Source organism: Rhinoderma darwinii, unplaced genomic scaffold (genome assembly GCF_050947455.1).
Source record: "Rhinoderma darwinii isolate aRhiDar2 unplaced genomic scaffold, aRhiDar2.hap1 Scaffold_103, whole genome shotgun sequence".
Taxonomy (NCBI): Eukaryota; Metazoa; Chordata; class Amphibia; order Anura; family Rhinodermatidae; genus Rhinoderma; species Rhinoderma darwinii.
In genome coordinates this window covers 75531-147619 of record NW_027461912.1, presented here as the reverse complement: position 1 = coordinate 147619, position 72089 = coordinate 75531, and positions in this window count along the sequence as shown.

Here is a 72089-nt window from a genome sequence, read left to right as displayed (position 1 = left end):
CATAAACTGCTGTTTGGGCACACGGCAGGGCTCAGAAGGGAAGGACCACCATTTGGAGTGCAGATGTTGCTGGATTGGTTTCTGGGCGCCTGTGGGCCCAAAACAGTGGAAACCCCCCAGAAGCGACCCAATTTTGGAAACTACACCCCTCAATGCATTTACCTAGGGGTGTAGTGAGCATGTTAACCCTGCAGGTGTTTTGTAGAAATTAGTGTGAACTCGATGTTGCAGAGTGTAAATGGGATTTTTTCCACAGATATGTGGACAATATGTGGTGCCCGGCTTGTGCCACCATAACAAGACAGCTCTCTAATTATTATGCTGGGTTTCCTGGTTTTAGAAACACCCTACATGTGGCCCTAATCTCTTGCCTGGACAGTCGACCAGGCTCAGGAGTGAAAGCGTACCATGTAAAATTGAGGCCTAATTTGGCGATTTACAAAGTATTGGTTCACAACTGCAGAGGCTCAGATGTGAAATAATAAAAATAAACCCCTGGGAAGTGACCCCATTATGGAAACTGCACCCCTCAATGCATTTATTAAGGGGTGTAGTGAGCATTTTCACCCCACAGGTCTTTTCCATAAATGAATGCGCTGTGGATGGTGCAAATTAAAAATTTATATTTTTCCCTAGATATGCCATTCAGTGGCAAATATGTCGTGCCCAGTTTATGCCACTGGAGACACACACCCCAAAAATTGCTAAAAGGGTTCTCCCGGGTATGACGGTGCCATATATGTGGAAGGAAACTGCTGTTTGGGGACGCTGTAGGGTTCAGATGGGAGGAAACGCCATTTGGCTTTTGGAGCGTGGATTTTGCTTGGTAGTAGTTTTGTTTGGAGTCTTACTGGTGTTTCCGTTTATAATGTAGGGCATATGTAAGCCGGGCGGAGTATATAAGGGGCATAGTCAGGTGGTATAATAATGGGATAAAAAAAAACAATAAAATGATCCATAGATGTGTGTTACGCTGTGACACAATCATTTCTGCACAGGCTGGTGTCGCACTGATATATGGCGTCCTTTATTATCCCCCTTTTGATCCACACTCCGCGCCTTTGTAGTTTGGGGAATTTTGCTAGGAAGTGTTGCCCTGGTATAATACGGGCACCGTCGCTTCCAGCGGATATGTTTGGGCCCTCCCTTTCCTGGTTCCCTAATTTTAGGTCCTTGATAAATCGCCTCTTCAAACAGAAGAAATGTTCCCCTCGGGCACAACTGCATATTTTTTTATTTCCTGACTTATTGGAGCCATAACTAATTTTATTTTTCATAGACGTAGCGGTATGAGGGCTGGTTTGTTGCGGGACGAGCTGTAGTTATTATTGGTACCATTTTGGGGTACATGCAACTTTTTGATCACCTTTTATCCTATTTTTTGGAAGGCCAGGTAAACAAAAAAACGCAATTCTGGCACAGCTTTTGTCTTTTTTTTTATACAGCGTTCACCATGCGTTATAAATTACATGTTAACTTTATTCTGCGGGTCAGTACGATTCCGGCGATACCTATTTTATAGGACTTTTTTATGTTTTACAACTTTTTGCACAATAAAATTACTTTTGTAAAAAGAATGTATTTTTTCTGTCGCCAAGTTGTGAGAACCATAACTTTTTTAATTTTTTTGTCGACGGAGGTGTATGAGGGCTTGTTTTTTGCGGGACGAGCTATAGTTTTTATAGGTACCATTTCTGGATACGTGTGACTTTTTGATCACTTTTTATTCTAACATTTGTAGGGCAAAGTGACAAAAAAACAGAAACTCTGGTAACGTTTTTTACATTTTTTTTTTACGCTGTTCACCGCGTGCAATAAATAATATAATATTTTGATACCTCAGGTAGTTACGGTCGCGGCGATATCAAATACATATGGTTTATTATTATTTTTCAATAATAAAGGACTTGATAAGAGTAAAAGGGGTATGTGTTTTATTTGATTACTTGAAACTTTTATTGTTTTCAAACTTTTATTATTTGCACTTTTTTTTACACTTTTTTATACTTTTTTTACACTTTTTCTCAAGTCCCACTAGGGGACTTGAAGGTCCAACGGTCAGATTATTTTTTTTCTAATACATTGCACTACCTATGTAGTGCAATGTATTAGATCTGTCAGTCATTCACTGACAGCAAGCCGATTAGGCTTCGCCTCCCGGCGGGGCCTAAATCGGCTTCCGTAATGGCAGAGCAGGAGACCATTGTGTCTCCTGTTGCCATAACAGCAGTCGCCAGTCCTGATTGCCTCTCAGGGCTGGCGATCTACTAGTAACCGCTACGATGAAGCAATCGCTTTCGATTGCTGCATCGAAGGGGTTAATGGCAGGGATCGGAGCTAGCTCCGGTTCCTGCCGTTACAGGTGGATGTCAGCTGTACAGTACAGCTGACTTCCACCGCTGATGACGCCGGATCAGCTCCTGACCCGGCGCCATCTTGCCGGCAGCTACGGAAGCCGATCAGGCTCCGCCGCCGGGCGGATCTTGACCGGCTTCGGTGCTAGGCAGACCGGGAGGCCAGTATTAGGCCTCCGGTTGCCATTGCAGCCACCGTAACCCCGGCAATTTCATTACTGGGGTTCCGATGAGCTGCAAACACCTTAAGTGCAGCGATTTGAGCGCTGCACTTAAGGGGTTAATGGCGGGGATCGAAGCTAATTTCGGTCCCCGCCGTTACAGCCGGATGTCAGCTGTTAGATACAGCTGAGATCCGGTGATGATTGCACCGGCTCATCTTCTGAGCCGGTCCCAAACATTCGGCGTATATGTACGGCAAGATGCGGGAAGTCAATGCTTTCCATGACGTACATTTACGGCAAATGTCGGGAAGGGGTTAAAGGTTATGAACACCTTTTGAAACTTTTTTTTTTTTTTAAATGTCAGTCAGTGTGTTTTGTGCAACTTTATAATTAGTTTTTATTAAAAAATCTTTTTACTTTTTGAGATACAGCTGCTCTGTTACCTGTATACAGAGAAGCTGTATCCTACGCTGAATCCTGAACTTGTCAGGTCTGTGGGACTGATGGGTTCAGTGTCAGCGGGTCCTGTGTGTCCTGTGTGTCTGACATGCTGGATCCACCTGTAATACATCACATCTAAGTTAGATGTGATAGATTATAGGTGGATACAGTCGACTACTCTATTGATACCGCCAATAAAACGAAAACCTTGTGAAACGGAGACAAACAGAAACCATTAGCAACGGAAGCGTTACCATTGAAATGGTAACAGAATGCTATGGTTTCCGTTTGGTTTCCGTTCGTAGGTTCCCCTGACGGAAAGGTCTGACGGAACCCATGAACGGAACCACGATGCAGGTGAGAACGAAGCCTAATTATTACTGTATGATCTTTACAGATGGTGGAGGGTACTATTTTTTGGGGTATAAGCAACTCCCAGAATATGATTACCATAATTCTGGTCATACTGGAAGCTGCTAACCTGACTTTGCAAATGATCTCTGTACTGAAATGTATTTGTACTGAGCTTTGTTCTGGTCCTGTATTCATGTACTGAGCTTGGTTCTGGTGCTGTATATATCTAATGAGATTTGTTCTGGAACTGTACATATGTAATGAGCTTGGTTCTGGTGTTGTGTATAGAACTATATTGCTTGTAAAATGTACAAATGTTTTTATGCTCGGGTTACATAAAAAAAATTGGGAAAATAAATGACATGTCATTGATTGGTAGAGAAAACAAACATGGCGAGGGTGGAAGGAGATGTCGGGAAAGAGGTTGGGGGGGCGCCAAACTGAATCTTTGCCCCGGGTACTGGAGAACCTAGCTACAACCTCTGCTATGTGTGTTGTATGTATGTGTCTGTGTGTGTGTGTGTGTGTGTGTGTGTGTATATGTTCCAGTATGTGTGTGTATATGTGTACATATGTCTCTATGTTAGTGTATATATATTTATGCCTCTGTGTGTGTTTATATATGTGTGGGTATAGTCAGGGCCGTCGTCAGCACCCAGCGAACCCGGGCAAGTTCCAGGGCCCATTACCCTTGGGGGGGCCCACTCGGCCGCCGGGTGCTGTCGCTGCTGTCATCACGGCATCACTGTCCATATATGGACAGTCCGTGAAATTCATGGACAGTCCGTGAAATGAGAGGACTTTTGGCAACTGTCCGGAATAAAAAGAATGCGTCCGTGATTTCTATATTTTTTTGTTGTGCAAGGAGCTGCACATATGCCAGTTGTGATTGCGTGATGACCTCTCATGTAGAACATTGTTAGCAGCCTTCCCAGCCTCCGCGCACCACGTCGGGTCTGTAGTACTAGCAGGGGCCTCCTACCCGCCAGAGAGGACAACGGAGAGGAGGAAATCCGACAGCGGAGAGAGTGCGGCTTGGCTGGGACCTGACAGGTGACACAGGATAATCTATGCAGAGCAGGACGCTGGGCTGCCATTACTTCAGCTTGTACTGCTGATATGTGAAGCCCCTGCCCGGTGGCTTGCTCTGTATCTAATTCACTGCCCAGCAGCTGTACAGGTCAGCAGCACCCGGCTCCTTCACTGTGTCTGCACCACTGACCTGCATAGCTGCTGCTGCTGCTAAAATGTCTACTAAACCCTGTACAGAGCAGTACTCCCTTGATAGCCCCTTCAGTTCCTAATCTCCCTCTGTACACCCCTCCCCCCAGCACTGGAGCACCACCCTGTGCTGAAGAAGTCAGAGGAGACAGAAGTTGCCGAAGAAGCAGTCTACAGGAAGGAGATAAGTGTCAATGTGTCTAAAGACAAAGAGGTGACTGGAGTGTGACTCAATGTATGTATGTATGTTTGTATGTTTGTATGTTTGTATGTATGTATGTATGTATGTATGTATGTATGTATGTAGTGTGTGTGTAATGGCTCTATATGTGTGTGTATATGTAGTTTGTGTGTGTATGTAATATTTGTGCGAGTGTGTGTGTATATTTGTGTGCATTTTGTATATATATGTAGTGTGTGTGTAGTGTATGTGTGCAGTATGTATGTGTGCAATGTGTGTATATGTAGTATGTGGGCAGTATGCATGTATGTATGTATGTATGTATGTATGTATGCAGTATGTATGTGTGCAGTGTGTATGTGTGCAGTGTGTATGTGTGCAGTGTGTATATGTGCATTGTGTGTATATGCAGTGTGTGGGCAGTATGTTTGTATGTGTGCAGTATGTATGTATGTATGTATGTATTTATTCAGTATGTATGTGTGCAGCATGTATGTATGTATGTATTTATTTATTCAGTGTGTATGTGTGCAGTATGGATGTGTGCAGTATCTATGTGTGTATGTGTGCAGTATGTATGTGTGTATGTATGTATGTATATGTGCAGTATGTATATGTGTGCAGTATGTATATGTGCATTGTGTGTATTTGTAGTGCATGGGCAGTATTTATGTATGTGTGCAGTATATATATGTGCAGTGTGAGTATATGTAGTGTGTGGGCAGTATGTGTGTGTGCAGTATGTATGTGTGCAGTATGTATGTATGTATGTATGCAGTATGTATGTGTTCAGTATGTATGTGTGCAGTATGTATGTGTGCAGTGTGTATGTTTGCAGTGTGTATATGTGCATTGTGTGTATATGCAGTGTGTGGGCAGTATGTTTGTATGTGTGCAGTATGTATGTATGTATTCAGTATGTATGTGTGCAGCATGTATGTATGTATGTATTCAGTGTGTCTGTGTGCAGTATGGATGTGTGCAGTATCTATGTGTGCACTATGTATGTATGTATGTATGTATGTATGTATGTATGTGCAGTATGTATGTGTAATATGGATATATGTATGTGTCCAGTATGTGTATGTGCAGTGTGTGCAGTATGTATGTGTGCAGTATGTGTATATGTAGCGTGTGGGCAGTATATATGTATGCATGTATGTCTGCAGTATGTATGTGTGTGCAGTATGTATGTATGTATGTATGTATGTATGTATGTATGTATGTATGTATGTGTGCAGTATGTATGTGTGTGCAGTATGTACAGTGAAGGAAATAAGTATTTGATCCCTTGCTGATTTTGTAAGTTTGCCCACTGTCACAGACATGAACAGTCTAGAATTTTTAGGCTAGGATAATTTTACCAGTGAGAGATAGATTATATAAAAAAAAAAAAACAGAAAATCACATTGTCAAAATTATATATATTTATTTGCATTGTGCACAGAGAAATAAGTATTTGATCCCTTTGGCAAACAAGACTTAATACTTGGTGGCAAAACCCTTGTTGGCAAGCACAGCAGTCAGACATTTTTAGTAGTTGATGATGATGGCCCACTCCTCTTTGCAGATCATCTGTAAATCATTAAGATTTTGAGGCTGTCGCTTGGCAACTCCGATCTTCAGCTCCCTCCATAAGTTTTCGATGGGATTAAGGTCTGGAGACTGGCTAGGCTACTCCTTGACCTTAATGTGCTTCTTTTTGAGCCACTCCTTTGTTGCCTTGGCTGTATGTTTTGGGTCATTGTCGTGCTGGAAGACCCAGCCACGGGCCATTTTTAATGTCCTGGTGGAGGGAAGGAGGTTGTCACTCAGGATTTGACGGTACATGGCTCCATCCATTCTCCCATTGATGCGGTGAAGTAGTCCTGTGCCCTTAGCAGAGAAACACCCCCAAAACATAATGTTTCCACCTCCATGCTTGACAGTGAGGACGGTGTTCTTTGGGTCATAGGCAGCATTTCTCTTCCTCCAAACACGGCGAGTTGAGTTAATGCAAAAGAGCTCAATTTTAGTCTCATCTGACCACAGCACCTTCTCTCAATCACTCTCAGAATCATCCAGATGTTCATTTGCAAACTTCAGACGGGCCTGTACATGTGCCTTCTTGAGCAGGGGGACCTTGCGGGCACTGCAAGATTTTAATCCATTACGGCGTAATGTGTTACCAATGGTTTTCTTGGTGACTGTGGTCCTAGCTGCCTTGAGATCATTAACAAGTTCCCCCCATGTAGTTTTCGGCTGAGCTCTCACCTTCCTCAGGATAAAGGATGCCCCACGAGGTGATATTTTGCATGGAGCCCCAGATCGATGTCGATTGACAGTCATTTTGTATGTCTTCCATTTTCTTACTATTGCACCAACAGTTGTCTCCTTCTCACCCAGCGTCTTACTTATGGTTTTGTAGCCCATTCCAGCCTTGTGCAGGTCTATGATCTTGTCCCTGACATCCTTAGAAAGCTCTTTGGCCTTGCCCATGTTGTAGAGGTTAGAGTCAGACTGATTAATTGAGTCTGTGGACAGGAGTCTTTTATACAGGTGACCATTTAAGACAGCTGTCTTTAATGCAGGCACCAAGTTGATTTGGAGCGTGTAACTGGTCTGGAGGAGGCTGAACTCTTAATGGTTGGTAGGGGATCAAATACTTATTTCTCTGTGCACAATGCAAATAAATATATATAATTTTGACTATGTGATTTTCTGTTTTCTTTTTTATATAATCTATCTCTCACTGGTAAAATTAACCTAGCCTAAAAATTCTAGACTGTTCATGTTTTTGACAGTGGGCAAACTTACAAAATCAGCAAGGGATCAAATACTTATTTCCTTCACTGTATATGTGCATTGTGTGTATCTGTAGTGTGTGGGCAGTATTTATGTATGTGTGCAGTATATATATGTGCAGTGTGTGTGCAGTATGTATGTGTGCAGTATGTATGTGTGCAGTGTGTGTATATGTAGCGTGTGGGCAGTATATATGTATGCAGTGTGGGCAGTATGTATGTATGTATGTATGTATGTATGTATGTGTGCAGTGTGTGAATATGTAACATGTGTGCATTATGTATAGGTATGTATGCAGTGTGTAGATGGTGTGTGCAGTATGTTTGTATGTATGTATGTATTAGAAACAGGGAGAGAACCTCCAGCTCACCGGTCTGCGTCTCCAGCAGCGTCACTCGGATCCCCGCGACGGCCCGCGGTAAGGAACAGCAATGTAGGAGAAAAAATGATCCAGCGCTGATAGTAATTTAAAAGGGAAATGAGAGTCCCATGTTTATTGAAGAAAGATCTTAAAATCGGAGGGGAGACGCAGTCCCAAGGTGCAAGTAGTCATGGTAGATACCCAAGCCTACGCGTTTCGAACGCGATCTGCATTCTTAATCATGGCAAGTATGTAAGTATGTGTGCATTGTGTAGATGTAGTGTGTGCAGTATGTACACTACCATTCAAAAGTTTGGGGTCACCCAGACAATTTTGTGTTTTCCATGAAAACTCACACTTATATTTATCAAATGAGTTGCAAAATGACTAGAAAATATAGTCAAGACATTGACAAGGTTAGAAATAATGATTTTTATTTGAAGTAATAATTTTCTCCTTCAAACTTTGCTTTGTGGGAAAGGACACAGAGACATAAGAGACTTTCTACGCCAGTTTTCACACTTTTTAAGAAATGGGGCGTGGTAAAGGCAAAGGGGCTGTGAGCCAACAAATTTATTATGATTAACCCCAGAAAACTGGCGTCAATTATAGTGAAAGTCTACGCCAGCTCCTCACTAACATAGATTTCACTCCATGGGGCATAGCAAGGTAGAGGCCCGTGCTGGACCTCATACTTTGCCCCCCCCCCCCCCCTTCATCTGACCAAACCCTGGCCTCCCATTGGACAGTTAAATTAAAAAAATATATATACACTACCGTTCAAAAGTTTAGGGTCACTTAGAAATTTCCTTATTTGCACAGTTTTTTTCAATGAAGATAACATTAAATTAATCAGAAATACACTCTATACATTGTTAATGTGGTAAATGACTATTCTAGCAGCAAACATCTGGTTTTTAATGCAATATCTACATAGGTGTATAGAGGCCCATTCCCAGCAACCATCACTCCAGTGTTCTAATGGTACATTGTGTTTGCTAACTGTGTTAGAAGGCTAATGGATGATTAGAAAACACTTGAAAACCCTTGTGCAATTATGTTAGCACCGCTGTAAACAGTTTTGCTGTTTAGAGGAGCTATAAAACTGACCTTCCTTTGAGCTAGTTGAGAATCTGGAGCATTACATTTGTGGGTTCGATTAAACTCTCCAAATGGCTAGAAAAAGAGAGCTTTCATGTGAAACTCGACAGTCTATTCTTGTTCTTAGAAATGAAGGCTATTCCATGCGAGAAATTGCCAAGAAACTGAAGATTTCCTACAACGGTGTGTATTACTCCCTTCAGAGGACAGCACAAACAGGCTCTAACCAGAGTAGAAAGACAAGTGGGAGGCCCCGCTGCACAACTGAGCAACAAGACAAGTACATTAGAGTCTCTACTTTGAGAAATAGATGCCTCACAGGTCCTCAACTGGCAGCTTCATTAAACAGTACCCGCAAAACGCCAGTGTCGACGTCTACAGTGAAGAGGCGACTCCGGAATGCTGGTCTTCAGGGCAAAGTGGCAAAGAAAAAGCCATATCTGAGACTGGCTAATAAAAGGAAAAGATTAATATGGGCAAAAGCACACAGACATTGGACAGAGGAAGATTGGAAAAAAGTGTTATGGACAGACGAATCGAAGTTTGAGGTGTTTGGATCACACAGAAGAACATTTGTGAGACGCAGAACAACTGAAAAGATGCTGGAAGAGTGCCTGACGCCATCTGTCAAGCATGGTGGAGGTTATGTGATGGTCTGGGGTTGCTTTGGTGCTGGTAAAGTGGGAGATTTGTACAAGGTAAAAGGGATTTTGAATAAGGAAGGCTATCACTCCATTTTGCAACGCCATGCCATACCCTGTGGACAGCGCTTGATTGGAGCCAATTTCATCCTATAACAGGACAATGACCCAAAGCACACCTCCAAATTATGCAAGAACTATTTAGGGAAGAAGCAGGCAGCTGGTATTCTATCTGTAATGGAGTGGCCAGCGCAGTCATCAGATCTCAACCCCATAGAGCTGTTGTGGGAGCAGCTTGACAGTATGGTACGCAAGAAGTGCCCATCAAGCCAATCCAACTTGTGGGAGGGACTTCTGGAAGCATGGGGTGAAATTTCTCCCGATTACCTCAGCAAATTAACAGCTAGAATGCCAAAGGTCTGCAATGCTGTAATTGCTGCAAATGGAGCATTCTTTGACGAAAGCAAAGTTTGAAGGAGAAAATTATTATTTCAAATAAAAAACATTATTTCTAACCTTGTCAATGTCTTGACTATATTTTCTAGTCATTTTGCAACTCATTTGATAAATATAAGTGTGAGTTTTCATGGAAAACACAAAATTGTCTGGGTGACCCCAAACTTTTGAACGGTAGTGTAAGTGAATACAGTGCAGTGAAATTCAGTGACTCACAGGTGACATCTTCTCAGAATGGAGTCGTTCATGTTCTCTTTTCTTCTTCATCCGACCCAGAACACCATGTTGACTTCCAGTCTTCTTCATCTCCAATGCCCAAGCGCGAACCACAAGATATGTCATGAAAGTGTTGATGTAACCTGTATACCACGTTCACGTGACCCAATCTGCCACGTCACAGCTTATTCAAATCATGGAAGCGTTCAGTCTACATGACTACCGCCCGTCATGGTGCGCATACCTTAGATCAAAATTTCGACATATAACTAACTCTAAACCTCATAAGCTAATTTTCTTTAGCTATTATACTAGGATGTACAATTCTATATTAAAATATTATCATATTAGTCATGTGTCCTAGTATACCCACATCCAGCGATGGGTGGGGTGGGTGAAACATAAAATAGTTTTCCATGAGTTTTGGACTGCGATGTGCTGCTGATCTCCCCTTTTGGGGGTAATATACAGGGAATATGGGGGTTATATAAGGGACTCCCATCATCCCTGTATATACCATCCATCATCCCCATATATAACCACCATTATCCGTGTATGAACCAGCCTACCATTATCTCAGTATAAAATCTCCATCACCCCTGTATATACCATTAGGGCGGGCACTGTCAGCTTGCTGTGGCGTGCGGGCATTGTGGCTAAAGAAGAAGTAAATGGGGTGGGCATTGAGGACACCGTGGACCAATAGGATGCCTGAAATGCCGGTATATGGGAGAAGTCCAGCAGAATCTGAAAATATGCCTCCTGATTGCTTAGGCTGGGTTCACACGACTTATTTTCAGACGTAAACGAGGCGTATTATGCCTCGTTTTACATCTGAAAATAAGGCTACAATACGTCGGCAAACATCTGCCCATTCATTTGAATGGGTTTGCCGACGTACTGTGCAGACAACCTGTCATTTACGCGTCGTCGTTTGACAGCTGTCAAACGACGACGCGTAAAAATACAGCCTCGTCAAAAGAAGTGCAGGGCACTTCTTTCAGACGTAATTTGAGCCGTTTCTTCATTGAACTCAATGAAGCACAGCTCAAAATTTACGGCTGTCAGAGAAGCCCCGCAAAATGCGAGGAGGAGCATTTACGTCTGAAACAAGGCAGCTGTTTTCTCCTGAAAACAGTCTGTCTTTTCAGACGTAAAAGCCTGCTATTGTGTGCACATACCCTTAAAGGCTATGTACACCTTTGCACAGTTTTTTTTTTAATTGCCTTGTATGTATTTTGTAAAATAAATCACATTTCTAATTGGTCTACCATTTGTCTTCTGTACCTGCAGTGTATTTCAGTTCATGGCCAGCTGCTGTATTCAGTTATCTCTCTAAGGCCCTGTTCACACCTGCGTTGGTGTGTTTCGTTGTTCTGCTCCATCAGTGGTGCAGAACAAAGGAATAACGTAAGCAACTGTTCCGTCGCACAACGGACACCGCCACCTGCCGACAGAACCCATTGACTTTAGTGGGTTCCATTGGCTTTCCGTCAGGCGGGGGACCGTGATTTTACCAGAGACAATAGTGCAGATGTGAACGAGGCCTTATCCGTCAGTCATCACCCTAATGGCAAACTGAGCAGCTCCTCCTTTGCAGGCTCATGAACAAGCATTTACTGTGGAATCTGCGCATGTGCATGGTCCTAATTACTGCATACCTCCTAACCGTCCCGGATATAGGGGGGTAGTCCAGGATTCTGGGCGCTGTTACGCTGTCCCAAGCGGCCGGTGGTATGTCTTGGTGTCAACTGTATCTGCGTCCTCAGGATGCAGATACAGTTTAATCCAATGCTAATGAAAGGGATCGTCAGCTCCCTGCTTCTGTTTTAGTACCACTCGCCGAGGAATTCCCGGGCACAGCGCTACTTTAAGTGCGGAGCCCCTTGTTTCACTATCCATATATGAACATTGACGTCGGGGACTACTCCTGGAACGGAATCCACTGCCTTTGCATTGCCGATGGTCTGGCCGGGGAATCCGCTCCTATGCGGAACCCCTGATGTCACTTTCCATATATGTACAATTACATCAAGGGCTCCTCCTGGAGAGCAATCCTTGGCCACAGCGTGGCCGACGCTCTGGACAGAGATTCTGCTCCTATAGGGAATGCCTTACGTCACTGTCCATATATGGACAGTGACGGCAGGGGCTCCTCCTGGAGTGGAATCCCTGGGGGAGTGGCACCATCTACATGGGCACTGTGTGTGACACTATCTATATGGGCACTGGCACTTTATATGTGCACACTGGTACTAGGGGTAGCTAAGGGGGCATTAAACTGTATGGGGGCAGCTATTTGTCATTATACTGTGTAGGGGGTCCTATGGGAACATAATAATGAGTGGGCTGAACCGGGTATGTGTGGGCGGAGATTACTTAGATTAGATACTTGAAAGTTGGTAGGTATGTTTACTGGTGTGTGCTGGGGCAGAGCGAGTGTGCCTACTCCAAATTTGCAGCATAAGGCAATGAGGTTGCTTTACCACATGCCAATGCTGCAATTTTGGGAATTGCTCCCTCTAGTGACCAGCACATGGAAATGTTATAAATTAGAATCTGATTTATAATATTTCCTGACTTGTGAAAAAATTAAAAAATTAAAACAATGTTTAATCACTTATATACTAACTGTTTAACTGAAAAAAAATAATAATTCCTAGCGACACATTCCCTTTAATACTGGCGTTTCATACACCAGTCCTATTAAACAGTTTGCTGGAGTAAGATGCAACACATTTATTAACAGGCGAACGACTCTTAATAAATGTGTTGCATCTTTTAGCTGCAACGCGGCCTGTCATCAGTACTTTCTATGTGCCGCGGCCTGCTGTACATTTAAAGTACATTTTTAAAATGTATTTTATTGTCTGATTGGGGGGGCATACAGTCTGATTGGGGGGGAGGTATGGGTCTGGCACGGACCTTTTCCTTGTTACGCCCCCCAGAGATAAATCTGTGTGGCATTATACATATAGATTTCTGCTATAATTTACATCAGTTACTGGCGTAAATTATAGTAAAATTGTTGGCCATTTCTGCTAAGCCCCGCTCATTTTTTGCCCCCAAAAATTATGACATTTGCGTATTTTGTGAATTTTCTACGCTAATAAACTGTTGTAGAAAGGTTAATATATTCCCCCCAAAGGCTACAGACCGTAATACAATATCTTAATGTAAGGATGTGTACACTTAATTGTGCTGCAACGCTTGTTGTCTCCATTCTATGTCAGTGTGGGAAGTAGATGTCCGGCCTTATGATTTTGTGATATGTAATAGACCCAGAATCCCAATCACCATACCAAAGAATGCAAAATAAAGACACAAAACATTATAATTGGGTGTTAAATGGTCAAAACTTTTATTATATTATATGACCAAACCCAAAATGGCAAAGCTCCGACTCACGAAGAGTCACCCTCCAGCACGCAGGAAAGGAAAAACCCCCTGTGGGGGAAACCTCTAGGGAAACCATGGCTGGAGGATTGCCCTTCCTCTAGGCTTAGAAGTTGCCAAAATATAATTTGTAACAGAATTTATACGTTTTCTCAGATTTTTAAGGAAAGACAATACAATGAACGAACGAACGAACGAACGAACGAACAAACAACATAAAACCCATAAATCGGCTGATCTGGATGGCTAGGCGGGTGTCTCTCTTCCTGGGCACCCATTAAAATGAATGGGCGATGCTCGGTTGAGACGTGTCCTCCAGATGCCTCCTTGTAGCATCTGTCTCCGCTCTGGCTAATAGAGGGGGATCTCCTGCTGGAAACCCCCCTCTATTACAGACAACCCATATGAAGAGGATGGCATCACTGTGATGAAGAAGTGGTCTTGGGTGAAGGGTTTCCCTGCTAGAACCTCCAAATTACATCAGGTCGGTATTGGTGGGGAAGTCAAGCTCAAGGTCCTCAGTCCCATCCAATATGGCGCTGAATGTGGCAGTAAAACTTTCTAATATGGAATCTTCTTTATGTCATAAACATTTGTATTTATGACATCAGCACCTTCATCATCATTACTACAGGAATTTATTACCACTGCACAAATCATACATTGTGACGACACCCACAGTGGTCTGAAGTGTTAACCCTTTAATGACTGGAAATGAACTTAGTACAGAGGCCATAAAGCTGAATAGAACATATCAGCGGCCATAAAGGAAAAGGGATAATGCAGGGAGCATCTCCGCACAAGAACTATCCATGACAAAGAGTTCTCCAGGATGAGATAACTTATCTGCTTTCTCCAAAAAGCAGCACCACACCTGTCCATAGGTTGTGTGTGGTATTACAGCTCATTACCATTCACTTCAATGGAGCTAACCTGCAATACCAGATACAACCTGTGGATAGGTGTGGTGCTGTTTTTGGAAGAAAGCAGCCATATTTTTATAACTCTGCACAGCTCCTGTTAGAAATAGTTAAAATAAAGTTGGGGGAGAAGGAGAAGAAGGGGAGAGGGAAAGAAGAAAGTAAAAAAAGGGAAAAAGAGGAACTCTGAGGTAAAAGATATCAAACTAGACTGAAAGGAGTCTGCTGGAGGTTCCAGATGGAAAGACATATTTCTGCCATGGGGACCAGATTAGTTGAAATGTATCTTGAAGGGGGGCTTCAGAGAGTGGGTTTTAACCCCTTCCCGCCCTATGAAGTGCTGTTGCATTGAAAAACTATGCAGTTCATCTTCAAATGCAGCGTCACAAAAACAAATTATTTAGTAAAAAATAAAACTATATAAATTTGGTATCGCCATAATCGTAACGACACGCAGAATCAAGTTATCATGCAATTCATGCCACCCGATCAACACTGTAAAATCAAAACAGAAATGGCGGAATTACAGGTTTTTTGTTCAATTCACCCCACAAAATGTAGGTTTTTTTACATTGTTTTTTTAATACTTTATATGGTACATTAGGCCGCAGGGTAAATTCCACGTAAACAGCGTCATTCATCGGTTAACTGTTTAAATGATACCAGTTCAAGTGACCTTTATCGAAAAACACTATAAGACATTTTTTCCCAATTAACCTTTTAATTGGGGCTAGCATGTGTGATACTGTCTGCTAAGCCGTTGTATCTCAGCATATTATATGTGATACTGTCTGCTGAGCCGCTGTCTCCTATCAAGTAGCAGAGCTATCAGGTGTCATAGTCTTAGGGTTCACACGCAAAGTCAAAAATGGCTGAAAATTACAGAGCTGTTTTCAGAGAACACAGCCTTTGATTTACAGCCGTTTTTGAAGCTGTAAACGTTTTTTGAGGTGTTTTTTTCTAGCTGTTTTTGGAGCTGTTTTTCCATTGACACAATGAAAAACATCTCCAAAAACGGCTCAAGAAGTGACATGCTCCTTCTTTTTACAATAGGCAGATGTTTGAAGGCATTGGGCTACCGATTTTTCAGGCGTATTTGAAGGCGTTTACGCTCCGAAATATGCCTGAAAACACAGCGTGTGAATATACCCTTATAGATACGCTGTCTCAGATATATATATCTTTTTGTTTGTTTTTTTTAGGGGTGTGGGCAAAACACATGTCTTGTGGCACAAAACAGTCTGATTAGTGGGGGAGATACAGGGTCTGGCTTAGGCCTTTTGTTGCACACTCAATGTAAAATTGTACACTAGCTCGGAGCTGGCGTTGATTTCTGCTTTACATTACGCCCGTTACTGGCGTAAATGATAGTAAAATTGTCGGCCCTTTCCGCAAAGCGCCACACACTTTTCAAAAAAGTGCCAAAGGCAGCGAAAAGTGACCGAAAACGTTCCTGCACTTTTGGGATTTTTCTATGCCAGATAAGAGGCTTAGCAAGGTTAATAAATTCTCGTCTAAGGCTACAGACAGTAATACAATATCTTAATGCAAGGATCTGTACACTCAGTGTCTGACTGAGGTACCTTGGACCCACCAAAGGAAATAATTCTTGGGGGTCTACCCTTCAACTATATAGAAATAATTTAAACACTCTTAAATGTGTACTAAAAACGTGTGTTGTAAAACAAAGACCAGTATTCCCACCATATTGTGACAGATATCAGTCCTACACAGGCATTCTGCAGACCATATAAGTGAATACAGTGCAGTGAAATTCAGTGACTCACATGTGACATCTTCTTAGATTGGAGTCGTTCACGTTCTCTTTTCTTCTTCAGCTGGCCCAGAACGCCATGATGACTTCTTCCAGTCTTCTTCATCTCCAATGCCCAAGCGTGAACCACAAGATACGTCATGAAAGTGTTGATGTAACCTAGATACCACGTGTAATGACGGGGTAGGGATACAGACAGGTGAGCCCTAATCTACCCGCCTCTCAGTCCCTGCCTACTTGCACGGCCCGTCCTAGGCGACGGCGTACAACTGGGCGACGGTCCCTACGCTCAATATGTGCACGACAGACAAACAGACAAGTGTACACAGAAGCTAAGGGAAATGGGGCAGTTGCCCACGGCAACACAGTGAGCAACAGGCGTAGTGAACGAGTCGAGTCAAAACAGGAGTGTACCAGGTACCAAACACAGAGCAGGAGCGTAGTCAGTAAAGCCAGGGTCAAAATGAAGCAAGGTCAATAATAATAGCAGGAGCAGCAGAGCCAGAAAACAGGAAAGAATCACAGGCAAAGACAAGCAGGAAATGAAGGTATAAATAGACCGAGGCCGGGAGCTAGAACCGTCTGGCCAGACTGTAATAGGTTCTCCCACTCCTGAGCCTACCAGCCTGAGTGGTAGCAGATCGAGTCACTCTATCAGACCTAGGAGCAGGTGCAGACTGATTAACCACGGGCGTCGACACAGAAGCTGTGTCTGGCAGATCCTTTACACCACGTTCCCGTGACCTAATGTGCCACGTCACAGCGTATTCAAATCATGGAAGTGTCCAGTCTACATGACTACCGACTGTCATGGTGTGCAAACCTTAGATCAAAATGTTGACATATAACTAACTGACTCTAAACCTCATAGGGTAATTTTCTTTAGCTATTATACCAGGATGTAGGCGGAGGAGTAGGCTAAGAGAACGGAAAGTGGCCGAGGCGGGAGTTGGGCCAGAGTGAATATGACGCTTGACTGGGGTCTGGGGAGGGGAAGGGGAGAGAGACAGGTGGGAAGGTGGGAGCAGAGGGGCAACATGAAAAAAATTATTAAACTGAATCTACTGCTTTAAAACAGTCACTCACCAAGTTGCGGAGCTTGCCCCTGCATGGATCCCATTCCTTTCTACAAACCAATTAACGCTAATCATAACCTTGATGAGCGGCGGCTGCCCACTTTATTTTACTTTTGTGGCCAGGCCCCTGACAGTAGTACCAGCGGTACTACCCTGATGGCAGGCCTGTTTGCAGGAGTACTAGCCAACTACGTCACAGATAACCCAAGTTTCAAGACCATGCAAATTTATGGATTTTTGGCATCCCATGGAATATGGGAACAATAGGGAATTCTATCAGTAAGTATTCTGCCTGTTTGTTGGCTAATACTCCTGATCCAATTCCTTCTTCTAGCAGATTTTTTAAAGATTCCTTACATGCGGTGCTTATTTTCGCCACAAGTTTGCGATATGTCGATTCATTGTCTAAAATGGTATGAACGTGTCTGGGATATAAAGAGGAATCTAGAACAACTCCTGCTCCGTAAGATTTGGAGGACACAGTTATACGCTGGATATATGGTGAGCCCCTCTGTGTTTTCACCGTCAGCCCTTATGTGTACATAGTGAACCTTTTAGAAGGTTAATCTCTACACGCTAAGGTGGAAGGGTTGGTTCCAATGCCTAGTTATGGTGGTGTCTGAGGAAATAAAGGTCCTTTTAGACGTCCCGATACTGACCATGAAAACCAGCACCAATCGACGATACAGCGTGTCACAAGGAGCAATCATCGTTAATGTATGGGGGCAAACAATCGTTACTACACCAGACCCCGCACCGATCTGCCAGTCCAGCTGCCTCCGGGCACTGCACAACACTGCCGGAAGCAGATTGCTCAGATCACTGCATAGCAGCCGTTCGGCAGAACTGCAGCTCGGCCTCTATTCTTTGACCGGAGCCATCTACTTCCGGCAGTGTTGTCCGGTGCCCAGAGGCAGCTGGAGTGGTGGATCGGTGCGGGGTCTGGTGTAGTAACGATTGTTTGCCCCCATACATTAACGATGATTGCTCCTTGTGACACGCTGTATCGTCGATTGGTGCTGGTTTTCATGGTCAGTATCGGGACGTCTAAAAGGACCTTTATTTCCTCAGACACCACCATAACTAGGCATTGGAACCAACCCTTCCACCTTAGCGGGTAAAGATTAACCTTCTAAAAGGTTCACGCACCGATCATATACTGATGACCTATCCAGTGGATAGGTCATCAGTTGTCAGAACGTGGAAAACCCTTTTAAAGGGAAGGTGTCACAGAAATGCTTTTTTATATATATATATATATATATATATATATATATATATATATATATATATATATATATATATATATATATAATATAATATTGCTTTTAGTATGTCATTAAAATAAATTGTATTTATTTGTGTTTTTTTGTTGTACTTTTTACTTTTTTCCTTCTTTTACTTCTCTATGGGGGCTGCCATTTTTTTTTTCATCTCTGTATCTGTCCATTAACGACACATACAGAGATGGAATACGGCACATACATTCCCATAGAGAATGCGAACGGGAGCCGTTCCATTCACTATAGTGTATGCCGTCTGTGTGGGAACGGCGCATGCGCCACTCCCACACAGATCAAAAGAAAGGTCTTTAGTAGAGCGACATCCAGCGCTATTTTCATGTGGACCGGAAGCCACGGCCGGACAGTAAGATGACGACTTCCGGTCGCGGCTTCCGGCCATATGTTGAAGGCAGCGCAGATGCAAGGACTAGGAGCGGCAGGGCGGAGGCGGCGGCAGGAGCAGGTAAGTTATATTTGTGTATGTGATGTGTGTGTATGTTAGTGTTATACTTTCTGCTGAGCACTGTATCTAATCTTCCTACACTGTGCATTCGCTCAGAAAATGGCGGCACACAGTGTAGGAGGTTTGAAGATTAAACCCCCTTCTTTCTCCTGGCACTAGGCAGGATAAAGGAGGGGGGATTCTGTGAGGACACTAGAGCGAGTGTGTCTACTACAAATTTGCAGCATAAGGCAATGAGGTTGCTTTACCACATGCCAATGCGGCAATTTTGAGAATTGCTCCCTCTAGTGACCAGCACATGGAAATGTTATAAATTAGAATCTAATTTATAATATTTCCTGAAAAAAATAAAATAAAATTTCTAGCGACACATTCCCTTTAATACTGGCGTTTCATACACCAGTCCTATTAAACAGTTTGCTGGAGTAAGATGCAACACATTTATTAACAGGCGAAAGACTCTTAATAAATGTGTTGCATCTTTTAGCTGCAACGCGGCCTGTCATCAGTACTTTCTACGTGCTGCGGCGTGCTGTAAGAGCCTGAGGGAATCCGGGAGGGAGAATCGGAGTGGTGAGGTAAGTACATTTTTTAAATGTATTTTATTGTCTGATTGGGGGGCAAACAGTATGATTGGGGGGAGGTATGGGTCTGGCACGGAACTTTGCCTTGTTACGCTCCCCAGAGATAAATCTGGGCCGCACTATACATATAGATTTCTGCTATAATTTACATCAGTTACTGGCGAAACTTATAGTAAAATTGTTGGCCATTTCTGCTAAGCCCCGCCCATTTTTTGCACCCCAAAAATGTCAACATTTGTGTATTTTAGTAAACTGTTGTAGAAAGGTTAATATATTCCCCCCAAAGGCTACAGACTGTAATACAATATCTTAACCCCTTCCCTCTTTAGCCACTTTTGACCTTCCTGACAGAGCCTCATTTTTCAAATCTGACATGTGTCACTTTATGTGGTAATAACGTCGGATTGCTTTTAGCTATCCAAGCGATTCTGAGATTGTTTTCTCATGACACATTGGACTTGATGTTACTGGCAAAATTTGCTCGATATGTTCAGTATTTAATTGTGAAAAACACCAAAATTTAGCGAAAAATTGCAAACATTTGCATTTTTCTCAACTTAAATGTATCTGCTTGTAAGGCAGGTAGTTATAATACACACAATTGTTGCTAACTAACATCCCCCATATGTCTACTTTATCCTCTTATTTTTCTAGGACGTTACAAGGCTTTGAACTTTAGCAGCAATTTCTCACATTTTCAAGAAAATTTCAAAAGGCTATTTTTACAGGGGCCCGTTCACTTGTGAAGTGGCTTTGAGGGCCTTATATATTAGAAACCCAAAAAAAGTCACCCCATTTTGAAAACTTCACCCCTCAAAGTATTCAAAACAGCATTTAGAACATTTCTTAACCCTTTAAACTTTTCACAGGAATTAAAGCAATGTAGGGGTGAAATTTACAAATAAATTTTTAATCCATTTTTATTTATAACACAGAAAGTTTTTCCATAGAAATGCAACTCAATATTTATTGCCCAGATTCTGCAGTTTTAGTAAATATCCCATATGTGGCCGTAGCGTGCTACTGGACTGAAGCACCGGCCTCAGAAGCAAAGGAGCACCTAGTGGATTTTGGGCCCTTATTTTTATTCGAATATATTTTAGGCACCATGTCAGGTTTCAAGGGCTCTTGCGGTGCCAAAACAGTGGAAATCCACCAAAAGTGATCCCATTTGAGAAACTACACACCTCAAGGAAATTATCTAGGTGTATACTGAGCGTTTTGACCCCGCAGGTTTTTTGCAGAAATTATTGGAAGTAGGCCCTGAAAATAAAAATCTACATTTTTTCAAAGAAAATGTAGGTAAAGCTAATTTTTTCTCATTTCCACAAGGACTGAAGGAGAAAAGGCACCACAACATTTGTAAAGCAATTTCTCCCGAGTAAAACAATACCCCACATGTGGTAATAAATGGCTGTTTGGACACACGGCAGGGCTTAGAACGGATGGAGCACCATTTGGCTTTTGGAGTTCACATTTAGCAGGGATGGTTTGCGGAGGCCATGTCACATTTACAAAGCCCCTGAGGGGATAAAACAGTGTAAACCCCCCACAAGTGACCTCATTTTGGAAACTACACCCATTGAGGAAATTATCTAGGGGTATACTGAGCGTTTTGACCCCACAGGTTTTTTGAAGAAATTATTGGAAGTAGGCCCTGAAAATAAAAATCTACATATTTTCAAAGAAAATGTAGTTTTAGCAAATTTTTTCTCATTTCCACAAAGACTGAAGGAGAAAAAGCCAGCAAAATTTGTAAAGCAATTTCTCCCGAGTAAAACAGTACCCCACATGTGGTAATAAACGGCTGTTTGGACACACGGCAGGGCTTAGAATGGAAAGAGCGCTATTTGGCTTTTGGAGATCACATTTAGCAGGAATGGTTTGCGGAGGCAATGTCGCATTTGCAAAGCCCCTGAGGGGCAAAACAATGAAAACGCCCAAATAGTGACTCCCTTTAGGAAACTACACCCCTTGAGGAATCCATCTAGGAGTATTGTGAGCATTTTGACCCCATAGATGTTTCATAGAATTTATTAGAATTGGGCAGTGAAAATAAAAACAATCCTTTTTCTTCAATAAGACGTAGTTTTACCGCAAATTTTTGGGATTTCTCAACAAATAATGCAAAAAAAGAACACAACATTTGTAAAGCAATTTCTCCCGAGTACGGCAATACCCCATATGTGGTCATAAACGGCTGTTTGGGCACACGGCAAGGCTCAGAAAGGAAAGAGCACCATTTGGAGTGCAGATTTTGCTGGATTGGTTTCTGGGCACCTGTGGGACCAAAACTGTGGATACCCCGCAGAAGTGACCACATTTTGGAAACTACGCCCTCAATGCATTTACCTAGGGGTGTAGTAAGCATGTTAACCCTGCAGGTGTTTTGTAGAAATTAGTGTGCACTCGATGTTGCAGAGTGAAAATGGGATTTTTTTTCCATAGATATGCCAATATGTGGTGCCCAGCTTGTGCCACCATAACAAGACAGCTCTCTAATTATTATGCTGGGTTTCCTGGTTTTAGAAACACCCTTCATGTTGCCCTAATCTTTTGCCGAACATTCGACCAGGCTCAGGAGTGAAAGCGTACCATGCAAAATCGAGGCCTAATTTGGCGATTTATAAAGTATTGGATCACAATTGCAGAGGCTCAGATGTGAAATAATAAAAAGAAAGCCCTGAGAAGTGACCCCATTTGGAAACTGCACCCCTCAAGGCATCTATTAAGGGGTGTAGTGAGCATTTTCACCCACAGGTATTTTCCATAAATGATTGCGCTGCGGGTGGTGCAAAGTAAAAATTGATATTTTTCTCTAGAAATGCCATTTCAATGGCAAATATGTCATACCCAGCTTATGTCACTGGAGACACACACCCCAACATTTTTTAAAAGGGTTCTCCCGGGTATGACGATGCCATATATGTGGAAGGAAACTGCTGTTTGGGCACACTGTAGGGTTCAGATGGGTGGGAGCATCATTTGGCTTTTGGAGCGTGGAATTTGCTTGGTAATAGTTTTGTTTGGAGTGTTTCCGTTTATAACGTGGGGCATATGTGAGCTGGGCAGAGTACATCAGGGGCATAGTCAGGGGGTATAATAATGGGGTAAAAAAACAATAAAATAATCAATTTATGTGTGTTACGCTGTGAAGCAATCCTTTCTGCACAGGCCAGTGTCGCACTGATATATGGCGTCCTTACTTATGCCCCTTTTGGTCCGCATATTTGCAGTTCGGGGAATTTTGCTGTGAAGTGTTGTCCTGGTATAATACGGGCACCCTCGCTTCCAGCAGATATGTTTGGGCCCTCCCCTTCCTGGTTCCCTAATTTTAGATCCTTGATAAATCGCCTCCTGAAACAGAGGAAATGTTCCCCTCGGGCACAACTGCATATTTTTTATTTCCTGACTTATTGGAGCCATAACTAATTTTATTTTTTCATAGACGTAGCGGTATGAGGGCTGTTTTTTTGCAGGACAAGCTGTAACGATTATTGTTACCATTTTCGGGTACATGCGACTTTTTGATCACCTTTCATCCTATTTTTTGGAAGGCCAGGTAAACAAAAAAACGCAATTCTGGCACAGCTTTTTTTTTTTTATACAGTGTTCACCATGCGTTATACATTACCAGTTAACTTTATTATGTGGATCCGTACGATTCCGGAAATACCTAATTTATAGAACTTTTTTATGTTTGACAACATTTTGCACATTAAAATTGCTTTTGTAAAAAGAATGTATTTTTTCTGTCGCCAAGTTGTGAGAACCATATCTTTCCAATTTTATTGTCGACGGAGCTGTATGAGGGCTTGTTTTTTGCGAGACAATCTATAGTTTTTATAGGTACCATTTTTGGATACGTGCAACGTTTTGATCACTTTTTATTCTAATATTTGTAGGGCAGAGTGACCAAAAAACAGAAACTCGGGTATAGTTTTTTACAGGTTTTTTTTACGCTGTTCACCGTGTGCAATAAATAATATAATATTTTGATACATCAGGTCGTTACGGTCGCGGCAATACCAAATACGTATGGTTTATTATTTTTTTTCAATAATAAAGGACTTGATAAGCGAAAAAGGGTGATAGTGTTTTATTTTATTACTTGAAACTTTTATTGTTTTCAAACTTCTATTTTTTTCATTTTTTTTCTAATACTTTGCACTACCTACGTAGTGCAATGTATTAGATCTGTCAGTTATTCACTGACAGCAAGCCGATTAGGCTTCGCCTCCCGGCGGGGCCTAATCGGCTTCCGGAATAGCAGAGCAGGAGGCCATTGTGTCTCCTGTTGCCATAGCAGCAGTCGCCAGTCCTGATTGCCTGTCAGGGCTGGTGATCTGCTAGTAACCACTACGATGCAGTAATCGCTTTCGATTGCTGCATCGAGGGGGATAATGGCAGGGATTGGAGCTAGCTCCGGTTCCTGCCATTAAAGGTGGATGCCATCTTTCCGGCGGCTACGGAAGCCGATCAGGCTCCGCCGCCGGGCGGATCTTGACCGTCTTCTGTATTAGGCAGACCGGGAGGCCAGTATTAGGCCTCCGGTTGCCATTGCAGCCACCGGAACCCCGGCAATTTCATTGCTGGGGTTCCGATGAGCTGCAAACACCTTAAGTGCAGCACTCGCGTTTGAGCGCTGCACTTAAGGGGTTAATGGTGGGGATCGAAGCTAATTTCGGTCCCCGCCATTACAGCCGGATGTCAGCTGTAAGATACAGCTGAGATCCGGGGATGATGGCACCGACTCAGCTTCTGGGCCGTTGCCAAACATTTGGCGTATGGATACGGCAATTTGCGGGAAGTCAAAACTTTCCATGGCGTACCCATACGGCAAATGTCAGGGAGGGGTTAATGTAAGGATGTGTACACTTAATTGTGCAGCAACGCTTGTTGTCTCCATTCTATGTCAGTGTGGGAAGTAGATGTCCGGCCTTATGATTTTGTGATATGTAATAGACCCAGAATCCCAATCACCAAACCAAAGAATGCAAAATAAAGACACAAAACATTATAATTGGGTGTTAAATGGTCAAAACTTTTATTATATTATATGACCAAACCCAAAATGGCAAACCTCCGACTCACGAAGAGTCACCCTCCAGCACGCAGGAAAGGAAAAACCCCCTGTGGGGGAAACCTCTAGGGAAACCATGGCTGGAGGATTGCCCTTCCTCTGGGCTTAGAAGGTGCCAAAATAGAATTTGTAACAGAATTTGTACGTTTTCTCAGATTTTCAAGGAAAGACAAAACAATGAACGAACAACATAAAACACATAAATCGGCTGATCTGGTTGGCTAGGCGGGTGTCTCTCTTCCTGGGCACCCATTAAAATGAATGGGTGATCCACGGATGAGACGGGTCCTCCAGATGCCTCCTTGTAGCATCTGTCTCCGCTCCGGCCAATAGAAGGGGATCTCCTGCTGGAAACCCCCCTCTATTACAGACAACCCGTATGAAGAGGATGGCATCACTGTGAAGAAGAAGTGGTCTTGGGTGTAGGGTTTCCCTGCTAGAATCTCCAAATTACATCAAGTCGGCATTGGTGGAGAAGTCAAGCTCAAGGTCCTCAGTCCCATCCAATATGGCGCTGAATGTGGCAGTAAAACCTTCTAATATGGAATCTTCTTTATGTCATAAACATTTGTATTTATGACATCAGCGCATTCAACATCATTACTGCAGGAGTTTATTAACACTGCCACCTCATTCATTGTGACGTCACCCACAGTGGTCTGAAGTGTTAACCCTTTACTGACTGGCAGTGTACTTACCACAGAGGCCATAAAGCTGAATAGAACATATCAGCGGCCATAAAGGAAAAGGGATATTGCAGGGAGCATCTCCGCACAAGAACAATGCATGACAAAGGGTTGTCCAGGATAAGATAACTTGTCTGCTTTCTCCAAAAACCAGCACCACACCTGTCCATAGGTTGTGTGTGGTATTACAGCTCATTACCATTCACTTCAATGGAGAAAACCTGCAATACCAGATACAACCTGTGGATAGGTGTGGTGCTGTTTTTGAAAGAAAGCAGCCATATTTTTCTAACTCTGCACAGCCCCTGTTAGAAATAGTTAAAAAAAAAGGGGGGGGAGAAAATAAATTAAAAAAAGGTAAAAAGAGGAACTCTGAGGTAAAATAAATCAAACTAGACTGAAAGGAGTCTGCTGGAGGTGCCAGATGGAAAGACATATTTCTGCCATGGGGACCAGATTAGTTGAAATGTATCTTGAAGGGGGCTTCAGAGAGTGGGTTTTAACCCCTTATAGCCCTATGAAGTGCTGTTGCATTGAAAAACTATGCAGTTCATCTTCGAATGCAGCGTCACAAAAACAAATTATTTTGTAAAAAATAAAACTATATAAATTTGGTATCGCCATAGTCGTAACGACCCGCAGAATCAAGTTATCATGCAATTCATGCCGCCCGATGAACATTGTAAAATCAAAACAGAAATGGTGGAATTACAGGTTTTTTTTCAATTCACCCCACAAAATGTATGCTTTTTTACATTTTTTAAAATACATTATATATTACATTAGGCCGCAGGGTAAATTCCACATAAACAGCGCCATTTATGGGTTAACTGTTTAAATGATACCAGTTAAAGTGACTTTTATCGAAAAACACCATAAGAATTTTTTTCACAATTAACCTTCTAATTGGGCCTAGAATGTGTGATACTGTCTGCTAAGCCGTTGTATCTAAGTAGACCTAAGTAGACAAAAGTCGATGGTCCAGCGCAGTCAGGTTTAAAACAGAACGTAGTTCCAATTTTATTTGGATGGTTAAAACAAGATCATTCCCGAATGCAAGGGTGAAAATGTAGGTAAAGTGCCTACGCGTTTCAGACGTATACCACGTTCTTCCTCATGGCTTTAATGCTAACAACTAAATGTCAGAACGAGGTCTATATCTGGTTGCCAACAGGTGAAAATTAGTGATGTCACACAGAAAAGTGGTGCTGTCCAGCATAGTAGTGCTGAATAGGGAGACGCCTATAAAGCATCAGTATTCTATGAATAAAAGCTATCCAGCACGGTGGAGCTGTCCAGCAGAAGTGGTGCTGAAACAGAGAGCTGGTGATAGAACATCACTGCTCCACTAGTAAGTTATGTGCTTATAGCGTTGATTGATGAATATTTATAAATAATAAAATGAGGGATAACAATGACCCAAATCTATCCTAGAGTAGTGGATAGAATATTAATGCTAATTTCTGTTTATTAGGCTGTCGGATATAAACCTCTGAAATACTCACATCGAAAAATTAAAACATGAATAGACGCTAAAAAATACATCATTTAAACAGTTTAAAACAATACATGAACTGGAAAGAAGGGGAATTATGTATTGGTCTTCAAGGATAATTAGTATTGGAAAATGTGTTTTCCTTTGTATACTAGACCGTCAAACGGGAAATCTGATGGGGGAAGGACCCGTTAATATGGATAATTAGGTGTCATCTGTAAAAGCCATGAACATTAACAGGTATTATTGATTATTAGGCCATATTAGATTCTACCGATCATTTCATAGATTCTTTTACTATTAGTGGAACATTAATTCTTTTTTTAAGTTCAAACCTTTAGGAAACCTCGTTTTAGTGTAAATATCCAGTATGCTTCACGTGATAAGATTTTATGTTTGATGTTCCCCCCTCTGGTTGGAGTTTTGACTTTTTTTCTGGTATAACATCTCAGACTTGTAATTGATCTATTATGGAAGGTTATGAAATGTTTTACAACATTGGAGATATTGGTGAGGTTAGGATTTCTTATATAGCCCAAATGTTCTAGTATCCTAGTTTTACATTTGCGGCTGGTGCAACCTACATACATTAGATTGCATTCCAAACACTCCACAATGTATATTACTGCCTCACTGTTGCAATTAATGTAAGTTTGAATTGAAAAATTTGTATTGTTATCTGAATCTCTGAAGTTCTTAGTAGGCTTAGCATATGAACAGATTTTACATGGATGCGATCCGCATTTAAAGAAACCCGTATATTGAAGCCATGTCAGTTTGGGAATGTTTGAGGAAAATATAGAAGGAGACAATAGATCACCTAAGGAAGGAGCTTTTCTGTATACAACACGGCAACCATCTTTCAAAATATCTGACAGAGCCTCGTCTTACATTAGAATGGCTACATTTTTATGGACGATTTTCTTGATTTCATTAAACTGACTACTGTGTTGTAACACCAAAGTAGGTACGTTTAGACCAGTATCTTTATTATTATGTTTTGGCTCTAGAAGTATATATCGGGGCTTTGTTTCTACAATGGAGGTTGCTCTTTTGAGGGTCCATTCTGCATACCCTCTTTTGCGTAGTCTCCTACAAATTTGCTGTTGTTCCACCCGGTAATTGGGGTCATTACTACAATTTCTTTTTGCTCTGTACATTTCTCCCACTGGGATTGATGAGATGGTTTGTCTAGGGTTACCGCTTGTTGCATGCAAGATAGTGTTCCCTGAAATCGGCTTACGGTATGTTTTAGTGTTGATTATTTCCCCTGCATGTCCTTTGAGTTCTAGGTCCAGAAACTGGATAGTATCTTTTTGTGAAGAATAGGTAAATTTCAAGTTGAGTTGGTTATTAAGATAATTGATGAAATTTGGGATATCTGACATATTGCCTTCCCATATAAATAGCAGGTCGTCTATATACCTTGCATACCAGTTAATAGATCTGCCAAAAGAGTTATCACTAGAAAAAATGAAAAGTTCCTCCCACAACGCCATCACAAGATTTGCCAGAGAAGGGGAGAATTTAGCTCCCATTGATACTCACTTAAGTTGTAGGTAAAACAACCCATCGAACTGGAAGAAATTGTGTGTCATCAGGAAGACAAGGACCTCAAGTGTATATGATTGTAGCTCATAGCTGTAAGTGCTGTGTTTAAAAAGATCATATTCTAGTGCCCTATGGGCTATTTCGTGTGGAATGCTGGTATAAAGTGAGGTCACATCACAGCTCAGCCATGCAAATTTATTTTCCCATCTTTTTTTGTGAAATGAGCATAAAACATCTCTGGTGTCACGTAAATGGCCCAGGGTTCTTAATGCAAGGGGTTGTAACAAGGAGTCTAGCCATTCAGATAGTTTTTCTGTGAATGATCCTATCCCTGACACTATGGGGCGCATAGGTGGGGGGGTTTATGCCTTTATGTGTCTTGGTCAATGCGTGCATGATTGGAATTGAGGGACATTGGACCATAATATATTCTGCTTGCTTACTTGTTAATACGCCACTACCTAAACCATCGTTTATCAGTTTGTTGAGCTTTTTTTGGAACATAGATGTTGGATTGCACGTTAGTTTTTTATATGTGTCTGTATCTGCTATGAGTTTCAAAATTTGGGTCTTATACATTTCCCTATCTAACACAGTGATACTGCCCCCTTTTCCCGACATCTTAATAATGATATCCTTATTATTTTTTAACGATTTTATTTGCCATATTCAGCTCTTTAGAGATATTACAATTCTTATTACAACACTACGAATTTTTGGATAGTTGCTGGAGATCCTTTTCAATTGCCCATTGAAATCTGTCCATAGAGTCTATCCTGGATGCCAGAGGATGGAAGCTTAGATTTTTTGTGACAAAGTCCGGGGAAAAATGAATATTTCTTGTAGGAAGTTCTGGTTTCAGACTCTCTAAGCATTGGATTGCCCTATGTTCCTCAAACGATAGTAATCTATGGTCGTGGATATTTGTATTGGGTTCTTTGAGATTATAATCTTCGGAGTCTGTTGTCATTTGGGAGCGTGTTGTAGAAATGCCTCTTTACTGTTAAATTCCTTACAAATCGATTAATGTCCAGAAGTGTGTTGAAAGTATTGAACGTACGATTAGGGGCAAAATTGAGGCCCAACGAAAGAACCTTGACTTGTGTGGAGTTAGTTCGGATGAGGAAAGGTTGATCACATTAATGCTGGGTGTGGGTTCCTGCGGTTCCGTAGGCGACGGTTTTGTTCCTGGTCTGTTTGGGTGATGTTTCCTACCGCCTCTCCTTCCCCGTTTTTTTACTTCCTTGACTTGCTGACTGATTGGTATCCTTGGGAATATAGGATCCTAGAGTTATCACTATCTGAGGCTTCATTTATTCCTTCGATTGAATCAGGTTCAGAGGAGCTAAAACTGACTCTGTTCAGACTGCTGCCGGATCTTCTCTCTTGTCTGCGATTTTTTAAGATGGGTCTGATTTTGTTGTGTACTTTGTCTCTTTTATTCCAATCATACACCTCCTTGTTTGCATAGTCCCTGAGGTCTCGTTGGAATTTATTTTTCTCAGTTTCAGCTATGGATTTATTTAATTTTTCCAAGTGTAGAGAAGTATGTTGTTCCAGTATAGTAAAGTCGGGTAAGCTGGAGGAAGCATTAATTTGTTCTTTTAGAGCGGAAATGTCAGTTTCCAATTTCTGTCAATTTGGCCTCCTCTTGTCTGGTAATTAGTTCCATTAGTTTTATAGAACATTCTGTTAATATAAAATTCCAGTGTGTGCTGAATTCTTCAGAGTAGGTAAAAGTAGAACTTTTTCTTAAACGTAGACCCCTTGGGATCATTTGTTTTGTAATATAATTACGTAAAGTCGTCAGGTCCCACCATATCTTAGCCTCCTGTACTGATAGTTTCTCTAGATCATGGAACATTTCCTGTAATGCACGATCACCTCCTTCTGGAGTATCATAATTGCCAAACACTTGGGCGGCCATTTCCACTCTGGAACATCGTGTATCTTGAGACATGGTTATTACTTGTTGTATATATATATACAGTGAAGGAAATAAGTACTTGATCCCTTGCTGATTTTGTAAGTTTGCCCACTGTCAAAGACATGAACAGTCTAGAATTTTTAGGCTAGGTTAATTTTATCAGTGAGAGATAGATTATATTTAAAAAAAAAAAACAGAAAATCACATTGTCAAAATTAGATATATTTATTTGCATTGTGCACAGAGAAATAAGTATTTGATCCCCTACCAACCATTAAGAGTTCAGCCTTCTCCAGACCAGTTACATGCTCCAAATCAACTTGGTGCCTGCATTAAGACAGCTGTCTTAAATGGTCACCTGTATAAAAGACTCAATTAAACAGTCTGACTCTAACCTCTACAACATGGGCAAGACCAAAGAGCTTTCTAAGGATGTCAGGGACAAGATCATAGACCTGCACAAGGCTGGAATGGGCTACAAAACCATAAATAAGACGCTGGGTGAGAAGGAGACAACTGTTGGTGCAATAGTAAGAAAATGGAAGACATTCAAAATGACTTTCAATCGACATCGATCTGGGGCAACATGCAAAATCTCACCTCGTGGGGTATCCTTGATCCTGAGGAAGGTGAGAGCTCAGCCGAAAACTACATCGGGGGAACTTGTTAATGATCTCAAGGCAGCTGGGACCACAGTCACCAAGAAAACCATTGGTAACACATTACGCCGTAATGGATTAAAATCCTGCAGTGCCCGCAAGGTCCCCCTGCTCAAGAAGGCACATGTACAGGCCCGTCTGACGTTTGCAAATGAACATCTGGATGATTCTGAGAGTGATTGGGAGAAGGTGCTGTGGTCAGATGAGACTAAAATTGAGCTCTTTGGCATTAACTCAACTCGCCGTGTTTGGAGGAAGAGAAATGCTGTCTATGACCCAAAGAACACCGTCCCCACTGTCAAGCATGGAGGTGGAAACATTATGTTTTGGGGGTGTTTCTCTGCTAAGGGCACAGGACTACTTCACCGCATCAATGGGAGAATGGATGGAGCCATGTACCGTCAAATCCTGAGTGACAACCTCCTTCCCTCCACCAGGACATTAAAAATGGCTCGTGGCTGGGTCTTCCAGCACGACAATGACCCGAAACATACAGCCAAGGCAACAAAGGAATGGCTCAAAAAGAAGCACATTAAGGTCATGGAGTGGCCTAGCCAGTCTCCAGACTTTAATCCCATCAAAAACGTATGGAGGGAGCTGAAGATCCGAGTTGCCAAGCGACAGCCTCGAAATCTTAATGATTTACAGATGATCTGCAAAGAGGCCAAAATTCCATCTAACATGTGTGCAAACCTCATCATCAACTACAAAAAATGTCTGACTGCTTTGCTTGCCAACAAGGGTTTTGCCACCAAGTATTAAGTCTTGTTTGCCAAAGGGATCAAATACTTATTTCTCTGTGCACAATGCAAATAAATATATATAATTTTGACAATGAGATTTTCTGTTTTTTTTTATATAATCTATCTCTCACTGGTAAAATTAACCTAGCCTAAAAATTCTAGACTGTTCATGTCTTTGACAGTGGGCAAACTTACAAAATCAGCAAGGGATCAAATACTTATTTCCTTCACTGTATATATATATATATATAACCGAAATTCCAGTTAAGTTTTAAAAATTTGTATTTTAAAGCCAGAAGAAAAAATATATATATAAAGAAAAATTGTTGTACTTTAATAACTCTGTGAGTATATAAGTATGTTATAGAACTCTTTAACATTCGGGATATGGTCAAAATACAATTGTGCTTTTGTATTGTGAACCCTATATAACGGGCAGTAGGTGTGCACGGATGGATGCAGCCGTATAGCTATACAAACAAACAGTGGGAGGGATCCTCCAGCTCACCTTGATGCAAGTTTTAGACAGAAGAAAAATGGGCAAAAGTAGATGGTCCAGCGCAGTCAAGTTTAAAACAGAACGTAGTTCCAATTTTATTTGGATGGTTAAAACAAGATCATTCCCGAATGCAAGGGTGAAAATGTAGGTAAAGTGCCTACGCGTTTCAGATGTATACCACGTTCTTCCTCATGGCTTTAATGCTAACAACTATTTGTCAGAACGAGGTTTATATCCGTTGCCAACAGGTGAAAATTAGTGCTGTCACAGCAAGGTGGTGCTGTCCAGCAGAGTAGTGTTGAACTAAGGAGACGCCTTAGGAACATCGGCAGTCTATAAATAAAAGCTATCCAGCACAGTGGAGCTGTCCATCAAAAGTGGTGCTGAAACAGAGAGCCGGTGATAGAACATCACTGCTCTAATAGTAAGTTGTGTACTTACAGCATTGTTTGATAGATAGTTATCAATGATAGGATGAGGGATAACAATGATCCAATTTTATCCATGAGTAGTGGATAGAGTATTAATGCTTATTTTTGTTTATTAGGCTGTCGGATATGAACCTCTGCAATACTCACATCGAGATATTAAAACATAAATAGACGCAAAAAAATACATCATTTAAACAGTTTAAGACAATACATGAACTGGAAAAAAGGGAATTATATACTGGTTTTTAAAGGTAATTGGTGTTGAAAAAAATCTTTGTATACTAAACCGCCATTTGATTAACAAGGAATGTGATGGGGGAGGGACCCGTTGGTACGGACAGTTAGGTGTCATCTGTAAAAGCCGTGAGCATTGACAGGTATTATTAATTATTAGACCATATTAAATTCTGCCGATAATTTCATAGATTCTTTCACTAATAATGGAACATTAATTCTTTTTTTATCACAACTTTTTTTTATTTTCACAATCCTGACCCTTATGTAGCGTCTCTGTGATATTTACAGCAAGGCAAGCGTAATCTCGTTTTAAATGACAGGTTACATCGTACAGGTCTTTACCACTTTGGAATTTTTCTAAGACCCTCTCTCTTTCTCCACCATTACATGATCCACTGAAACCAAATATCACAAATTCTCGTCTGTGGATCTTGTCCCCTATATTGGTGGACAGGTAAATTCCCAGAGGAGCCACACCACAGAATAATAAGCCACAAAAGGTTAATCTGTACAAACCATCTAGTCAGGCGGGGTATTAACGTACTGGCTTTACTGGCATAGCTTATACTCCACCCTTTGCCACCCAAACAAGCCCAAGTTGTCCTTTAAAACAGAGAACAAATCCTCATCCGTCAACACATTTGTGCTTGAGTACGCAGCCAAACATGAAGGTGACTCACCACTCACAGGAATCCTGGCATCACCCAAGGGTGCCTCCAAGATTGTTCCAGCAGCTGGACGACCAGTCTCTTGACCGTGGTCAGCTGCAGATCCCAATGATGCAATAGGAGGCAGTCTTCGTCCGTATCCTATGACAACGGTCTCTCCCACCAGCAGCAAGGAGGGGGCAATAAACTCCTTTTGGAGTCTACACCTGTCTCACCACTGATGCTACCGACTGCCCTCCATAGTCTGCCTGTACATTATAATCACAGGACTGCTCCTCCCACCACACCACGAGCCATCCATGCCCCTACTGCTTCCTCTGGTGTAGAGCAGAACCCTGCCTCATGGACCTGTTAGATGAGGGTGCAGTACAAGGACTGACTCCTCCTTCCTCTACACCAGCGCTGTCCCACATCCCTGGACCACTTTACTGCAAGCCGGGAACTTCCGGCCATGCCACATGCAGGGAAGGGGGGGGGGGGGTGGAGGAACTATTTTTAGAGCATAACACTTCCCTCTAAAAAGCATGGGACAACAATAACAGTCCATAAGCTTTTGGAAAGGGCTCTTCAGCTCCTTTGCTTTGGGAAAATAGTTACTGCCAGACTCCAGCCATCCCTTAATAAGTGGATTTCCACGCCGTTGCATTCACTCCACCACTGAGGACCCTGTGTGGTAACAATCCTGAATCTTTTTGGAGAACTGTTGCCTACTAGGCACAGGTAACCCTTTATAACGACTCAGAAAAAATTATTGTGTTAACCATTTAAGATTACATTGATAATAAACATTAATTTAAACTATATAAGCAATATACCCATAAGCTCCATAATTCTAGGCACCCAAGGGGCCTTACAATAGAATACACTTGCTATGCTACTTTTTACCATAAAATGGGGGTTTGCCATACAGCACAGGCAAGGGGGGGCATGTTATTTTGTTTCATTTTTGAGGGGTTAACCCGACGGAAACCTCAGACGGAATCCCTCAACGGAAGGGCAGCGGTGATGTGAACAGGTCCTTAGTGTCGTCTTTTTCTTTATTTTCTATTTGTACATTATACCTGAGATAAATAACTATGTCCCTAGTGTGTTATACATATTAGGCTGGGTTCACACGGCCTATTTTCAGACGTAAACGAGGCGTATTATGCCTCGTTTTACGTCTGAAAATAGGGCTACAATACGTCAGCAAACATCTGCCCATTCATTTGAATGGGTTTGCCGACGTACTGTGCAGACGACCTGTTATTTACGCGTCGTCGTTTGACAGCTGTCAAACGACGACGCGTAAAAATACAGCCTCGTCAAAAGAAGTGCAGGACACTTCTTTGGACGTTTTTGGAGCTGTTTTCTCATAGACTCCAATGAAAACAGCTCCAAAAATGGACGTAAAAAACGCCGCGAAAACGGCACGAAAAACGCCACGAAAAATGCGAGTTGGTCAAAAAACGTCTGAAAAGCGTTTTGAAAACAGCTCTGGATTTTCAGACGTTTTTGGTCACTACGTGTGCACATACCCTTAGTGTTCATAACATGTATCAGGAACATATTATCACACCTTTGATTCTTTACAGATGACTGATCCCAGTGAGAAGAAGGAACGTGACATATAACCCTGTCAGCAGCAAGAAAGGAATCACAAGACAGGTAATTAATATTTATATTAATTACTGATAACACTCAGGCTAGATATGAGTTCTAGACCCGCAGAGGTGTGATAGTATCTTCCTGATACATCAGAATATATGTGTTTTTAACCGCTTCCCGACCGCCCACTGTATATTCACGTTGGCATTTGCTGGGCTCTGTGCAGTGCCGACGTGAATTCACGGTGGGTGTTAAAAGCGCGATCCGGGTGTCTCAGAGTAGCGCTGACACCCGGATCGCGCTGTTAACCCCTGCCTCTGGTCCTGGAGTCATGACCGGGACCTAATTGGTTCAGGTCCCAGTCATGTGATCGCAGGGAAAGCTTGTTGTAGCAACGAACTGGAAAGTTTGTTACTACAACAAACTGGAAAGTTTGTTGCTACAACAAACTTTCCCGGGGACCGATTGCGGGTGCTTCAGTCGGTTATAAGGCAGAACCGGAGGCCATACAACGGCCCCTGGGTCTGCCATGCACAGCAGCCTATGAGAACCAGCCGGAGGCCGGTCCTCCTAAGCTTCCTGTCAGTGTGACTCTCAGCGTCACACTGACAGTTTATAATACGTTACACTACCTAGGTGGTGTAATGTATTATAGCAGCGATCAGTGCTGCCAGTCTTCAAGTAAAAAGTAAAAGTAATAAAAATGTTTTATAAAAGTGTAAAAACAAGTTATAAAAGTTACAAAAACAAAAAATGCTTTTTTTCCCTATAATAAGTCTTTTATTATAGGGAAAAAATTAAAATGTTAAAAAAAGTACACATATTTGCTATCACCGCGTTCATAACGACCAAAACTATAAAACGATAATATTATTTTTCCCGAACGGTGAACAGCGCAAAAAAAATAATTAAAAAACTATGTCAGAATCGCAATTTTTTTTGGTCATCAACCCTCCAAAAATATAGAATAAAAAGTGATCAAAAAGTCGCATGTACCCTAAAATAGTACCAATAAAAACGACAACCCGTCCCGCAAAAAACAAGCCCTTACACAGCTTTTTTGACTGAAAAATAAAAAAGTTATGCCTCTCAGAATATGGTGACACAAAAAAGAAATAATTTAATCGAAGAGTAATTTTATTGCGCAAATGCCACAAAACATAAAAAAACTATATACATCTAGTATCGCCGTAATCGTATCGACCCGCAGAATAAAGTAAAATTTCATTTATAGCGCACGGTGAAAAGTGTAAAAAAAAAAGACAAAAAACATTGTCAGAATTGTTTTTTTGTCACTTTGCTTGCCAAAAAAAATCTAATTTAAAGTGATAAAAAAATCACATGTACCCTAAAATGGTACCAATGAAAACTACAGATTGTCCCGCAACAAATAAGTCCTCGCACGGCTCCGGTGAAGAAAAAATAAAAAAAAGTTCTGGCTCTCAGAATATAGCGACAGAAATTATGCAGTGTCCAAAAGCTGATAAGATCAGGCGCCATTTATCAATGCGACATTGGCCACATATCTGCGGATTATTATTTATTTACCGAATTATTATACCCTCTTATTATGTCCTGATGTACTCTGCCCAATTCACACATACCCCCACGTCATGAACTGAAATAAAAGCAAAACCCCAAACAGAACAGTTACCAAGCAAACTCTGCGCTTCAAAAGCCAAATGGCGCTCCCTCCCTTCTAAGCCCCACAGCGTGCCCAAACACCAGCTTACGTCCACATATATGATATTTTATATCTGGGAGAACCTGCTCAACATTGTATGAGGTACTAGTCTTCAGTGGCACAAACTGGGCACAACATATTGTGCGTTAAAATGGCATATCAGTGGAAAATTTAAATTTTCACTTTGCACCATCCGCTGCACATTAACGCCTTCGCGCACCACGACTTAATAGCATGTCGTGTTGCGGGGGGTTATATATGGAGCGGGCTCATGCGCTGTGCCCGTGCCATATTCTGCAGGTGTCCCACTTTTGGGGGATTTCCACTGTTTTGGCACTACAAGACCTCTTCAAACCTGACATGGTGCCTAAAATATATTCTAAAAAAAGGAGGCCCCAAAATCCACTAGGTGCTCCTTTGCTTCTGAGGCCGGTATTTCAGTCCCTTTTCACACTAGGGCCACATGTGGGATATTTCTAAAAACTGCAGAATCTGGGCAATAAATATTGTGTTGCGTTTCTCTGGTAAAACCTTCTGTGTTACAGAAAAAAATGTATTACAAATAATTTGCAGCAAAAAAAAAACAATTTGTCAATTTCCCCTCTACATTGCTTTAATTCCTGTGAAATGCCTAAAGGGTTAAGAAACTTTCTGAATGCTGTTTTGAATACTTTGAGGGGTGTAGTTTTTAATATGGGTTATGGGGTCTATCTAGTACATAAGGCCCTCAAAGCCGTTTTAGAACGGAACTGGTCCCTGTAAAAATCGCCTTTTGAAATTTTGTTGAAAATGTGAGAAATTGCTGGTAAAGTACTAAGCCTTGTAACGTCCTAGAAAAATAAAATAATGTTCAAAAAACTATGCAAGTATTAAGTAGACATATGGAATATGTGAAATAGTAACTATTTTGTGTGGTATTACTATCTGTTTTACAAGCAGATACATTTAAAATTAGAAAAATCATAATTTTTGCAAATTTTCTCTAAATTTTGATGTTTTTCACAAATAAGCAATGAATTTACTGACCAAATTTTCCACTAGTATAAAGTACAATATATCACAAGAAAACAATCTCAGAATCACTTGGATAGCGAAAAAGCATTCCGGAGTTATTACCACATAAAGTAACACATGTCAGATTTGAAAAAATGGGGCTGGTCCTGAAGGCCAAAATGAGCTCGGTCTTGAAAGGGTTAACATGTATATCTTCTATAGACAATATCTAGTATAACACAACCATATATCAGGTACAGAGGTGAGGAACATCTCTGTTCTTTACCCGCTGTTTTGTAGTCAGGACTCCCCTTTTATTTTTAATATCATTTTTAATAGCTATTCAGTCTTCGATTAACCCTTTCAGGACCAGGCTAAGTTTAATTTTTATGCTTTTGTTTTCTTACTTCCCGCCTTCCAAAAGTCATAACTCTTTTATTTTTTCGTTGACACAGCCATATGAGGGCTTAATTTTTAAAGGACAAATTTTACCATATCTCAGGTACAGAGGTGAGGAACATGTCTATTATTTTACCCTCTGTTCTCTAAAGTCAGAAATCCACCTTTTATTTCCAATAGAATATAATTGTTATGGTCCTTTTGACCATAAAATTTGGCATGAGGGGAGGCTAGTGAGGGCGAGTAATGTATTTGACCTTGCATTGTTACTGGCAGTATGATGACAAGAAACCCAGGTTTGATGCAGGTTTCTTTTAGGGTATGTTCACACGTAGTCAACAAAAACGTCTGAAAATCCAGAGCTGTTTTCAAGGGAAAACAGACCCTGCTTTTCAGACGTTTTTTTACCAACTCGCATTTTTCGCGGCGTTTTCACGCCGTTCTCGCGGCGTTTTTTACGTCCGTTTTTGGAGCTGTTTTCATTGGAGTCTATGAGAAAACAGCTCCAAAAACGTCCAAAGAAGTGTCCTGCACTTCTTTTGCCGAGGCTGTATTTTTACGCGTCGTCGTTTGACAGCTGTCAAACGATGATGCGTAAATAACAGGTCGTCTGCACAGTACGTCGGCAAACCCATTCAAATGAAAGGGCAGATGTTTGCCGACGTATTGTAGCCCTATTTTCAGACGTAAAACGAGGCATAATACGCCTCGTTTACGTCTGAAATTTGGCCGTGTGAACATACCCTTAGTAGGCCGGTAATGTTTGCAAAACGACTAAAAGGAAATACAAAAAACTGTTCTTAGCAGAGAGGCACAGTCACTTAAAATATTACACAAAATGGCGGCAATTTCAGGCAATGCAGGAAATGGGGTTTTACCAGCTTGGTTTCCTTGGGACAGAGCTCGGACTCTTCCCTGATACAGGGGTAACCCATCGTCTCAGCAACTAAATAACAGGGAGGCTTCACGCAACTTCCACTTGTTACATCCAATGCTGCCTCTTTCACAGCAATCATCTGTGGGGAGGTTCCTGCACTCCACCGCCACAGCAATGGGTACTCTCTGGCTTCAGGGCCTACTCAGCCCTGCTGGCACAATAGTTGCTGATTTATGGGTCGCAACCCTTGCACCTGAACCCATTAGGTGGGAACAGTCGCCTTTTATCAAATTTAAAAACAGCCCCTTTGTGAGTTATTCAATGTTCCGACACTGATTACATGCCCATACTACACTGTTTTTGCACACTAAAGTAAATAATAAAGACAGTGCCCGAGCCGGTTTTCCCGGTGCCTGCAATAAACAGGGTCAGCCACCATTGTCTCAACAGTGTTACATAGCAGTGAGCTTTACTGACGTGAGCATCTGCACAGCTCAGAACATGTAAGCACAGGTCCTGTGACTAAAACAACACATAAAAATGCTTCCTGGCCACTAGGTGGCAGCATCGCAATGGAAGTATATATGCATATAGTGACCGCTCATCTCCTCTAGTCCTGGACCTATAAAGGAAATAAAGTGTTAAACATGCATAACACAAAAGCATTGAAAGAGACAGCAAAATCTATCTCTACATTACTCCATACGGCTCCTCTCGTGAATAGGGGAGACTCCCTTCAATACCTTTCATTGCCCCCTTGCCTTATTTGGTGTCATTCCCGGCACCAGGAAAAATAAGCAACTAAAATAACTGAACAAAAACACAGATTCCTTTCACACAAATTGGGCCTTCTTCCGACAGTCTCTGAAGGCCCTCTTAGACTCAGTTCAGGCCCTCTTCAAAGTTACTTGGGCCTCAGGCTCAAAGCTTAGTAGTTACAGTCTCTCACAGGTGAGGCACATACTTAACAATTGCAGTCTCATACTCAAGGTCCCAGGACTCCCTTCTTTGTCTCAGTCTCATGCACAGCCTCTTGTCTTTCTCTTGCTGGGAGACTCCTCTCTACCCACCTCTTGAACGCTTCCTTGTGGCGCATTACAGCTACTGAAATGCAGCCTTTCCTGGCTCCACAGCCTCTTGCTGGAGCTAGTCATCTTTCTTGAGGGAAAGGTGCACTTGGCAAGAGCGTACTCATGACGGTACAAGGGCGACAAGGGGCCACACAAACACTCTCCTATCTAATAAATATACAAAGACACAATTAAAATTGGAAGGTGCTTGTCACAGCTTTATTGAATGTTTTCTTTTACAGAACCTGAGAATATATAAAAACAAGTATAAACATAATTAACATATTAAGATTATGTGGCTAAGTCCTTGACAACCTCCAAAACATAAATAAAGCAATACCCTTAAACCACTAGCCGTGACCATATAAGCTACAGTGGCGTCACCACGGGTATGCTAAAGCACCACGCTTCCCAGGGTCCGCCCCTTAGAGAAGCCCAAATCCATAGCTTTAAAATAAAACCAATATATTGTGTCAAAGACAGCAATATATAAAAACATAAATAGCGTTGCCAAGGACCCGCCACAGCATGAAAACTTGACTCCTTAAATTTTCATGCGCCGCCACACTTGAAAACCCAACTCCAGGCCTTCTTGGAGGCCAAAATGTAAAACATCCAGGCCCACATCTGTTAAGTGAACCCCATCCTTTCCAATGTACGCGCCCCGATCCTCCAACAGTGGGTGACGAACTACCAACCCACCATTGAGGCGAACAAACTTGGCCACTGTCTTATTAATCTTATCCCTGGTTCTATTCAGCGCCGACAATGACTGCGCATTGCGCCATTTTACCCGCTGTACAATTTCGGACCATATAATCAAAAGCCCAGGATGGGCGTCTAAAAAACATAAGAAGTCCCTCTTAATGTTCCTAATGAGGTTCCGCATGGGATAACTCCCGATGTCATTACCCCCAGCATGAATTATCAAAATATCAGGTAGACCCCAGGACCTAACCGCATCCTGAAACAAAGGCCTTACCTGATCCCAGGTCAGGCCACGAACTCCGAACCAGTGTACCTCCACCTCATCCTTATCTAAATCAAAATACCTACCATTCGGACGCACACGGGCACGCCTTTCAGCCCAGTAAATATAGGAATGGCCAAGAAGCCAAACCACACATTTCGCAGAACCTGAAAGCAACAGAAAATTAGTCACACAGAACAAGAATGACATCCCCACCCAAAATAAACCCAAGATAAAGAAATCAACATTCCAGCAAATGCGGCCTAACATAGGAACGAAAACGGCTGGACTCCCAGCGGCCAATCCTCTTAACTGAAGCAGTGTCGAGCCCAAAACAAGAAACCTCAGTAGCGGCTCCAATCCTAAAAGAATGTGAGCTGTAATCCAGATGTGAAAGGCCCAAACCTTGTACGCATTTCTTAAAGACAGCAATAAATTGATATCTGGACAATGCTGACCCATCCGCATGCACCAGCAAAGAGGAAGAACCCTGAGGACACATAGCCATGAAACGCAGAAAACACCCCACTGGGCACGATTCCCCCTCATGAATTTTAGTCAAACAAATCTCAAAACCTTTTCCCTTCCTGTCAGTTTTGGAATAATACAACATTATTCTCAACACACCATCCCGAAAAACCACATCGGTTAAATGAATACCGCCCTGCCCCCTTTTTGAGGGACTAGCCAATTCGCCAACCCGAAAAGCCCCATAGAAAGCCCAAGAAAAAGCCAATTGAAACAACAACCTGTTAAGGATCTGTCAGGCACAGCTTCTGTATCCACACCCATAGGTAATCAGTCTGCACCTGCTTCTATGTCTGTGAGACTGGCCACAGCCTGGCCAGACGGAGCTAGCTCCCACCCTCTGTCTATTTATACCTGCCTTTCCTGTTCCTCCTTGCTTGTGATTCTTCTCATTTTGTTTCCTGGCCCTGCTGCAGCTTCTTGCACCATTTGACCCTGCTTCATATTGACCCTGGCTTACAGACTACTCTCCTGCTCTGCGTTTGGTACCTCGTACACTCCTGGTTTGACTCGGCTTGTTCACTACTCTCCTGCTCTGCGTTTGGTACCTCGTACACTCCTGGTTTGACTCGGCTCGTTCACCACTCTTGTTGCTCACGGTTTTGCCGTGGGCAACTGCCCCTTTTGCCTTGCTTCTGTGTACCCTTGTCTGTTTGTCTGTCGTGCACTTATTGAGCATAGGGACCGTCAGTCGCCCAGTTGTACCCCGTCGCCTAGGGCGGGTCGTTGCAAGTAGGCAGGGACTGAGTGGCGGGTAGATTAGGGCTCACTTGTCTGTTTCCTTACCCCCATCATTACACAACCTCTCATAATCTGAATGGGATATCCTGCGCAACTGAGAAAAAAGTCCCTCCAACATTGCAAAAGACACGCTTATCCTTCCCGTCATGTCCTTTCTGAAAACCCTGCAGAGCACGCCGTGTCAAATAAATGCTTAGTAACATCCATACAACCAATTAACTTAAAGGAAAGTGCCGCTACTGACTTAACAACAGAGGAAACTGAAGACCCACTCTCCATAAGAGATAACAAAAACATAACATCCCCCTAAGGCACTAAACGGACTCCCTTGACTACACCACAAATCCTCCAGCCGGAACCATCTCACCCAGATCTTGTTATAAGCATCCGACGTAGCAGGGGCCAGCGAACATTTCGCCCACCATATCAGACGAGCGACACCACCCTCCAAAGGTGTTCGGGGCAAGAAGCCGGATCCCTCTCCGCCTCTGGAGCTAGCCGACGGAAATTATCCCACTGCAACCGAGATAAAGCATCTGCAATGTCATTGGAAACACCGGGAACATGATGAGCCCTAAATAGAATGTTCCACCTCAAGCACAGTAGGACCAACTGGCGTAACACTGTGATCACCGGGGGGGAATTGGCGGACAAACTATTAATAGCGCACACGACTGCCATGTTATCACAGTGAAAAACCACTGACCGATAGGACAAAAGGTGTCCCCAAATTTCCACCGCAACTAGAATGGGAAACAACTCCAGAAAACAAAGGTTACCTGTCAAACCACACTCCCTCCACCCTAGTGGCCAAGTACGAACACACCATTTCCCCTGAAAGTACGCTCTGAAACCGATAGAACCAGAAGCATCAGTACACAATTGTATCTCCACATTTGAAAGTCCCGCTGCAATCCATAATCATCTGCCGTTATATTCTTCCAAAAAGGAAACCCAAACCCTCAAATCCGCCTTATGCTCCTTGCCAAGGCAAATAAAATGGTGGGGACTTCTAACACCAGCAGTTGCTTGCGCCAAGCGCCTACAAAAAAAAACCGGCCCATAGGCATAATTCTATAGGCAAAATTGAGTTTCCCCATTAAAGATTGCAGGAGCCGCAGGGTGATTTTTGTTTTCACCAGAGCCTCCTGCACCGTTGCCCACAGATCAACAAGTTTTGCCTCCGGCAACCTACATTCCGTTGCCTGGGAATCAATTTAATTTCCCAAAAAAAGGAGCGTCGTGGTTGGTCCCTCCGTTTTTTCAAACGCCAACGAAACCCCAAAGTCATCAAAAACATCAATCACAGCCTGTAAATATTGCACACGACGGCCGAGCCGCAGGGCCGACACAAGAGAAGTCATCCAAATAATGAATCACTGCTTTAGAGCCGGCTCGTTCATGGACCACCCACTCCAAAAATGTGCTGAAGGCTTCGAAATAGGCACAAGAAATAGAGCACCCCATAGGAAGGCACCTATCAATATAAAAAAGGCCATCAAACGAGCACCCCAGCAAGTGCATGGATTCTGGGTGCACTGGCAAAAGGCGAAACGCAGACTCCACATGCACCTTAGCCATCAGCGCCCCCTGCCCCGCCGTCCTAACCAAACGAACCACCTCATCAAATGACGTATAGGAAACCCGCGTCAAAGACTCATCAATATCATCATTCACCGAAGAGCCCTTCGGATAAGATAAATGATGTATAAGCCGAAATTTTCCCGCCTCCTTCTTGGGGACAACCCCCAGCATGGAGACACGCAAATTGGAAATAGGAACATTAGAAAAGGGGCCTAACATTCTACCCAACAAAACTTCCTTCCACAACTTGTCTTGTACCACTTCTGGATGATCCCGCACCGAACGCAGATTATTAGCCATCAAAACCCCCACCCCCGGGGAGAACAGAATCCTAAATCCATCCCCAAAACCGTTCAATAACAGCTGCGCCTTCTCCCTGTTGGGGTACATCTTTAGCCAAGGCGTCATAGCGTCCAGGTTCACTGGACTCACCCCCTTTAGCAGGACGATCCCCTGGCTTCGTCGTGCCTCCTCGTGCCAGCTTAAAACACATGAAGACGGGTGGTTACCACCCCTACACCCGGCACATTCGTGTCTATAGACACAATTAGTTCCCGATTTACAGGTGCTCTCGTTGTAGAGTCAGCAGACCCCTTTTTTTTTAAAACTCCCAAATGAACCCGCTCATCTAGACCCGCCGAGTTAGGACTGAAAGGGTTATGCAAACCCGCAACTTCAACACGCCCCATCCTGACCAGCCCCCTTTGGTGTAGTCATAAAGCGCATCCAAAGGCTTATGTCCTTATGATCCCACCACAGGGATGACTGAACCGCCATACGCTGACGAAACTGCTCGTCATATTTAAGCCAAGCAGTTCCCCCATACGTTCTATAAGCCTCCTAAATAGAATCTGGTAGCCTAATAATACGCTGAGCAGCAGCGCCATTGTGTGGTCAATGCAGGGAAATGCACACTATGTCTATTATATATTTTAGAAAGTTTGTTTGAAGCCCGATTGTGATACGCTAAACAGCAGCGCCATCGTGTGGTCAATGCTGGGAAATGTCACTAAATTGAATGTAATGCAGGCAGCCTAGTGATACGCTGAGCAGCAGCACCATCGTGTGGTCAATGCAGGGAAATGCACACTATATCTATTTATTATATATTTTAGAAAGTTTGTTTGAAGCCCGATAGTGATACGCTAAGCAGCAGCGCCATCGTGTGGTCAATGCTGAGAAATCTCACTAAATTGAATGTAATGCAGGCAGCCCTAGTGATACGCTTAGCAGCAGCGCCATAGTGTGGTCAATGCAGGGAAATGCACACTATATCTATTATATATTTTAGAAAGTTTGTTTGAAGCCCGATTGTGATACGCTAAGCAGCAGCGCCATCGTGTGGTCAATGCTGAGAAATCTCACTAAATTGAATTTTCTACAGGTAGCCTAGTAATACGCTGAGCAGCAGCGCCATTTTGTGGTCAATGCAGGGAAATGCACACTATATCTATTATATATTTTAGAAAGTTTGTTTGAAGCCCGATTGTGATACGCTAAGCAGCAGCGCCATCGTGTGGTCAATGTTGTGAAATCTCACTAAATTGGATGTAATGCAAGCAGCCTAGTGATACGGTGAGCAGCAGCACCATCATGTGGTCAATGTAGGGAAATGCACACTATATATATATATATATATATATATATATATATATATATATATATATATATATATATATATATATATATATATATATATATATATAGTATTATATATTTTAGAAAGTTTGTTTGAAGACCGATTGTGATTCGCTAGGCAGCAGCGCCATCGTGTGGTCAATGCTGAGAAATCTCACTAAATTGAATGTAATGCAGGCAGCCTAGTGATACACTGAGCAGCAGTGCCATCGTGTGGTCAATGCAGGAAATGCACACTATATCTATATATTATATATTTTAGAAAGTTTGTGTGAAGCCCGATTGTGATATGTTACGCAGCAGCGCCATCGTGTGGTCAATGCTGAGAAATCTCACTAAATTTAATGTTAGGCAGGCAGCCTAGTGATACGCTGAGCAGCAGCGCCATCATGTGGTCAATGCTGGGAAATGTACACTATATATTATATATTTTAGAAAGTTTGTTTGAAGCCCGATTGTGATTCGCTAGGCAGCAGCGCCATCGTGTGGTCAATGCTGAGAAATCTCACTAAATTGAATGTAATGCAGGCAGCCTAGTGATATGCTGAGCAGCAGCGCCATCGTGTGGTCAATGCTGGGAAATGCACACTACATCTATATTATATATTTTAGGAAGTTTGTTTGAAGCCCGATTGTGATACGCTAAGCAGCAGCGCCATCGTGTGGTCAATGCTGAGAAATCTCACTAAAGTGAATGTAATGCAGGCAGCCTAGTGATACGCTGAGCCGCAGCGCCATCGTGTGGTCAATGCTGGGAAATGCACACTATATCTATATATTATATATTTTAGAAAGTTTGTTTGACGACCGATTGTGATACGCTAAGCAGCAGCGCCATCGTGTGGTCAATGCTGAGAAATCTCACTAAATTGAATGTAATGCAGGCAGCCTAGTGATATGCAGAGCAGCAGCGCCATCGTGTGGTCAATGCTGGGAAATGCACACTACATCTATATTATATATTTTAGGAAGTTTGTTTGAAGCCCGATTGTGATACGCTAAGCAGCAGCGCCATCGTGTGGTCAATGCTGAGAAATCTCACTAAAGTGAATGTAATGCAGGCAGCCTAGTGATACGCTGAGCAGCAGCGCCATCGTGTGGTCAATGCTGGGAAATGCACACTATATCTATATATTATATATTTTAGAAAGTTTGTTTGACGACCGATTGTGATACGCTAAGCAGCAGTGCCATCGTGTGGTCAATGTTGAGAAATCTCACTGAATTGAATGTAAGGCAGGTAGCCTAGTGATACGCTGAGCAGCAGTGCCATCGTGTGGTCAATGCAGGAAATGCACACTATATCTATATTTTATATATTTTAGAAAGTTTGTGTGAAGCCCGATTGTGATATGTTAAGCAGCATTGGCATCGTGTGGTCAATGCAGGGAAATGCACACTATATCTATTATATATTTGATAAAGTTTGTTTGAAGCCCGATTGTGATACGCTAAGCAGCAGCGCCATCGTGTGGTCAATGTTGTGAAATCTCACTAAATTGGATGTAATGCAGGCAGCCTAGTGATACGCTGAGCAGCAGCACCATCGTGTGGTCAATGCTGGGAAATGCAAACTATATCTATATATTCTATATTTTAGAAAGTTTGTTTGAAGCCCGATTGTGATACGCTAAGCAGCAGCGCCATCGTGTGGTCAATGCTGAGAAATCTCACTAAATTTAATGTAAGGCAGGCAGCCTAGTGATACACTGAGCAGCAGCGCCATCGTGTGGTCAATGCTGGAAAATGCACAATATATCTATTATATAGTTTAGAAAGTTTGTTTGAAGCCCGATTGTGATACGCTAAGCAGCAGCACCATCGTGTGTACAATGCTGAGAAATCTCACTAAATTGAATATAAGGCAGGCAGACTAGTGATACGCTGAGCAGCAGCGCCATCGTGTGGTCAATGCAGGAGAAATGTACACGTATGCGATTCCGCTGCAAAAAACGCAACTTATTAATAATTTTAATCTTATACTCACCTAGAATTCTGTTTCTTTTTCCGGGCCAACCTCCTGGGACGACGTTTCATCCCATGTGACCGCTGCAGTCAATCGCAGGCTGCAGCGGTCACATGGGATGAAACATCAACCCAGAGCTGCAGGATGTAGGAGGGAAGCGTCGCCATGGTAAGTATCCATTTTTTTTTCTGCTCAGTTTTCCGCAGCGGCCATTCCTGGCCGAAAAACTGCGGCACAGGGCAGTGCTTTTACACAGCGTATCTGCCTTGCGTGAACATACCCGTACAGTATATACATATAGTAGCTGCTGTCTTACAACGATACAGCTGCAAACCACGTCAACATGTTGCATTCCCACGAGTCAGCACAGTTTTCAAATGATTGTTAATGTCCATGGAGTTTTTTGCAGACATTAACAATCATTTAAAAACTGCACCTTTTGATAAAACTGCATGTGCTGCATGTTTTACCGGACAATGGTTTTTACGATCTGATTGTTTGCATTAACCCCTTCCCTCTTTAGCCACTTTTGACCTTCCTGACCGAGCCTCATTTTTCAAATCTGACATGTGTCACTTTATGTGGTAATAACTCCGGAATGCTTTCACCTATCCAAGCGATTCTGAGATTGTTTTCTCGTGACACATTGGACTTTAAGTTACTGGCAAAATTTGCTTGATATGTTCAGTATTTAATTGTGAAAAACACCAAAATTTAGCGAAAAATTGCAAAAATTAGCATTTTTCTCAATTTAAATGTATCTGCTTGTAAGACAGGCAGTTATAACACACAAAATTGTTGCTAACTAACATCCCCCATATGTCTACTTTAGATTGGCATTGTTTTTTGAACATCCTTTTATTTTTCTATGACATCACAAGGCTTAGAACTTTAGCAGCAATTTCTCACATTTTCAAGAAAATTTCAAAAGGCCATTTTTACAGGGGCCAGTTCAGCAGTGAAGTGGCTTTGAGGGCCTTATATATTAGAAACCCCCAAAAATTCACCCCATTTTAAAAACTTCACCCCTCAAAGTATTCAAAACAGCATTTAGAAAATGTCTTAACCCTTTACACATGTCACAGGAATTAAAGCAAAGTAGAGGTGAAATGTACAAATTTCATATTTTTTGGCAGAAATAAATTTTTAGTACAATTTTTTTTATAACACAGAAGGTTTTACCAGAGAAATGCAACTCAATATTTGTTGCCCAGTTTATGCAGTTTTAGGAAATATCCCACATGTGGCCCTAGCATGCTAATAGACTGAAGCATCGGCCTCAGAAGCAAAGGAACACCTAGTGGATTTTGGGGCCTTATTTTTGTTAGAATAAATTTTAGGCACCATGTCAGGTTTGAAGGGCTCTTGCGGTGCCAAAACAGTCAAAATCCTCCAAAAGTGACCCCATCTGGGAAACTACACACCTCAAGGAAATTATCTAGGGGTACAGTGAGCATTTTGACCGCACAGTTTTTTTACAGAAATTATTGGAAGTAGGACGTGAAAATTAAAATCGACATTTTTTCAAATAAAATGTAGGTTTAGCGATTTTTTTTCTCATTTCCACAAGGACTAAAGGAGAATAAGCACCATAAAATTTGTAAACCAATTTCTCCCGAGTAAAACAATACCCCACATGTGGTAATAAACAGTTGTTTGGAGACACGGCAGGGCTGAGAAGGGAAAGAGCGCTATTTGGCTTTTGGAGCTCAAGTTTAGCAGGAATGGTTTGCGGAGGCCATGTCACATTTACAAAGCCCCTGAGGGGACAAAACAGTGGAAACCCCCCACAAGTGACCCCATTTTGGAAACTACACCCATTGAGGAAATTATCTAGGGGTATAGTGAGCGTTTTGACCCAACATAATTTTTGCATAAATTATTGGAAGTAGGCCCTGAAAATTACAATCTAAATTTTTTCAAAGAAAATGAAGGTTTAGCTAATTTTTTCTCATTTCCACAAGGACTGAAGGAGAAAAAGCACCGTAAAATTTGTAAAACAATCTCTCCCGAGTAAAACAGTACCCCACATGTGGTAATAAACGGCTGTTTGGACACACGGCAGGGCTTCAAAGGGATGGAGTGCCATTTGGCTTTTGGAGTTCACATTTAGCAGGAATGGTTTGCGGAGGCCATGTCACATTTACAAAGTCCCTGAGGAGACAAAACAGTGGAAACCCCCACAAGTGACCCCATTTTGGAGACTACACCCATTGAGGAAATTATCTAGGGGTATAGTGAGCGATTTGACCCCACAGTTTTTTTGCAGAAATTATTGGAAGTAGGCCCTGAAAATAAAAATCAACATTTTTTCAAAGAAAATGTAGGTTTAGCTTATTTTTACTCATTTCCACAAGGACTGAAGGATAGAAAGCACCACAAAATTTGTAAAGCAATTTCTCCCAAGTAAAACAATGCCCCACATGTGGTAATTAACGGCTGTTTGGAGACACGGCTTGGCTTAGAAGGGAAAGAGCGCTATTTGGCTTTTGGAGATCACATTGAGCAGGAATAGTTTGCGGCGGCCATGTCACATTTGCAAAGCCCCTGAGGGGAAAAAACAATGAAAACGCCCAAAAAGTGACACCATTTAGGAAACTACACCTCTTGAGGAATTTATCTAGGGGCGTAGTGAGCATTTTGACCCCACAGATGTTTCATAGAATTTATTAGAATTGGGCAGTGAAAATAAAAACAATCCTTTTTCTTCAATAAGACGTAGCTTTAGCACAATTTTTTTCATTTTCACAACAAATAAAGGAAAAAAAAGAACCCAACATTTGTAAAGCAATTTCTCCCGAGTACGGCAATGCCCCATATGTGGTCATAAACTGCTGTTTGGGCACACGGCAGGGCTCAGAAGGGAAGGACCACCATTTGGAGTGCAGATGTTGCTGGATTGGTTTCTGGGCGCCTGTGGGCCCAAAACAGTGGAAACCCCCCAGAAGCGACCCAATTTTGGAAACTACACCCCTCAATGCATTTACCTAGGGGTGTAGTGAGCATGTTAACCCTGCAGGTGTTTTGTAGAAATTAGTGTGAACTCGATGTTGCAGAGTGAAAATGGGATTTTTTCCACAGATATGTGGACAATATGTGGTGCCCGGCTTGTGCCACCATAACAAGACAGCTCTCTAATTATTATGCTGGGTTTCCTGGTTTTAGAAACACCCTACATGTGGCCCTAATCTCTTGGCTGGACAGTCGACCAGGCTCAGGAGTGAAAGCGTACCATGTAAAATTGAGGCCTAATTTGGCGATTTACAAAGTATTGGTTCACAACTGCAGAGGCTCAGATGTGAAATAATAAAAATAAACCCCTGGGAAGTGACCCCATTATGGAAACTGCACCCCTCAATGCATTTATTAAGGGGTGTAGTGAGCATTTTCACCCCACAGGTCTTTTCCATAAATGAATGCGCTGTGGATGGTGCAAATTAAAAATTTATATTTTTCCCTAGATATGCGAATTCAGTGGCAAATATGTCGTGCCCAGCTTATGCCACTGGAGACACACACCCCAAAAATTGCTAAAAGGGTTCTCCCGGGTATGACGGTGCCATATATGTGGAAGGAAACTGCTGTTTGGGGACGCTGTAGGGTTCAGATGGGAGGAAATGCCATTTGGCTTTTGGAGCGTGGATTTTGCTTGGTAGTAGTTTTGTTTGGAGTCTTACTGGTGTTTCCGTTTATAATGTAGGGCATATGTAAGCCGGGCGGAGTATATAAGGGGCATAGTCAGGTGGTATAATAATGGGGTAAAAAAAAACAATAAAATGATCCATAGATGTGTGTTACGCTGTGACACAATCATTTCTGCACAGGCTGGTGTCGCACTGATATATGGCGTCCTTTATTATCCCCCTTTTGATCCACACTCCGCGCCTTTGTAGTTTGGGGAATTTTGCTAGGAAGTGTTGTCCTGGTATAATACGGGCACCGTCGCTTCCAGCGGATATGTTTGGGCCCTCCCTTTCCTGGTTCCCTAATTTTAGGTCCTTGATAAATCGCCTCTTCAAACAGCAGAAATGTTCCCCTCGGGCACAACTGCATATTTTTTTATTTCCTGACTTATTGGAGCCATAACTAATTTTATTTTTCATAGACGTAGCGGTATGAGGGCTGGTTTGTTGCGGGACGAGCTGTAGTTATTATTGGTACCATTTTGGGGTACATGCAACTTTTTGATCACCTTTTATCCTATTTTTTGGAAGGCCAGGTAAACAAAAAAACGCAATTCTGGCACAGCTTTTGTCTTTTTTTTTTATACAGCGTTCACCATGCGTTATAAATTACATGTTAACTTTATTCTGCGGGTCAGTACGATTCCGGCGATACCTATTTTATAGGACTTTTTTATGTTTTACAACTTTTTGCACAATAAAATTACTTTTGTAAAAAGAATGTATTTTTTCTGTCGCCAAGTTGTGAGAACCATAACTTTTTTTATTTTTTTGTCGATGGAGGTGTATGAGGGCTTGTTTTTTGCGGGACGAGCTATAGTTTTTATAGGTACCATTTTTGGATACGTGCGACTTTTTGATCACTTTTTATTCTAACATTTGTAGGGCAAAGTGACAAAAAAACAGAAACTCTGGTAACGTTTTTTACATTTTTTTTTTTACGCTGTTCACCGCGTGCAATAAATAATATAATATTTTGATACCTCAGGTCGTTACGGTCGCGGCGATATCAAATACATATGGTTTATTATTATTTTTCAATAATAAAGGACTTGATAAGAGTAAAAGGGGTATGTGTTTTATTTGATTACTTGAAACTTTTAGTGTTTTCAAACTTTTATTATTTGCACTTTTTTTTACACTTTTTTATACTTTTTTTACACTTTTTCTCAAGTCCCACTAGGGGACTTGAAGGTCCAACGGTCAGATTTTTTTTTTTCTAATACATTGCACTACCTATGTAGTGCAATGTATTAGATCTGTCAGTCATTCACTGACAGCAAGCCGATTAGGCTTCGCCTCCCGGCGGGGCCTAAATCGGCTTCCGTAATGGCAGAGCAGGAGACCATTGTGTCTCCTGTTGCCATAACAGCAGTCGCCAGTCCTGATTGCCTGTCAGGGCTGGCGATCTGCTAGTAACCGCTACGATGAAGCAATCGCTTTCGATTGCTGCATCGAAGGGGTTAATGGCAGGGATCGGAGCTAGCTCCGGTTCCTGCCGTTACAGGTGGATGTCAGCTGTACAGTACAGCTGACTTCCACCGCTGATGACGCCGGATCAGCTCCTGACCCGGCGCCATCTTGCCGGCAGCTACGGAAGCCGATCAGGCTCCGCCGCCGGGCGGATCTTGACCGGCTTCGGTGCTAGGCAGACCGGGAGGCCAGTATTAGGCCTCCGGTTGCCATTGCAGCCACCGTAACCCCGGCAATTTCATTACTGGGGTTCCGATGAGCTGCAAACACCTTAAGTGCAGCGATTTGAGCGCTGCACTTAAGGGGTTAATGGCGGGGATCGAAGCTAATTTCGGTCCCCGCCGTTACAGCCGGATGTCAGCTGTTAGATACAGCTGAGATCCGGTGATGATGGCACCGGCTCATCTTCTGAGCCGGTCCCAAACATTCGGCGTATATGTACGGCAAGATGCGGGAAGTCAATGCTTTCCATGACGTACATTTACGGCAAATGTCGGGAAGGGGTTAAAGGTTATGAACACCTTTTGAAACTTTTTTTTTTTTTAAATGTCAGTCAGTGTGTTTTGTGCAACTTTATAATTAGTTTTTATTAAAAAATCTTTTTACTTTTTGAGATACAGCTGCTCTGTTACCTGTATACAGAGAAGCTGTATCCTACGCTGAATCCTGAACTTGTCAGGTCTGTGGGACTGATGGGTTCAGTGTCAGCGGGTCCTGTGTGTCCTGTGTGTCTGACATGCTGGATCCACCTGTAATACATCACATCTAAGTTAGATGTGATAGATTATAGGTGGATACAGTCGACTACTCTATTGATACCGCCAATAAAACGAAAACCTTGTGAAACGGAGACAAACAGAAACAATTAGCAACGCAAGCGTTACCATTGAAATGGTAACAGAATGCTATGGTTTCCGTTTGGTTTCCGTTCGTAGGTTCCCCTGACGGAAAGGTCTGACGGAACCCATGAACGGAACCACGATGCAGGTGAGAACGAAGCCTAATTATTACTGTATGATCTTTACAGATGGTGGAGGGTACTATTTTTTGGGGTATAAGCAACTCCCAGAATATGATTACCATAATTCTGGTCATACTGGAAGCTGCTAACCTGACTTTGCAAATGATCTCTGTACTGAAATGTATTTGTACTGAGCTTTGTTCTGGTCCTGTATTCATGTACTGAGCTTGGTTCTGGTGCTGTATATATCTAATGAGATTTGTTCTGGAACTGTACATATGTAATGAGCTTGGTTCTGGTGTTGTGTATAGAACTATATTGCTTGTAAAATGTACAAATGTTTTTATGCTCGGGTTACATAAAAAAAATTTGGAAAATAAATGACATGTCATTGATTGGTAGAGAAAACAAACATGGCGAGGGTGGAAGGAGATGTCGGGAAAGAGGTTGGGGGGGCGCCAAACTGAATCTTTGCCCCGGGTACTGGAGAACCTAGCTACGACCTCTGCTATGTGTGTTGTATGTGTGTGTGTGTGTGTGTGTGTGTGTGTGTGTGTGTGTATATATGTTCCAGTATGTGTGTGTATATGTGTACATATGTCTCTATGTTAATGTATATATATTTATGCCTCTGTGTGTGTTTATATATGTGTGGGTATAGTCAGGGCCGTCGTCAGCACCCGGCGAACCCGGGCAAGTTCCAGGGCCCATTACCCTTGGGGGGGCCCACTCGGCCGCCGGGTGCTGTCGCTGCTGTCATCACGGCATCACTGTCCATATATGGACAGTCCGTGAAATTCATGGACAGTCCGTGAAATGAGAGGACTTTTGGCAACTGTCCGGAATAAAAAGAATGCGTCCGTGATTTCTATATTTTTTTGTTGTGCAAGGAGCTGCACATATGCCAGTTGTGGCTGCGTGATGACCTCTCATGTAGAACATTGTTAGCAGCCTTCCCAGCCTCCGCGCACCACGTCTGGTCTGTAGTACTAGCAGGGGCCTCCTACCCGCCAGAGAGGACAACGGAGAGGAGGAAATCCGACAGCGGAGAGAGTGCGGCTTGGCTGGGACCTGACAGGTGACACAGGATAATCTATGCAGAGCAGGACGCTGGGCTGCCGTTACTTCAGCTTGTACTGCTGATATGTGAAGCCCCTGCCCGGTGGCTTGCTCTGTATCTAATTCACTGCCCAGCAGCTGTACAGGTCAGCAGCACCCGGCTCCTTCACTGTGTCTGCACCACTGACCTGCATAGCTGCTGCTGCTGCTGCTGCTGCTAAAATGTCTACTAAACCCTGTACAGCCCAGTACTCCCTTGATAGCCCCTTCAGTTCCTAATCTCCCTCTGTACACCCCTCCCCCCAGCACTGGAGCACCACCCCGTGCTGAAGAGGTCAGAGGAGACAGAAGTTGCCGAAGAAGCAGTCTACAGGAAGGAGATAAGTGTCAATGTGTCTAAAGACAAAGAGGTGACTGGAGTGTGACTCAATGTATGTATGTATGTATGTATGTATGTATGTATGTATGTTTGTATGTATGTATGTATGTATGTATGTAGTGTGTGTGTAATGGCTCTATATGTGTGTGTATATGTAGTTTGTGTGTGTATGTAATATTTGTGCGAGTGCGTGTGTATATTTGTGTGCATTTTGTATATATATGTAGTGTGTGTGTAGTGTATGTGTGCAGTATGTATGTGTGCAATGTGTGTATATGTAGTATGTGGGCAGTATGCATGTATGTATGTATGTATGCAGTATGTATGTGTGCAGTGTGTATGTGTGCAGTGTGTATGTGTGCAGTGTGTATATGTGCATTGTGTGTATATGCAGTGTGTGGGCAGTATGTTTGTATGTGTGCAGTATGTATGTATGTATTTATTCAGTATGTATGTGTGCAGCATGTATGTATGTATGTATTTATTTATTCAGTGTGTATGTGTGCAGTATGGATGTGTGCAGTATCTATGTGTGTATGTGTGCAGTATGTATGTGTGTGTGTATGTATGTATGTATATGTGCAGTATGTATATGTGTGCAGTATGTATATGTGCATTGTGTGTATTTGTAGTGCATGGGCAGTATTTATGTATGTGTGCAGTATATATATGTGCAGTGTGAGTATATGTAGTGTGTGGGCAGTATGTGTGTGTGCAGTATGTATGTGTGCAGTATGTATGTATGTATGTATGTATGTATGTGTGCAGTATGTATGTATGTATGCAGTATGTATGTGTGCAGTATGTATGTGTGCAGTATGTATGTGTGCAGTGTGTATGTTTGCAGTGTGTATATGTGCATTGTGTGTATATGCAGTGTGTGGGCAGTATGTTTGTATGTGTGCAGTATGTATATATGTATGTATGTATGTATTCAGTATGTATGTGTGCAGCATGTATGTATGTATGTATTCAGTGTGTCTGTGTGCAGTATGGATGTGTGCAGTATCTATGTGTGCAGTATGTATGTATGTATGTATGTATGTGCAGTATGTATGTGTAATATGGATATATGTATGTGTCCAGTATGTGTATGTGCAGTGTGTGCAGTATGTGTATATGTAGCGTGTGGGCAGTATATATGTATGCATGTATGTCTGCAGTATGTATGTGTGTGCAGTATGTATGTATGTATGTATGTATGTGTGCAGTATGTATGTGTGTGCAGTATGTACAGTGAAGGAAATAAGTATTTGATCCCTTGCTGATTTTGTAAGTTTGCCCACTGTCACAGACATGAACAGTCTAGAATTTTTAGGCTAGGATAATTTTACCAGTGAGAGATAGATTATATAAAAAAAAAAAAACAGAAAATCACATTGTCAAAATTATATATATTTATTTGCATTGTGCACAGAGAAATAAGTATTTGATCCCTTTGGCAAACAAGACTTAATACTTGGTGGCAAAACCCTTGTTGGCAAGCACAGCAGTCAGACATTTTTAGTAGTTGATGATGATGGCCCACTCCTCTTTGCAGATCATCTGTAAATCATTAAGATTTTGAGGCTGTCGCTTGGCAACTCCGATCTTCAGCTCCCTCCGTAAGTTTTCGATGGGATTAAGGTCTGGAGACTGGCTAGGCTACTCCTTGACCTTAATGTGCTTCTTTTTGAGCCACTCCTTTGTTGCCTTTGCTGTATGTTTTGGGTCATTGTCGTGCTGGAAGACCCAGCCACGGGCCATTTTTAATGTCCTGGTGGAGGGAAGGAGGTTGTCACTCAGGATTTGACGGTACATGGCTCCATCCATTCTCCCATTGATGCGGTGAAGTAGTCCTGTGCCCTTAGCAGAGAAACACCCCCAAAACATAATGTTTCCACCTCCATGCTTGACAGTGGGGACGGTGTTCTTTGGGTCATAGGCAGCATTTCTCTTCCTCCAAACACGGCGAGCTGAGTTAATGCAAAAGAGCTCAATTTTAGTCTCATCTGACCACAGCACCTTCTCTCAATCACTCTCAGAATCATCCAGATGTTCATTTGCAAACTTCAGACGGGCCTGTACATGTGCCTTCTTGAGCAGGGGGACCTTGCGGGCACTGCAGGATTTTAATCCATTACGGCGTAATGTGTTACCAATGGTTTTCTTGGTGACTGTGGTCCTAGCTGCCTTGAGATCATTAACAAGTTCCCCCCGTGTAGTTTTCGGCTGAGCTCTCACCTTCCTCAGGATCAAGGATGCCCCACGAGGTGATATTTTGCATGGAGCCCCAGATCGATGTTGATTGACAGTCATTTTGTATGTCTTCCATTTTCTTACTATTGCACCAACAGTTGTCTCCTTCTCACCCAGCGTCTTACTTATGGTTTTGTAGCCCATTCCAGCCTTGTGCAGGTCTATGATCTTGTCCCTGACATCCTTAGAAAGCTCTTTGGCCTTGCCCATGTTGTAGAGGTTAGAGTCAGACTGATTAATTGAGTCTGTGGACAGGAGTCTTTTATACAGGTCACCATTTAAGACAGCTGTCTTTAATGCAGGCACGGAGTTGATTTGGAGCGTGTAACTGGTCTGGAGGAGGCTGAACTCTTAATGGTTGGTAGGGGATCAAATACTTATTTCTCTGTGCACAATGCAAATAAATATATATAATTTTGACTATGTGATTTTCTGTTTTCTTTTTTATATAATCTATCTCTCACTGGTAAAATTAACCTAGCCTAAAAATTCTAGACTGTTCATGTTTTTGACAGTGGGCAAACTTACAAAATCAGCAAGGGATCAAATACTTATTTCCTTCACTGTATATGTGCATTGTGTGTATCTGTAGTGTGTGGGCAGTATTTATGTATGTGTGCAGTATATATATATGTGCAGTGTGTGTGCAGTATGTATGTGTGCAGTATGCATGTGTGCAGTGTGTGTATATGTAGCGTGTGGGCAGTATATATGTATGCAGTGTGGGCAGTATGTATTTATGTATGTATGTATGTATGTGTGCAGTGTGTGAATATGTAACATGTGTGCATTATGTATAGGTATGTATGCAGTGTGTAGATGGTGTGTGCAGTATGTTTGTATGTATGTATGTATTAGAAACAGGGAGAGAACCTCCAGCTCACCGGTCTGCGTCTCCAGCAGCGTCACTCGGATCCCCGTGACGGCCCGCGGTAAGGAACAGCAATGTAGGAGAAAAAATGATCCAGCGCTGATAGTAATTTAAAAGGGAAATGAGAGTCCCATGTTTATTGAAGAAAGATCTTAAAATCGGAGGGGAGACGCAGTCCCAAGGTGCAAGTAGTCAGGGTAGATACCCAAGCCTACGCGTTTCGAACGCGATCTGCATTCTTAATCATGGCAAGTATGTAAGTATGTGTGCATTGTGTAGATGTAGTGTGTGCAGTATGTACACTACCATTCAAAAGTTTGGGGTCACCCAGACAATTTTGTGTTTTCCATGAAAACTCACACTTATATTTATCAAATGAGTTGCAAAATGACTAGAAAATATAGTCAAGACATTGACAAGGTTAGAAATAATGATTTTTATTTGAAGTAATAATTTTCTCCTTCAAACTTTGCTTTGTGGGAAAGGACACAGAGACATAAGAGACTTTCTATGCCAGTTTTCACACTTTTTAAGAAATGGGGCGTGGTAAAGGCAAAGGGGCTGTGAGCCAACAAATTTATTATGATTAACCCCAGAAAACTGGCGTCAATTATAGTGAAAGTCTACGCCAGCTCCTCGCTAACATAGATTTCACTCCATGGGGCATAGCAAGGTAGAGGCCCGTGCTGGACCTCATACTTTGCCCCCCCCCCCCCTTCATCTGACCAAACCCTGGCCTCCCATTGGACAGTTAAATTAAAAAAATATATATACACTACCGTTCAAAAGTTTAGGGTCACTTAGAAATTTCCTTATTTGCACAGTTTTTTTCAATGAAGATAACATTAAATTAATCAGAAATACACTCTATACACTGTTAATGTGGTAAATGACTATTCTAGCAGCAAACATCTGGTTTTTAATGCAATATCTACATAGGTGTATAGAGGCCCATTCCCAGCAACCATCACTCCAGTGTTCTAATGGTACATTGTGTTTGCTAACTGTGTTAGAAGGCTAATGGATGATTAGAAAACACTTGAAAACCCTTGTGCAATTATGTTAGCACCGCTGTAAACAGTTTTGCTGTTTAGAGGAGCTATAAAACTGACCTTCCTTTGAGCTAGTTGAGAATCTGGAGCATTACATTTGTGGGTTCGATTAAACTCTCCAAATGGCTAGAAAAAGAGAGCTTTCATGTGAAACTCGACAGTCTATTCTTGTTCTTAGAAATGAAGGCTATTCCATGCGAGAAATTGCCAAGAAACTGAAGATTTCCTACAACGGTGTGTATTACTCCCTTCAGAGGACAGCACAAACAGGCTCTAACCAGAGTAGAAAGACAAGTGGGAGGCCCCGCTGCACAACTGAGCAACAAGACAAGTACATTAGAGTCTCTACTTTGAGAAATAGATGCCTCACAGGTCCTCAACTGGCAGCTTCATTAAACAGTACCCGCAAAACGCCAGTGTCGACGTCTACAGTGAAGAGGCGACTCCGGAATGCTGGTCTTCAGGGCAGAGTGGCAAAGAAAAAGCCATATCTGAGACTGGCTAATAAAAGGAAAAGATTAATATGGGCAAAAGCACACAGACATTGGACAGAGGAAGATTGGAAAAAAGTGTTATGGACAGACGAATCGAAGTTTGAGGTGTTTGGATCACACAGAAGAACATTTGTGAGACGCAGAACAACTGAAAAGATGCTGGAAGAGTGCCTGACGCCATCTGTCAAGCATGGTGGAGGTTATGTGATGGTCTGGGGTTGCTTTGGTGCTGGTAAAGTGGGAGATTTGTACAAGGTAAAAGGGATTTTGAATAAGGAAGGCTATCACTCCATTTTGCAACGCCATGCCATACCCTGTGGACAGCGCTTGATTGGAGCCAATTTCTTCCTACAACAGGACAATGACCCAAAGCACACCTCCAAATTATGCAAGAACTATTTAGGGAAGAAGCAGGCAGCTGGTATTCTATCTGTAATGGAGTGGCCAGCGCAGTCATCAGATCTCAACCCCATAGAGCTGTTGTGGGAGCAGCTTGACAGTATGGTACGCAAGAAGTGCCCATCAAGCCAATCCAACTTGTGGGAGGGACTTCTGGAAGCATGGGGTGAAATTTCTCCCGATTACCTCAGCAAATTAACAGCTAGAGTGCCAAAGGTCTGCAATGCTGTAATTGCTGCAAATGGAGCATTCTTTGACGAAAGCAAAGTTTGAAGGAGAAAATTATTATTTAAAATAAAAAACATTATTTCTAACCTTGTCAATGTCTTGACTATATTTTCTAGTCATTTTGCAACTCATTTGATAAATATAAGTGTGAGTTTTCATGGAAAACACAAAATTGTCTGGGTGACCCCAAACTTTTGAACGGTAGTGTAAGTGAATACAGTGCAGTGAAATTCAGTGACTCACAGGTGACATCTTCTCAGAATGGAGTCGTTCATGTTCTCTTTTCTTCTTCATCCGACCCAGAACACCATGTTGACTTCCAGTCTTCTTCATCTCCAATGCCCAAGCGCGAACCACAAGATATGTCATGAAAGTGTTGATGTAACCTGTATACCACGTTCACGTGACCCAATCTGCCACGTCACAGCTTATTCAAATCATGGAAGCGTTCAGTCTACATGACTACCGCCCGTCATGGTGCGCATACCTTAGATCAAAATTTCGACATATAACTAACTCTAAATCTCATAAGCTAATTTTCTTTAGCTATTATACTAGGATGTACAATTCTATATTAAAATATTATCATATTAGTCATGTGTCCTAGTATACCCACATCCAGCGATGGGTGGGATGGGTGAAACATAAAATAGTTTTCCATGAGTTTTGGACTGCGATGTGCTGCTGATCTCCCCTTTTGGGGGTAATATACAGGGAATATGGGGGTTATATAAGGGACTCCCATCATCCCTGTATATACCAGCCATCATCCCCATATATAACCACCATTATCCGTGTATGAACCAGCCTACCATTATCTCAGTATAAAATCTCCATCACCCCTGTATATACCATTAGGGCGGGCACTGTCAGCTTGCTGTGGCGTGCGGGCATTGTGGCTAAAGAAGAAGTAAATGGGGTGGGCATTGAGGACACCGTGGACCAATAGCATGCCTGAAATGCCGGTATATGGGAGAAGTCCAGCAGAATCTGAAAATATGCCTCCTGATTGCTTAGGCTGGGTTCACACGACTTATTTTCAGACGTAAACGAGGCGTATTATGCCTCGTTTTACATCTGAAAATAAGGCTACAATACGTCGGCAAACATCTGCCCATTCATTTGAATGGGTTTGCCGACGTACTGTGCAGACAACCTGTCATTTACGCGTCGTCGTTTGACAGCTGTCAAACGACGACGCGTAAAAATACAGCCTCGTCAAAAGAAGTGCAGGGCACTTCTTTCAGACGTAATTTGAGCCGTTTCTTCATTGAACTCAATGAAGCACAGCTCAAAATTTACGGCTGTCAGAGAAGCCCCGCAAAATGCGAGGAGGAGCATTTACGTCTGAAACAAGGCAGCTGTTTTCTCCTGAAAACAGTCTGTCTTTTCAGACGTAAAAGCCTGCTATTGTGTGCACATACCCTTAAAGGCTATGTACACCTTTGCACAGTTTTTTTTTTAATTGCCTTGTATGTATTTTGTAAAATAAATCACATTTCTAATTGGTCTACCATTTGTCTTCTGTACCTGCAGTGTATTTCAGTTCATGGCCAGCTGCTGTATTCAGTTATCTCTCTAAGGCCCTGTTCACACCTGCGTTGGTGTGTTTCGTTGTTCTGCTCCATCAGTGGTGCAGAACAAAGGAATAACGTAAGCAACTGTTCCGTCGCACAACGGACACCGCCACCTGCCGACAGAACCCATTGACTTTAGTGGGTTCCATTGGCTTTCCGTCAGGCGGGGGACCGTGATTTTACCAGAGACAATAGTGCAGATGTGAACGAGGCCTTATCCGTCAGTCATCACCCTAATGGCAAACTGAGCAGCTCCTCCTTTGCAGGCTCATGAACAAGCATTTACTGTGGAATCTGCGCATGTGCATGGTCCTAATTACTGCATACCTCCTAACCGTCCCGGATATAGGGGGGTAGTCCAGGATTCTGGGCGCTGTTACGCTGTCCCAAGCGGCCGGTGGTATGTCTTGGTGTCAACTGTATCTGCGTCCTCAGGATGCAGATACAGTTTAATCCAATGCTAATGAAAGGGATCGTCAGCTCCCTGCTTCTGTTTTAGTACCACTCGCCGAGGAATTCCCGGGCACAGCGCTACTTTAAGTGCGGAGCCCCTTGTTTCACTATCCATATATGAACATTGACGTCGGGGACTACTCCTGGAACGGAATCCACTGCCTTTGCATTGCCGATGGTCTGGCCGGGGAATCCGCTCCTATGCGGAACCCCTGATGTCACTTTCCATATATGTACAATTACATCAAGGGCTCCTCCTGGAGAGCAATCCTTGGCCACAGCGTGGCCGACGCTCTGGACAGAGATTCTGCTCCTATAGGGAATGCCTTACGTCACTGTCCATATATGGACAGTGACGGCAGGGGCTCCTCCTGGAGTGGAATCCCTGGGGGAGTGGCACCATCTACATGGGCACTGTGTGTGACACTATCTATATGGGCACTGGCACTTTATATGTGCACACTGGTACTAGGGGTAGCTAAGGGGGCATTAAACTGTATGGGGGCAGCTATTTGTCATTATACTGTGTAGGGGGTCCTATGGGAACATAATAATGAGTGGGCTGAACCGGGTATGTGTGGGCGGAGATTACTTAGATTAGATACTTGAAAGTTGGTAGGTATGTTTACTGGTGTGTGCTGGGGCAGAGCGAGTGTGCCTACTCCAAATTTGCAGCATAAGGCAATGAGGTTGCTTTACCACATGCCAATGCTGCAATTTTGGGAATTGCTCCCTCTAGTGACCAGCACATGGAAATGTTATAAATTAGAATCTGATTTATAATATTTCCTGACTTGTGAAAAAATTAAAAAATTAAAACAATGTTTAATCACTTATATACTAACTGTTTAACTGAAAAAAAATAATAATTCCTAGCGACACATTCCCTTTAATACTGGCGTTTCATACACCAGTCCTATTAAACAGTTTGCTGGAGTAAGATGCAACACATTTATTAACAGGCGAACGACTCTTAATAAATGTGTCGCATCTTTTAGCTGCAACGCGGCCTGTCATCAGTACTTTCTATGTGCCGCGGCCTGCTGTACATTTAAAGTACATTTTTAAAATGTATTTTATTGTCTGATTGGGGGGGCATACAGTCTGATTGGGGGGGAGGTATGGGTCTGGCACGGACCTTTTCCTTGTTACGCCCCCCAGAGATAAATCTGTGCGGCATTATACATATAGATTTCTGCTATAATTTACATCAGTTACTGGCGTAAATTATAGTAAAATTGTTGGCCATTTCTGCTAAGCCCCGCTCATTTTTTGCCCCCAAAAATTATGACATTTGCGTATTTTGTGAATTTTCTACGCTAATAAACTGTTGTAGAAAGGTTAATATATTCCCCCCAAAGGCTACAGACCGTAATACAATATCTTAATGTAAGGATGTGTACACTTAATTGTGCTGCAACGCTTGTTGTCTCCATTCTATGTCAGTGTGGGAAGTAGATGTCCGGCCTTATGATTTTATGATATGTAATAGACCCAGAATCCCAATCACCATACCAAAGAATGCAAAATAAAGACACAAAACATTATAATTGGGTGTTAAATGGTCAAAACTTTTATTATATTATATGACCAAACCCAAAATGGCAAAGCTCCGACTCACGAAGAGTCACCCTCCAGCACGCAGGAAAGGAAAAACCCCCTGTGGGGGAAACCTCTAGGGAAACCATGGCTGGAGGATTGCCCTTCCTCTAGGCTTAGAAGTTGCCAAAATATAATTTGTAACAGAATTTATACGTTTTCTCAGATTTTTAAGGAAAGACAATACAATGAACGAACGAACGAACGAACGAACGAACGAACGAACGAACGAACAAACAACATAAAACACATAAATCGGCTGATCTGGATGGCTAGGCGGGTGTCTCTCTTCCTGGGCACCCATTAAAATGAATGGGCGATGCTCGGTTGAGACGTGTCCTCCAGATGCCTCCTTGTAGCATCTGTCTCCGCTCTGGCTAATAGAGGGGGATCTCCTGCTGGAAACCCCCCTCTATTACAGACAACCCGTATGAAGAGGATGGCATCACTGTGATGAAGAAGTGGTCTTGGGTGAAGGGTTTCCCTGCTAGAACCTCCAAATTACATCAGGTCGGTATTGGTGGGGAAGTCAAGCTCAAGGTCCTCAGTCCCATCCAATATGGCGCTGAATGTGGCAGTAAAACTTTCTAATATGGAATCTTCTTTATGTCATAAACATTTGTATTTATGACATCAGCACCTTCATCATCATTACTACAGGAATTTATTACCACTGCACAAATCATACATTGTGACGACACCCACAGTGGTCTGAAGTGTTAACCCTTTAATGACTGGAAATGAACTTAGTACAGAGGCCATAAAGCTGAATAGAACATATCAGCGGCCATAAAGGAAAAGGGATAATGCAGGGAGCATCTCCGCACAAGAACTATCCATGACAAAGAGTTCTCCAGGATGAGATAACTTATCTGCTTTCTCCAAAAAGCAGCACCACACCTGTCCATAGGTTGTGTGTGGTATTACAGCTCATTACCATTCACTTCAATGGAGCTAACCTGCAATACCAGATACAACCTGTGGATAGGTGTGGTGCTGTTTTTGGAAGAAAGCAGCCATATTTTTATAACTCTGCACAGCTCCTGTTAGAAATAGTTAAAATAAAGTGGGGGGAGAAGGAGAAGAAGGGGAGAGGGAAAGAAGAAAGTAAAAAAAGGGAAAAAGAGGAACTCTGAGGTAAAAGATATCAAACTAGACTGAAAGGAGTCTGCTGGAGGTTCCAGATGGAAAGACATATTTCTGCCATGGGGACCAGATTAGTTGAAATGTATCTTGAAGGGGGGCTTCAGAGAGTGGGTTTTAACCCCTTCCCGCCCTATGAAGTGCTGTTGCATTGAAAAACTATGCAGTTCATCTTCAAATGCAGCGTCACAAAAACAAATTATTTAGTAAAAAATAAAACTATATAAATTTGGTATCGCCATAATCGTAACGACACGCAGAATCAAGTTATCATGCAATTCATGCCACCCGATCAACACTGTAAAATCAAAACAGAAATGGCGGAATTACAGGTTTTTTGTTCAATTCACCCCACAAAATGTAGGTTTTTTTACATTGTTTTTTTAATACTTTATATGGTACATTAGGCCGCAGGGTAAATTCCACGTAAACAGCGTCATTCATCGGTTAACTGTTTAAATGATACCAGTTCAAGTGACCTTTATCGAAAAACACTATAAGACATTTTTTCCCAATTAACCTTTTAATTGGGGCTAGCATGTGTGATACTGTCTGCTAAGCCGTTGTATCTCAGCATATTATATGTGATACTGTCTGCTGAGCCACTGTCTCCTATCAAGTAGCAGAGCTATCAGGTGTCATAGTCTTAGGGTTCACACGCAAAGTCAAAAATGGCTGAAAATTACAGAGCTGTTTTCAGAGAACACAGCCTTTGATTTACAGCCGTTTTTGAAGCTGTAAACGTTTTTTGAGGTGTTTTTTTCTAGCTGTTTTTGGAGCTGTTTTTCCATTGACACAATGAAAAACATCTCCAAAAACGGCTCAAGAAGTGACATGCTCCTTCTTTTTACAATAGGCAGATGTTTGAAGGCATTGGGCTACCGATTTTTCAGGCGTATTTGAAGGCGTTTACGCTCCGAAATATGCCTGAAAACACAGCGTGTGAATATACCCTTATAGATACGCTGTCTCAGATATATATATCTTTTTGTTTGTTTTTTTTAGGGGTGTGGGCAAAACACATGTCTTGTGGCACAAAACAGTCTGATTAGTGGGGGAGATACAGGGTCTGGCTTAGGCCTTTTGTTGCACACTCAATGTAAAATTGTACACTAGCTCGGAGCTGGCGTTGATTTCTGCTTTACATTACGCCCGTTACTGGCGTAAATGATAGTAAAATTGTCGGCCCTTTCCGCAAAGCGCCACACACTTTTCAAAAAAGTGCCAAAGGCAGCGAAAAGTGACCGAAAACGTTCCTGCACTTTTGGGATTTTTCTATGCCAGATAAGAGGCTTAGCAAGGTTAATAAATTCTCGTCTAAGGCTACAGACAGTAATACAATATCTTAATGCAAGGATCTGTACACTCAGTGTCTGACTGAGGTACCTTGGACCCACCAAAGGAAATAATTCTTGGGGGTCTACCCTTCAACTATATAGAAATAATTTAAACACTCTTAAATGTGTACTAAAAACGTGTGTTGTAAAACAAAGACCAGTATTCCCACCATATTGTGACAGATATCAGTCCTACACAGGCATTCTGCAGACCATATAAGTGAATACAGTGCAGTGAAATTCAGTGACTCACATGTGACATCTTCTTAGATTGGAGTCGTTCACGTTCTCTTTTCTTCTTCAGCTGGCCCAGAACGCCATGATGACTTCTTCCAGTCTTCTTCATCTCCAATGCCCAAGCGTGAACCACAAGATACGTCATGAAAGTGTTGATGTAACCTAGATACCACGTGTAATGACGGGGTAGGGATACAGACAGGTGAGCTCTAATCTACCCGCCTCTCAGTCCCTGCCTACTTGCACGGCCCGTCCTAGGCGACGGCGTACAACTGGGCGACGGTCCCTACGCACAATATGTGCACGACAGACAAACAGACAAGTGTACACAGAAGCTAAGGGAAATGGGGCAGTTGCCCACGGCAACACAGTGAGCAACAGGCGTAGTGAACGAGTCGAGTCAAAACAGGAGTGTACCAGGTACCAAACACAGAGCAGGAGCGTAGTCAGTAAAGCCAGGGTCAAAATGAAGCAAGGTCAATAATAATAGCAGGAGCAGCAGAGCCAGAAAACAGGAAAGAATCACAGGCAAAGACAAGCAGGAAATGAAGGTATAAATAGACCGAGGCCGGGAGCTAGAACCGTCTGGCCAGGCTGTAATAGGTTCTCCCACTCCTGAGCCTACCAGCCTGAGTGGTAGCAGATCGAGTCACTCTATCAGACCTAGGAGCAGGTGCAGACTGATTAACCACGGGCGTCGACACAGAAGCTGTGTCTGGCAGATCCTTTACACCACGTTCCCGTGACCTAATGTGCCACGTCACAGCGTATTCAAATCATGGAAGTGTCCAGTCTACATGACTACCGACTGTCATGGTGTGCAAACCTTAGATCAAAATGTTGACATATAACTAACTGACTCTAAACCTCATAGGGTAATTTTCTTTAGCTATTATACCAGGATGTAGGCGGAGGAGTAGGCTAAGAGAACGGAAAGTGGCCGAGGCGGGAGTTGGGCCAGAGTGAATATGACGCTTGACTGGGGTCTGGGGAGGGGAAGGGGAGAGAGACAGGTGGGAAGGTGGGAGCAGAGGGGCAACATGAAAAAAATTATTAAACTGAATCTACTGCTTTAAAACAGTCACTCACCAAGTTGCGGAGCTTGCCCCTGCATGGATCCCATTCCTTTCTACAAACCAATTAACGCTAATCATAACCTTGATGAGCGGCGGCTGCCCACTTTATTTTACTTTTGTGGCCAGGCCCCTGACAGTAGTACCAGCGGTACTACCCTGATGGCAGGCCTGTTTGCAGGAGTACTAGCCAACTACGTCACAGATAACCCAAGTTTCAAGACCATGCAAATTTATGGATTTTTGGCATCCCATGGAATATGGGAACAATAGGGAATTCTATCAGTAAGTATTCTGCCTGTTTGTTGGCTAATACTCCTGATCCAATTCCTTCTTCTAGCAGATTTTTTAAAGATTCCTTACATGCGGTGCTTATTTTCGCCACAAGTTTGCGATATGTCGATTCATTGTCTAAAATGGTATGAACGTGTCTGGGATATAAAGAGGAATCTAGAACAACTCCTGCTCCGTAAGATTTGGAGGACACAGTTATACGCTGGATATATGGTGAGCCCCTCTGTGTTTTCACCGTCAGCCCTTATGTGTACATAGTGAACCTTTTAGAAGGTTAATCTCTACACGCTAAGGTGGAAGGGTTGGTTCCAATGCCTAGTTATGGTGGTGTCTGAGGAAATAAAGGTCCTTTTAGACGTCCCGATACTGACCATGAAAACCAGCACCAATCGACGATACAGCGTGTCACAAGGAGCAATCATCGTTAATGTATGGGGGCAAACAATCGTTACTACACCAGACCCCGCACCGATCTGCCAGTCCAGCTGCCTCCGGGCACTGGACAACACTGCCGGAAGCAGATTGCTCAGATCACTGCATAGCAGCCGTTCGGCAGAACTGCAGCTCGGCCTCTATTCTTTGACCGGAGCCATCTACTTCCGGCAGTGTTGTCCGGTGCCCAGAGGCAGCTGGAGTGGTGGATCGGTGCGGGGTCTGGTGTAGTAACGATTGTTTGCCCCCATACATTAACGATGATTGCTCCTTGTGACACGCTGTATAGTCGATTGGTGCTGGTTTTCATGGTCAGTATCGGGACGTCTAAAAGGACCTTTATTTCCTCAGACACCACCATATCTAGGCATTGGAACCAACCCTTCCACCTTAGCGGGTAAAGATTAACCTTCTAAAAGGTTCACGCACCGATCATATACTGATGACCTATCCAGTGGATAGGTCATCAGTTGTCAGAACGTGGAAAACCCCTTTAAAGGGAAGGTGTCACGGAAATGTTTTTATATATATATATATATATATATATATATATATATATATATATACATATATATAATATAATATTGCTTTTAGTATGTCATTAAAATAAATTGTATTTATTTGTGTTTTTTTGTTGTACTTTTTACTTTTTTCCTTCTTTTACTTCTCTATGGGGGCTGCCATTTTTTTTTTCATCTCTGTATCTGTCCATTAACGACACATACAGAGATGGAATACGGCACATACATTCCCATAGAGAATGCGAACGGGAGCCGTTCCATTCACTATAGTGTATGCCGTCTGTGTGGGAACGGCGCATGCGCCACTCCCACACAGATCAAAAGAAAGGTCTTTAGTAGAGCGACATCCAGCGCTATTTTCATGTGGACCGGAAGCCACGGCCGGACAGTAAGATGACGACTTCCGGTCGCGGCTTCCGGCCATATGTTGAAGGCAGCGCAGATGCAAGGACTAGGAGCGGCAGGGCGGAGGCGGCGGCAGGAGCAGGTAAGTTATGTTTGTGTATGTGATGTGTGTGTATGTTAGTGTTATACTTTCTGCTGAGCACTGTATCTAATCTTCCTACACTGTGCATTCGCTCAGAAAATGGCGGCACACAGTGTAGGAGGTTTGAAGATTCAACCCCCTTCTTTCTCCTGGCACTAGGCAGGATAAAGGAGGGGGGATTCTGTGAGGACACTAGAGCGAGTGTGTCTACTACAAATTTGCAGCATAAGGCAATGAGGTTGCTTTACCACATGCCAATGCGGCAATTTTGAGAATTGCTCCCTCTAGTGACCAGCACATGGAAATGTTATAAATTAGAATCTAATTTATAATATTTCCTGAAAAAAATAAAATAAAATTTCTAGCGACACATTCCCTTTAATACTGGCGTTTCATACACCAGTCCTATTAAACAGTTTGCTGGAGTAAGATGCAACACATTTATTAACAGGCGAAAGACTCTTAATAAATGTGTTGCATCTTTTAGCTGCAACGCGGCCTGTCATCAGTACTTTCTACGTGCTGCGGCGTGCTGTAAGAGCCTGAGGGAATCCGGGAGGGAGAATCGGAGTGGTGAGGTAAGTACATTTTTTAAATGTATTTTATTGTCTGATTGGGGGGCAAACAGTATGATTGGGGGGAGGTATGGGTCTGGCACGGAACTTTGCCTTGTTACGCTCCCCAGAGATAAATCTGGGCCGCACTATACATATAGATTTCTGCTATAATTTACATCAGTTACTGGCGAAACTTATAGTAAAATTGTTGGCCATTTCTGCTAAGCCCCGCCCATTTTTTGCACCCCAAAAATGTCAACATTTGTGTATTTTAGTAAACTGTTGTAGAAAGGTTAATATATTCCCCCCAAAGGCTACAGACTGTAATACAATATCTTAACCCCTTCCCTCTTTAGCCACTTTTGACCTTCCTGACAGAGCCTCATTTTTCAAATCTGACATGTGTCACTTTATGTGGTAATAACGTCGGATTGCTTTTAGCTATCCAAGCGATTCTGAGATTGTTTTCTCATGACACATTGGACTTGATGTTACTGGCAAAATTTGCTCGATATGTTCAGTATTTAATTGTGAAAAACACCAAAATTTAGCGAAAAATTGCAAACATTTGCATTTTTCTCAACTTAAATGTATCTGCTTGTAAGGCAGGTAGTTATAATACACACAATTGTTGCTAACTAACATCCCCCATATGTCTACTTTATCCTCTTATTTTTCTAGGACGTTACAAGGCTTTGAACTTTAGCAGCAATTTCTCACATTTTCAAGAAAATTTCAAAAGGCTATTTTTACAGGGGCCCGTTCACTTGTGAAGTGGCTTTGAGGGCCTTATATATTAGAAACCCAAAAAAAGTCACCCCATTTTGAAAACTTCACCCCTCAAAGTATTCAAAACAGCATTTAGAACATTTCTTAACCCTTTAAACTTTTCACAGGAATTAAAGCAATGTAGGGGTGAAATTTACAAATAAATTTTTAATCCATTTTTATTTATAACACAGAAAGTTTTTCCATAGAAATGCAACTCAATATTTATTGCCCAGATTCTGCAGTTTTAGGAAATATCCCATATGTGGCCGTAGCGTGCTACTGGACTGAAGCACCGGCCTCAGAAGCAAAGGAGCACCTAGTGGATTTTGGGCCCTTATTTTTATTCGAATATATTTTAGGCACCATGTCAGGTTTCAAGGGCTCTTGCGGTGCCAAAACAGTGGAAATCCATTTGAGAAACTACACACCTCAAGGAAATTATCTAGGTGTATACTGAGCGTTTTGACCCCGCAGGTTTTTTGCAGAAATTATTGGAAGTAGGCCCTGAAAATAAAAATCTACATTTTTTCAAAGAAAATGTAGGTAAAGCTAATTTTTTCTCATTTCCACAAGGACTGAAGGAGAAAAGGCACCACAACATTTGTAAAGCAATTTCTCCCGAGTAAAACAATACCCCACATGTGGTAATAAATGGCTGTTTGGACACACGGCAGGGCTTAGAACGGATGGAGCACCATTTGGCTTTTGGAGTTCACATTTAGCAGGGATGGTTTGCGGAGGCCATGTCACATTTACAAAGCCCCTGAGGGGATAAAACAGTGTAAACCCCCCACAAGTGACCTCATTTTGGAAACGACACCCATTGAGGAAATTATCTAGGGGTATACTGAGCGTTTTGACCCCACAGGTTTTTTGAAGAAATTATTGGAAGTAGGCCCTGAAAATAAAAATCTACATATTTTCAAAGAAAATGTAGTTTTAGCAATTTTTTTCTCATTTCCACAAAGACTGAAGGAGAAAAAGC